Below are 72,089 nucleotides of genomic sequence, written 5' to 3'. Positions count from 1 at the left end.
CCAGCTCAAGAAAAGAAAAGAAAAAAGAAAAGAGTAGTGATGATTAGTCTGGAGGTTAAAAACTATGAACTATACATGACATTTTAACCAGAAAGAATTATATTTAAGTCCACTGAGGTCAGTGGGCTTAGAGGAGTATAACCATGCTTTGGGATTGCATTGATGACCTATAAAAATAATGAGGAGATGGAGTGGCAGTGTGTAGATATGGAAAATCCTTAAATGGTGGTCTACTGTGAAGTTCATTTGGATTTTGAAGAATATATCTGGTCTGTTGGATTCTATCTGACCCGTTATTTGTATTTAATATTGCGGAAGTCCTGGATGTTTTTGTGCATTAAAGTTAGCATTGCAGTTTATTTATTTAGAGTCTTTGTACATTTCTGATCTGAAAGCTTCCTTGAGAAAGCTGACAAAAGTTAAAAGCAACAAGTAAGAAATTAGCAAAGCAATTCAGTATTTAAACCTGATTGCAAATGTTCAGTGATAAAATTCACAGCAATAAAACTATTCCATTGTTTAAAAAATATAATTGATAAATTCATAGGGTGACCAGCCCTGAGGTGGGAAATACCTGGAGATGTTTGGAGTTGAGCCTGAGGAGGGGAGAGTATAATGCCATACAGTCCACCTTCCAAAGCAGCCATTTTCTCCAGGGAAACAGATCTGTGTCATCTGGATATCAGCCATAATCCTGGGAGATTTCCAGCCACTACCTGGAGGTTCATAGATTTATTTATTAATTATTGATTTAATTTATATCCCACCCTCCCCGCCAAAGGCAGGCTCAGGGCGGCTCACAGACCAAGGGTCGACACAAGCACATTAGTGTGACCAATGAAATAAAGAACAATAAAAACATAAGACATAAAAACAATTTTAAAACATTTGCATGTGCTACTATCATGATTTCAGGCAGCGATTAAATTCTGGTGGTTAGCTGTACTCAGAGGTCTCAGGATCACCACATTGTGGTAAGGTAGGCCATTGGTGGTGTTCTTATGGGCCAGTCCCTTTGCTGCAGATATTACCATCCTGTAAATGCCTGGCAGAAGTGTGCTGTTTTGCAGGCCCTATGGAATTTTGAGAGCTCTCACAAGGCCCTAACCTCCTCCGGCAACTCATTCCACCAGCTAGAAGCAGCAACGGATGCTGGGGACTGTCAACAGGTTTTGAGACCTGGACCGAAATGCTTGCTGGGGCATATGCAGGGAAAGGTGGTCCCTAAGGTATGCAGGACCCTGGCCATATAGGGCTTTAAAGGTAATGACTAGCACCTTGAAGCAAATCTGGTACCCTATCGTTAGCCAGTGCGGTGCTTTCAGCACAGGCTGAATGTGTTCCCATAGAGGAACTCCCATTAACAGCCTGGATGCAGTGTTCTGCACTAGCTGAAGTTGCTGGATTTGGAACAAGGGCAGCCCCATGTAGAGAGCATTAAAGTAATCCAATCTCGAGGTGACTATGGCATAGATCACTGTTGCCAAGTTGTCACATTTGAGAAAGGGGACAAACTGCTTCACCATTCGCAGGTGGTAAAAATCTGGTACCCTATTGTTAGCCAGTGCGGTGCTTTCAGCACAGGCTGAATGTGTTCCCATAGAGGAACTCCCATTAACAGCCTGGCTGCAGTGTTCTGCACTAGCTGAAGTTGCTGGATTTGGAACAAGGGCAGCCCCATGTAGAGAGCATTAAAGTAATCCAATCTCGAGGTGACTGTGGCATAGATCACTGTTGCCAAGTTGTCACATTTGAGAAAGGGGACAAACTGCTTCACCATTCGCAGGTGGTAAAAGGCTGACTTAGCAGTGGCAGCTACTTGGGCCTCCATTGTCAAAGAGGGATCCAAGAGCATCCCTAAACTTCTAACCTTGTGCACCAGCGTGAGCTGGGCTCCGTTGAAGATCAGTAAATGGACCTCTGGTCCTGGACAGCGGCGACTCAGGTACAGGACCTCCGTCTTCATCGGATTTAATTTCAGTCTACTCAGCCTGAGCAACCCCGCCACAGCTTGCAATGCTGTGGACAGGTCTTCCAGGGTGGAGCCAGACTGGCCACCCATCAGCAGATAGAGCTGGGTGTCATCCGTATACTGGTGACCACCCAGCCCATACCTCTGGGAAACCTGGGCGAGGGGGCGCATGTAGATGTTGAATAATATCGGAGAGAGAACGGCTCCCTGTGGCACACCACATATAAGTGGGTGTCATTGGAATAGTTCATCTCCTAACACCACCCTCTGTCCCCGACCCTGGAGGAAGGAAGAAAGCCAGTTCAAGGCCAACCCCTGAATCCCAGCGTTGGCGAGGCAACATGTCAGTAGCTGATGTTGACCGTGTCAAATGCCACCAACAGGTCTAACAGCATCAGCATGGCCGAGCCACCTCTGTCCAGGTGTCTCTGGAGGTCATCTGTAAGGGCAACCTGAACCGTCTCCGTCCCGTGACCCGGACGAAAACCGAATTGATGTGGGTTAAGCACGGAAGTGTCATCCAGAAAACTCTGAAGCTGCACTGCTGTTAACAGATAAAGTATAGAGGGTTCTGCCCCTATATAATAAAAGGGGATCTTTATTCAGATACTCTGGGAAGAACACCCCTCAGGGACAAAAACAGACTTCAATTTCTGAAATATATATTGGAAATTTATTTAAATCTTAGTTACTGCAGCATTCTGACAGGAATACATGATTACATGACTACATAGACTCATGGGTGTGTATGGTTACATGACCCATGGTTAAATAGCTTCTCAGTTACATGATTATAACCTTTCCTATGCCCAGGTTCCTTAGCCTATTACATTTAGTAAAAGCAAACCCATTGTAAAGATAGCAAAAAGCATTTCATTCTCCCCGCCCTTATGGCTTCAGGTCTATGCAGAAGTACATGGAGGGGTCTTTCTTCTCAGGAGGCTTCTCTTAAACTCACTGTTAACTAGCTAACTGACTAACCAACTGCGCTCCCCTTGATAAGTCCAATTATTTTCCATAATATCCACCTTTTCCCTTTCTGTCCAATCAAGATTCAGGAAGGCCCCCCCTTCCGTCTATCCAATCAGAATCCAGAAAACACCCCCTTTACTCCTATCCAATCAGAACCCAGAAAGCCAGATTTCTTCTACCCAATCAGACCCCAAAAGCCAGATTCCGTCATCTTTTGGCCAAAAACTCCGTTACATAAGAAAACCACCTGTTATTGCCAAATACTAATTAGCACCAGATAGGCCATTGAACCCTAAAGGGCAAAAATCCCCATCTGGAAACCCAACAGCCTGAGAACCCCCCCATCTGGGGCAAAATTTTCTCATGAAAGCCTGGGAACCTATCTTACCCATTCTAATCAATACCTTAATACATATATATCATAATAAAGCATAATATCATACTGTATCATAATAAAATCGCACGTGTGAGACCAGGAATATTATCCATATGTGAATATATATATATGAAAAAGGGAAAGCTATATGTGTGTGTGCATTCTATATTGCCCTATATGATTTTCTAATCATTAGCCCTTTAGCTTATTGGAGAAATCTAACAAATCCATTTAATAAAATATCTCCTCTCTGTGTCCAGCCTGAATTTTTGACAGGCTTTCCCTCTCCTGGCAATCTCTCTCTCACTCCCTCCTTTCTCCAGTTCACTACAATTATTTATTTATTTATTTAATTAAATTTTATTTATATCCTGCCCTCCCCGCCTAGGCAGGCTCAGGGCGGCTCACAATACAAAGGTTATAACATAAAATTCAATTTAAATATAATAACAATTTACATAATTAAGAAATTAAAACATTAAAAACATTAAAAGCAGTGCATCCGTCGACAATGTGCAATCCAAGCACTTCCTTCAGTTTTTGGTACTTTAGTGGTTTGGTGCCGGTCAGTTATAGGCCAACCGGAAGAGGACTGTCTTACAGGCCCTGCGGAATTGTCTGATATCCCGCAGGGCCCTGACCTTTTCCGGTAACTGGTTCCACCAGCAAGGGGCTGTTATTGAGAAGGCCCTGCCCCTGGTTGACTTCAACTGGGCCTCCTTAGGTCCGGGGATTACGAGCAGATTTTGGGAGCCAGATCGCAGTACTCTCTGGGGAACATATGGGAAGAGACGGTCCCTAAGGTAGGCAGGTCCTAGACCATATAGGGCTTTAAAGGTAATAACCAGCACCTTGTACCGGACTCGGTATATTATCAGCAGCCAGTGCAGTCCCCGAAGGCCCGGCTGAATGTGCTCCCCTCTAGGGAGCCCTAATAGCAGCCGGGCAGCGGCGTTCTGCACTAGCTGCAACTTCCGGGTTCGGCACAGGGGCAGCCCCATGTAGAGGGCATTACAGTAATCCAACCTTGAGGTGACCATTGCATGGATCGCTGTTGCTAGATCGTCCCACTCCAGGAAGGAAGCCAACTGCCTCGCCCGCCTAAGATGAAAGAATGCGGACTTAGCAGTGGCTGCTACCTGAGCCTCCATAGATAAGGCAGGCTCAAGTAGTACCCCCAAGCTCCTGACCCTGTGCACCATTGTCAATGGCACACCATCAAAGGCTGGAAGGGGAATTTCCCCCCCTAGACCACGGCGACCCAAGCAAAGGACCTCTGTCTTCGCTGGATTAAGTTTCAGCCTACTCAGCCTGAGCCATCTAGCCATGGCTTGTAATGCCCGGTTCAGGTTTTCTGGGACACAGTCGGGCCGTCCGTCCATGAGTAGATAGAGCTGGGTGTCATCAGCGTACTGGTGACAACCCAGCCCATGCCTCTGGGCAATCTGGGCAAGGGGGCGCATGTAGATATTAAATAACATTGGGGAGAGAACTGCCCCCTGAGGCACCCCACAATCCAGCGTGCGCCTCTGGGACAGCTCATCCCCAACTGCCACCCTTTGTCCCCAACCATCGAGGAACGAGGAGAGCCATTGTAAGGCCAACCCCCGAATCCCCACGTCGGCAAGACGGCAAGACAGCAGCTGGTGGTTGACCATATCGAACGCCGCTGATAGGTCCAACAACACCAGCACCGCCGAGCCGCCTCGATCCAGATGCCGCTGGAGGTCATCCATCAGAGCGACCAGCACCATCTCCGTCCCATGACCTGGACGTAAACCGGACTGGTGGGAGTCAAGAACGGAAGCATCCTCCAGAAAGCTCTGCAACTGCAATGCCACTGCCCTCTCAATGAGTTTACCCAAGAAGAGTAAATTCGAAACCGGCCGATAGTGTGTCAATTCGGCCGGGTCTAAAGTTGTTTTCTTCAGTAGAGGGCGGACCACAGCCTCTTTCAGAGGTGCTGGAAAATGCCCTTCCATCAGGGATCTATTTATGATATCCCGTACAGGATATCTGAGCTCCCTCTGGCAAGCTTTAATAAGCCAGGAGGGGCAAGGGTCCAGATTGCAAGTTGTAGGGCGAGCAGATGCGAGAATCCTGTCAACTTCCTCCAGACTGAGAGTGCTGAAACCATCCAGGACACACTCTGAAGATAGGCACGGAGCCTCAGGTTCCCATACTGTCTCCAATATGGCGGGAAAGTCGTGGCGGAGCGATGCGACCTTATCTGCAAAAAAGTTTGCAAAAGCCTCACAGCCAATCTCCAATTCTTTAGAATTTGGTCTGCCTTGTGGCAGAGTTGTAAGGGTCCGAATTGTATTGAACAGTTGTGCCGGGCGCAAAGTTGCAGATGGAATCTTAGCCGCAAAGTATGCTTTCTTTGTGGCCTTGACTGCCATCTCATAGGACTTCATCACTTCTCTATGAGATGTTCTAATCGCTTCGTCTCGAGTATGCCGCCATTGCCTCTCTAGCCGTCTGAGTCCACGCTTTAATTGTTGTAACTCCTGGTTATACCAGGGTGCCGGTACAATTGGGATGATTGTTATAGAAACCCCTCTATACCTCTCTATAGGAAATCATGTCAGCCTCCTTATCAATCTCATCTCCCCCTCAACAGGTATAGACAAACGTCCATAATGTTATTCTATAGAATCCAAGCTGCTTGCAACATTCCTTCACACTGGGACACATTGCTCCATATAAGGGCATTGTCAAAATCTTCTGAAACGAGATTAATAGATGTTTCTCTTCCAAATCCTCATTAGGACATGCATTAAAACCACCAAATGTTCTGAGAAGATGTCCTGGGAAAAATGTCCTGGGACCATCGACTTGTTTGCAACATTTTTGTACAATCATGCAGCCACATACTAAGTGATATCAGCTGACTCCCACACACATCCGGCCGCTAATTGGTATCAAATGTATTTTCCCAGATAAGTTCCTCCATCGGGCCCCATATTCTCTTTTACTTAGAGAAATTACATGCCTTCAATAGACAGTCATATAGAATCATCATATATACTATAAATCCAACACTGCCACAGCCCGTTCAATAATCTTGCCTAAGAATGGTAAGTTAGACACCGGCTGGTAATTAGCCAATTCAGCCAGGTCCAGGGATGGCTTTTTAAAAGGGGGCGAACCACTGCCTCTTTTAGAAGGGACCTGTTGACAATTTCCCTTAGGGGAACCCATAGATCCTCTTGGCCAGCTTTTATTAGCCAAGAGGGGCATGGGTAGAGGGCATGGGTTGGGCACACAGTAGAGAGTACTCTGTCAATTTCCTCTAGGCTGAGTGGAGTGAAAGAATCCAAAACTTGACTAGAAGACGTACTTGGGGCCTTGAGTTCATTTACTGTTTCCATGGTGGCAGGGAGGTCACAGTGGAGTGACAGGACTTTATCTATGAAAAAAACTTGCAAATGCCTCACAGCCAGTATCCAGTTGGCATTTGGTATACCCTGTGGTACGATAGTTAAAGACCAAATTGTCCAAAATAACTGTGCTGAGCGTGAGTTCGCAGATGCAATCATCGTCGTAAGATATATTTTCTTGGCGCCCTTGACTGCCACCTCATTGGTTCTCATATACGACCTATAAGCTGTTCTTGTCATTTCATCGCAGGCTTGACGCAACTGCCTCTCTAGCTGTCTGAGCCTCCATTTCATCTGCCATAGCCCTGGCATATACCAGGGTGCCAGCTTTGTACGGGGGCGCAGAGGGCACCTTGGAGCGATTTCATCGATGGCTGTGGCAAGCCTGCTATGCCAGGTCTCCACAAGCTCATCTAGAGCATCGCCAGCGAGGCAAGGATCCTAAAGAGCCATCTGGAACCACGTAGGGTCCATTTGGCTCCATGGGCGGGCTAAAATACACCCACCTCCCAGACAGGGTTGGAGCAGGATATTCAAGCGGGCCTTCAAAGTGTAGTAGTCTGACCACAGCACTGCATTAGCAGTAATACAGTCCACTGTCATTCCTACTGCAAAGATCAAATCCAGAATGTGTCCCGCCTGATGGGTGGGAGTTGTTACATATTTTTTTAATAAACAATTTTTATTAGTAACATATGGTAGCAAAACTATATCTACAACTTATAAAAACTTAAAGAAAAAGAAAAAACTTTCTACCCCATATCTTACTTTTTCCTCCCCCTCCCCCCGTTACTTGACCCCCACCAGTGTTATTTACTTAAAGAAAACAAATATTAAAGGTGCCCTTAACTGTTAAAAAAAACCCCAAAAGTTATATTCTTATTTTTAAAAACGTAATCATTATCAAAGATTGTCCAATGTCCTTTTATTTTCCACTGTTTTTCTATGTATCTTCTGAACTTCTTCCACTCCAACTTAAAGAGTTCGAAATCATAGTCTCTTAATTTTCTTGTTAGTTTGTCCATTTCACTCCATGACATAACTTTTGTAATCCAATCCCATTTCTCTGGTATTTTTTCTTGCTTCCACAGCTGCGCATACAATGTCCTAGCAGCTGAGAGCAGGTACCATATTAAAGTTCTGTCTTCTTTTGGAAAATTTTCCATTTGTAATCCCAGCAGAAAAGTCTCTGCCACTTTATTGAATTCATATCCCAAAATCTTAGAAATCTCTTGCTGAATCATTTGCCAAAACATTATAGCCCTTTCACAAGTCCACCACATATGGTAGAAAGAACCTTCATGCTTTTTACATTTCCAACACCTATCTGGCATCTTGTTGTTCATCTTTGCTAATTTTTTTGTTACATATTGAGAGAGTCCCAGTGCCGCCATGGATGAGACCAGGTCTGATGCCAATGTGGAGGCCACATCATTGGCATGGACATTGAAGTCACCTAGGACCAGAAATCTAGGGTGCTCCAACACCCAGTCTACTATGGTCTCCACAAGGGCCGGCAGGGCATTGGATGGTGCAGAGGGCAGTCGGTACATCAGCTAAATAGCCAAACTCTCTTGTGCCTCAACCATCAGACCGGTACATTCAACACCGGGGATCCTTGGAGCCGGGAGTGCCCGGAAGGAGTAAGCCTCCTGGATGAACATTGCTACTCCCCCCCCCATCCGCTAGTCCATGATTGGTGAAGGAACGAGAGCCCAGGAGGAACTACTTGGGAGAGAGCAACTGTCTCCCTGTCTTGCACCCAGGTCTCAGACACACAAGCCAGGTCTATATTCTGCTCAATAAATCAATACAACCCTAAGGTTATAATGACAAAATAACTAATGTATTGTGACAAATATTAATACAATGAGCAATAAAGAGAAACAGGAAAAGGAAAGGTCCCCTGTGCAAGCACCAGTCATTTCTGACTCTGGGGTGACGTTGCTTTCACAACGTTTTCACGGCAAACTTTTTACGGGGTGGTTTGCCATTGCCTTCCCCAGTCTTTTACACTTCCCCCCCAGGAAGCTGGGTACTCATTTTACCAACCTCAGAAGGATGGAAGGCTGAGTCAACCTTGGGCCGGCTACCTGAATCCAGCTTCCGTCGGAATTGAACTCAGGTCGTGAGCAGAGAGTTCAGACCACAGTACTGCAGTACTACTGTTTTACCACTCTGCTCCACGGGGCTGCAAAGAGAAACAAGTCCCTAATTCTATGTGTCTGTCTCTTATCCTTGAAATGACTCAATGAGGATACTTCTTGATACAAAATGTTCCTTCAGCATATACACAGAGCAAAAACTCCTTGAAATTCCCTGGACAGGTTGTTGACTTTTGTTGCATCTGTTTCAAAGCTTTTGTCAATGAGGGATATTCCATTGTATTTCTAAAATATGAGAAGACAATAGGGCTGCCAAACCCCCGATCCGGGCAGGGGTTCCCCCAACATTGGCGCAATGATGTCACCCGGAAGTGATGTCATCATGCTGCCAATGTCGCGCGGTGACCACTCTAGGTGTTTCTGGGAAAACAATAGGTACCATAGAGTTTCTTCCTCCCAAATGGCTAGAGTGTCTGGGAAATGCCTAGAGTGGCCGTGAGCAACATCGCCGGTGAGATGAAGTCACTTCTGGGTGACATCATTGTGTTGCATGCACGCTCTATGCTGAGGACGTGGCAACGCTGAGGACGTGGCAACTCTAGAAGTCAAACCTCATACCAGCTAATACATAATTTATAACTACCTAATGCAAAATACAAATAGTGCATAACTAACATACTTACACAAATAATCAATATCACAGATTTAAACAAAACTCTTAGGGACCCAAAGTCTCCAAAACAACCTCTCCCTTTCAGCTCATGCTCCAAAATGGCTTAAAGTGGCAACATGCTCTGAGTGAAAATGTATAAGAAACTGTAATTAAAAGCACCTGTATTCCTTATTAAATGAACCCTCTCTAATACACATAGCAAAAAGCCCAAACATTAACATATTTACACAAAACAAAATCCACAGGATTATTCAGACCATGAGGTCATATAGTGTGGAATTTATAGATCCATCCATTAACATTGTTTACAGAAAACGACAAATCCATACAGTTGTTTAAGCCATGGGGTGAGATAGTATTGAGTTTATAAACCCATCTGCATTCTTCATGAAGAAATTTAGTGTGTATATCCTCAGTTGCCCTGCATTTCATTTGATCACAGCAAGGTAAGGCCATTTCCCAGTTTTGCAAAATGGTTCATTATAGCAAACTTTAAATTTCACCCCACAAAATGCCTTTCTGTCATAAATGAATGTTATCTAACTGTTGAATTGGCTTTGAATTAAGTTTTGGGTGCTATCAAAGACTTCTGTTTGGCTTACAAAAAGCCTGTTAATCTTGTATATCAGTGTCTCATCTGTAAAATTTGATTATGCTATACAATTTATCCTTTATTAAAATGTTAATGCCAGGCTTCTCTGATCTCTAGATTTCTATGGTACATCTTGGGGACTGATCCTTATGAATTCTTTATGATTCCTTCAGTAGTACAAAAGCAAAATTAGCATTCAGCAAAGAACTACATAAACGGCTGCCTTTGCAATACACCAGTGTTGATGTTTTCCAATATTAATATTTGTAACTGCTCCATTTAAGAGCACCTCAAACTGCTGAAATTGTTTCTAATTGACATGCACAGTATATTGCATTTCATGCGATAAATAATTGAACAAGTAACAAGAAAAATCATAAGCTGGGGTGCACCGTAAGCTACTTATAGCAGTATCAATTATCAGCTACAATCTGCACACAGCGGTATCAGTTTAAATATGTGAGAATAGCTATTAACTTGTTATTGATTATGTACCATAATTTATTTTCTTTGTTAACATTGAAGAACAATAAATATATTAAATAAAAACTGGAAAAAAATCAATACACACAAGGCAAGAGAATGATCAGGGAACAATGTTTGCCTTGAAATAACAAAGTATGATATTTCGTGAATGCATAAGGCCTTGAAAATGACTGTGGTTTGCCTCTGCATCCATTTAAAGAGGTAAGTTCAACCTTTACCACTTTTCAGAAGTCTAGTTAGGCTGGAATTGTACCCTGGAGGGAGGGAGAGACAGATAGGAGTAGACAGGGGCCTAGTGTCTATAACATTAGAGAGCAGTTATGGAAGAAGTAGCTGTAATATTTCTGGGTCTGCAGATAAAGACTACCAGAGTAAGGAATGGTTTAAAACAGCTTTAATATAAACAAAAACTAAAAACTGGCCTGGTATGGAAGGCTCTAAACCTTGCTCTAGAACAAAACTAATATGATCTTAGGGCTAGTATATCAATTATTGATTCTTTAATAGTATTAAATACAAGTGAATGCCACTAAACTGTACATTCTGTAGTACAGTGGGTTTTAAGCAGACCAGGGTCGTGATCAGATGAGCTGTTTGATCTGATGTTGCTGTTACCTCACGGATTTAAAAAGCACAATCAGACAGCATTGTCTTATCCTGTCCCATAGTTGTTGGGTTCTCCATTGTCACTCCTCTCCGATTGCATGTTTTGGACACTGGAGAAAGTCCAAGGTGTAAGCATGTCAGCAGTTTCACCCTGTATTTCCAGATGTCTGATCTCTCCACTTTGGTTTCAAGCTATATGGGAAGTCTGAACCTTCCCTTCCATTTCACCCCCCCCCCCCTGATACCGTTAACAATGTACACATTATCAGATTTTGCACAAGGATTTTGAATGACCATTTGCACACTTCTTTGCCACAATATTTTGTTGTGATTGGAAGCCCCCAGGTGTATGTGTGTTTAAGAATGACAAATTCAAGATAAATGATCCTTTCTGCTGTTTCTTGGGGTGGGATGGTGCCGGAAATAGTCCCTATTTAGGCTCTCATATTGGCAGCCAGGATTCTGCCCCCAGAACTTGACTCCAAGTCACTTCATAATATTGCTCTGATGAGAAAGCTCTGTGGGGAGAGAAAAAGGGAAAACTTCCATATGAAACAAGTAGGAAAGGAAGTGATTTCTGGCAGAAGAATATAGTTATGCAGGAACCAGTGATCACAGTACTTCTTGGAAGGATTGCGGAGCTGTCAAAAAGGAGTCAGTGCTTTGGCTACATGCTTATATGTATGCATGCAAAATAAATGAAAAAGGATGCTGCCAGCTTGCTCTGTGGTTACTGCACAGCAATAATATCAATATTCAACTATAGGGTGAGCGTGTAGTGAAGTGGTATAAGTGAAGTGGTTTAAGGGTAGATGTTTAGACAAAATTCTCCAGTACCTTGAAGGAGCTTTTACAATGCAGAATTTCTGAGGGTGAATTCAATATTATTTTCTCTAAGCCCTTGATACCATATGATGTATAGACACAGCTTTCACCAGCTAGCCCTTATAATTTATAAAAAGCACATTTTCAGTACCTGATACTTACTTTAGACTGCCTGTGCAGGTATGTCATAAAATTATTTAACTTTAATACCCTAAGCATGCTACTTTGCTTTAAAGATTTACTGCATTTTATAGGGAGTTCTAATCCTTAAAATTTCCTAATTTTCTCGTGAAGGTATTGTGAGGCAAAATTATCTGCCAATAAGCAGAAGTTCTGTTTGCACAATTCAAAGCACAGGTATTGACTGATGAAGCCCCCCAAAGCCTGGAATGGAATACCTGAAGCAGCATTGCCTCCCATACGAAACTTCCAGATAGTTAAGATTCTCAACAGCACCCCATTTTGGGGCTCCCACCTCTTTGGTGAGAGACTTTTCTATAATGACATCTCCTTTGGAAGAACTCCCTCCCTGACTATTTGTCTGGTTGCCACAATGATGGTTTATAGATTCCAAGTGGAGGTAAATTTCTTTTCCTGAGATGGAGTCACTCCATTATTAGCCATGCCATTTGTCCTGTCCTACTTGCCTGGCAAATCAGTCCATTAAACCATATTACTACTATTATTTTACTACTAATCCTGATTAATTATTTGCATCAGAAACTGGTCTTGGTTATCTGCAGGCCTATATTGCTTTTGATTCATTTGTGCAGAAAAAATTGAGACCAGAATAATACATGGTACCTTTTTGTTCTATATTAGAATTAGCTTTTGTTCCACAGAGAGGCTAAAAAAAGATCATTTATACTAATAGCTAAGACAAAAGGCAAAATTGTTAACATCTAATTACTTCTGGGCATGTTTAGACTTCATAATGTTCTTGTTTATAGAGCAAGGTGGTAGGCCGCAATAAACCCATTTGTCACATATCAGCTGTTAAAGATTATTTCCTTAGCCTGGGTATATATGTGTGTGTTGGAGTACAGATGGTGTTCAGCTCTACTCCAATTATGCAGGGTATATATGTGTTATGTGTGGGTGTGGGGTTCTACTTCATTTCACACCTAAGGTCTGAAAAAACGGTAATATGTGAGCCAGGTTCAATCCATCCATTACTTGAGTACCTCTTACTCTGCAGCTTGTCCCAGTTTCCCTTTCCCAGCATTCTTCCAATGGTGCAATTTCATTTTCCACTTTCCTCTCTCAATACTTTATTATAGCTCTTCTGCTCAACTCTTATCAGTGCTTCTTCAGATCCATTTTGTTCCTATCTTTGCCTCCAGCACTGATTTCATGGCTATGCTATGCCATGTTTTCTGCTTCCTGCGCTTATTCACCAACTCTCCTCCTTCTCTTTTTCCACTTTTCATAGTATGAGACTCACTTTTAAAAAAAGCACTAAACTTTAATTTCCTCTTTTAGCAGGTTGTCTTTTGTTTAAAATAAATATGGTTTCTATTTGCTGAGGCTGTTTTCTAATGGATCTGGTCTCTTCTCGTCCCTTCGAGTGTGGCAATGGAGTAAGGGTGATACATAGCATTACAGTCATGAAGCTCTTTTGCATACAGTGAACAATGAACTTCTCTCAAGGATTATTAAGGATGCATAGGACTTCTTTTGAGCAAGAACACACAGGAATTCTGTTTTGGCTGGCTTGGCATCAGGGGTGTGGCCTAATATGGAAATGAGTTCTTGTGGGGCTTTTTGAAACAATGGTGACATCATGGGTGTGGCCTAATATGCAAATGAATTCCCACTGTACTTAAAAAAAAAGCCCTGAGGATGCACAATCCAACAGACTTCCTTGCTCTTTTTGCCTGTATTCAAGAAGCCCACATTCTTCCTGCCAAGTTTTTTTCGGGGGGGGGGGGGAAGTTCAGCAGTTTAATTGACTGTTAGAGAACTAAAATATGCCTTTGTTGTCTTATGCCTTTTTTACTCCTCATATATATACTATTTAGCACTTTTTCAATAGATTTTATTGTTTCCTGATGTGAAAGTATTCTGAAAACAACAGATTATTTAGAGAGCTAAACCCAAGCTGTTTGCAAAGCATTTTCAAACTGTTGAATCCCTTTTGCCTGTAGCTCTTGAAGTAAATCTGTATATATTAGCATAACAAAAGAACAATCAGCCAATAGAGGTCAGGTGAAAAGATACTTACTTTACATGCTCACTGACTGGTCAACAAAATCTAAAGAATGGCTAACGAAGCCAAAATGCCCTTTGTCAAGGGCACCTAAGTAAGCTTGGTAATTATTGAATAGGACTCAAGTAAACCAGTGAGCAAAAACATTGGCTGATCACAATAGCAAACTATTTACAGCACAGATGATCCCAAACTGACTGCAAAATTCTTGCCTTTAAACTCACCATTTCCAAACTTGAAGGAATCCCTGCCTGTAACCTCAAGTGTTTATAATTTCCTAATATATAACCCATCAGTAAACATTGCCCAGTAATCAGCAGAACAAAAGAATATCCAGTTAGAAGAGGTGCATGTTGGGGTGAGGGGCTACTTAATGGCCAGCCCCTGAATAACAGGCATCAATACTGATGTCTGTTTTTTCTGTCAAAGCTCATCTGAATGTTGAACATGTTTGGCAAATATAGTTATATTCTTTAGCTTAAATTACAACTGAAGTTTTACCTTTCCATTTAAAATAGCTTAGCTGAACCATCAGAGTTCAAGATGAACTAGTGTACACACAATTTTCTTTTATGCATCTCTTGCTTTTGGATAAGATGCTTGCTTAGAGGATAATGATGTTTATCTGATGTTCTTAGAACCTGGAGTGTGGATCAGTCTCCTACCAGGATATGGACTAAGCCAATATGACAGAGAGGACTGGGGAAAAAAAATCCTTTTTGCAGTTTGGACATAGGCAGAAAAGAGAGTACAAAGTCTGAATGTGGAGGTTGCTGGAGAACATTGCCAAAGGATTTATTGTGAAGGGATTTCTGTCAGAAGCTGATTGTTTTAATGCTGGAGTTTTGAACTTGGTTGCTTTGGGACTAGTGCTGCCTCTGAGTGCTTGCTCCACATCTGTTGATGGAGAAATTTGGGTTCAATGGAAGAAGTCCAAATAGGTAAAACTATGTGTGGTAGAAGCAAAGTCTTTATTCAGTTGACCATGGCCAAGAAAATTATCTATCCCAAAACTTCCTTCTTAACATACTGTCAAGAATACTACCTTATTTATGGTACACCACAAGTGCACATGAACTGCAGACTAAGAAAACAGGATCTGTGTTCAAGGAAAATTTGCTCTGTGAGACGAAGAATGCAGACTTTTGGAGACTTCAGCTGAAAACACAGGTAGCAATGCTGACTCATCACTGGGTCAAACATTCTCCTCAGTTCTTTAGTTGGCCTTCACAGACATGGCTAGGCTATGGCTCAGTCACATTTCAGCTTTTTCCACGTCACAGTTCAACCTGAGCAATTATTATTATTACTGTGAATTGTCACAGTCAGATATTTAACAGGTAGATGGTGCTCTGCAATTCAAGATCTAGCCATGTTCTTGGGAATTGCAAATGACTCTTTGCAGGATTTTTACTATTCGAAGCATTACTGTCTTCTAGGGTGGCCATAATGTCTGAAGGCCAGCCAGGGACACCTTTGGGAGGGGGAAGGTAGGGGTGCCGTCACTTCCGGCGACGTCACTTCTGGTGATGGCATGCCACCGCCGGAAACAGGAAGTGACGTTACTTCCGGTGATGTCATGCCACCGCCGGAAACAGGAAGTGACATCACTTCCTGTGACATCATTTCCCCCGTGCCACCTGCCGGAAACGGGAAGTGACATCACTTCCTGTGACATCATTTCCCCCGCACCACCTGCCGGAAGCAGGAAGTGACATCACTTCCTGTGACATCATTTCCCCCAAATGGCATCATTTCCCCCAAATGCCACTGCCGGAAACAGGAAGTGACTTCACAGCACTTCCTGTGACGTCCCCAAAAATCCCCCAAATATCACCGCCGGAAACACCAAGATTATTTATAGAGAGGGAAAGGGGGAAATAAAGTTAAATAAAACTCTTTTTTTACTTTTTTCAAAGTGAGAAGACTAGAGAGAACGGGTTCCACGCTGAGAAGCCAGTCAGATTCCACTGAGATTCCAGTGAGACTGTGCTGCATAATGCAGCCTATTTATTTTGTCCTGTTTGCTCTGTTGGCTCTATCTGCGCCACCTTCATCACTTTCGGGGTGTGGATCCCCCAGTGGGGTGGTCTCCCGACTCCCTCCGCCGGCTGTTTCTGATAGCCCTGCACCCCCTCTTTCATTTGATATGTGTCCCGTGCGGGTGCCACCCTCCCGCCGGGAGATGCCGCAAAATGAGCCCCCTTGAGGCTTATGGCAGCAGGGCTCGGGGGAAGCGAGCTAGACTGCTGTTCTTTTGAGGGGTTATAGAGTGTTTCGAGCCCGTCCCTGTGGCATCAGTCCCATCGTTGTGGGACCCAGGGGGCCGGCGCAGCGGCACGCTGAAGCAGCCTGTCACTAATAACACAGGTCGAGATGCAGGACAGGAACCCGGAAGTGACCGGGTTCATAACTGTCATAACTGGCTTTGATTTAGAAGACAGGGAGTTAACTACATGCATGACCGACTGGTTGTCGCATCAAAAGTGTACGACCCGGTTGGAAGCCCCGAACCAGGCGCGCCCGCGAACAAGGAGTCGTCCAAATAATGCATGACCTTGCTGCGGCCCGACCTGTCCCTCACAAGCCACTCTAAAAATGAACTGAAGCGCTCAAAAGCGTCGCAGGACACTGAGCATCCCATTGGCAATGCTCTGTCCAAATAATAATAGCCCTCAAACTGAAAACCTAACAACTCGAAGTTGGCAGGGTGGACCAGCAATAGCCGAAATGCAGACTTGATATCGCATTTTGCCATTTCCGCACCCCGCTCGCAACCCTGTATAACTCTGACCGCCTGGTCGAACGATGTGTAACGAACAGAACAGAGGTGGTCGGGAATGCCATCATACACCGACCCCCCGGAGGGATAAGACAAATGATGGATCAACCTAAATTCCCCCGCGGCCTTTTTAGGAACCACGCCCAACGGGGAGACCTTCAAATTAGGCGCTGGCGGGGCTCTGAAAGGACCAAGGACCCGCCCTTCTGTGCATTCCTTTGCAATTTTGTTCCTTACCACTTGCTACATTCCAACAATGGAACGTAAATTGGAGGCCGGGGAGGGGGCCCGAGGCCCCCCGAATGGGATCCGAAAACCAAATGTAAATCCCTCCAACAGATAAATCCTATCGGTGACCCTAGGATAATTCTCCAGGAACTATTCAAGAACCCTTAGCTGAATGGGGCTGGGACCCTTTGCCCAGAGGTTGTGAACTGCCGCCGCCCCCGGGCGGCTTGGCCCCACCTTTCGGCTTTGCCTTATTGCATGCTGAGAAGGCGTGAGAGCCCCCGCAGAGTGGGCACTCGTGTTTAAATTTACATGCCTTCCTGGAACAGACTTTTTGTGAGGTATACTCCCAGCATAACAGCCAGGGTTGAACCGACTGACCCGCCGTGAAGCGGGCTGCTGGGATACTTGCCTGTCTGTGGACCAAATGCCCACTATCAGCCCTATCACCGAGGTTGGGCTTAGCCGGGGCCATCAGCTCTAACCACAACTGTTGGTTAATTTGGTCCCATGGCAACAAGGGGTTAATGGCTGCCCTCATGCGAAAAGTCTCATCATACTGTAACCAGGATGGCCCCGCGAAATCAGTATAGGCCCGGTATATGATGTCGCAATATTGGAACAAGGGGGCGGCCCTGTTTGGCTGTGCCCTGGCAATAACCCCCGCATAGATGAGAAAACCTGGGAGCCAATTGGCCCAGGTTCTGTCGACCTTCTGACGCCTAAGCTTCTCCTTCTCCTTTTCGTCTAATTCCTCTTTACTCTTCTTTTCAAGCTCTCGGTACAAGAGGCTAAAGACGTCCACGTATTCCCCTCGGAGGATCTTTTCCCTTGTAGCAGGCGTAAGATGATCCCCCAAAGGCATCGCTGGGTCTCCAAACAGGATGGATAGGAAGGGGACGGACCCATATGGGTTGTGCGTATAGCCCCAAGGGTTACACGTCACAGCAGGCCATGCAAATGTGTCCTGCCCCTTCTTGGGGGCCATGAATAACCTAGACCACCCTCCTGGACGCTCCCGAGAATACTATCTCAGAGAGGGGGTGGGGGTGGGGCAGTGTTGTAAACCACCACAACCACTTAGGGGGAGGGTGGGGGGGGACCCAGGTGCTTGCAGGCTACAGGGATGAAGGCCCACCCACCTTGGTGCTCCCTCCTCCAACTCGCAGTCCTAGCCTTCAGCAACCAGCCTCCACTTGCCCCACACCACCCAATTCCGCTGCAAACTGCAGCAAAATTCGCTCAGCCTGGCCCCCTGCGGCCCCGATGAAAGCCAAATGAGGGGGGGGGTGGAACACCTAGCCCCTCTCTCAACCCCCGCAAACCGAGCCGACAGCCGCCCTGGCCTTCAACAGCCAGCCGTCGTAGGAACCGCCCAACCGAACACAGAGAAGCCGACAGCCTCTCCCTCCTTGCGCACCGCCCGAGGAGCCTCCGCCGCAATCACAGCTGCTAGTCAAGCCGCCTCCCGGCCCACGCAGAAGGACGCAGCTCCAGCCGATCGAGCAGCCGATGTGCTGCTGATCCAACCAACGACTCCACGAGATTGTGTGAAGAAGGGTGGGGCTGAGGCTTCTTATAGCCCCAGCCCCAGCCTGCACAAATTCCCCGGATACCCGGGAAGGCAGCCCTTTGATCCTGCCGGGGCTGCAAAAGGCGGCCCCGCGGCGCGCAGCTGCTTTGAGGCACGGCCGGAGCGGGGCCGAATTATCACTGGTCTTCTGAATCTTGGCTTTTATACTATGCATTTCAAGTGCCTGCTCTTGTGCTGCTAGAATGAGACTTTCTGTTTCTTTCTTCAAGTGCCCATTTTGGAGTCACTTCCACGTATTTTCACTATCAACTTTGTTCTCTATATCTTTCAAATATTACTCATGCAAATGCTTTTCCTGCCAGTTTTCAAAGTCAGTTTTGATTTCAATCTTTTTTTAATCTCCTTTGACTTCTGTAACCTTAAATAAATCTACCTTGTATACTTAGTCATTGTTGTTCTTGTTATTGGCATTGTATGCCTCCTCACAAGACAAATGATCCTGCAAGAAACAACCATGGAACTGTCTTTTGCTCAGAGTAGTAAGTTACAGACACAAATTATTATTCTCTCAAAACTTCACCGGTATGAATGTCATATGCAATTTATGAGCTTGTTACAGAAAATACCAGTAGTTCTTTACAGTCTGGGATAGAGAAGGTATATAGTTGGTAACTCTGGACTAGCTCTATCAAGACATGTGGCTGATACTGAAACAGCCCCACAAATGGCAGAATTAATACCTCTTCACCCCTGGAGGTCTTTCCTTCCATAGATGTTGCTTAGACCATTTCCACAGTAGTGAAATTCCCTGCATTAACATTTTTTAAACTACGCATTATGTCAGATTTTCCACAGTAGATTTTTCCTCACCAGGTACAAACCCAATGTTTCCTCCTTCTTACCTCACATTTTCAGAACTCTCTAAAATGGGATTCCAAAAACATGGGTTAAGAAGGAAAAAAATTGCATGTTTGCACCTAGTAAGGAAAAATCTACGGCAGAAACTTTCACATAATGTGCAATTTTAAAAACGTCAACATGGAGAATTTCACTACCATGGGGATGGTCTTAAACTTTCAAGCCTTCCTTTGTAGTCATAAAGTTCATAAACAAATGCTAGAGCCCTCAGAATGATGGATTGTGGACCTAGCACTATGTCTACATCTTGTTGCATATGTGCATAATTAAAGAAATATTCCTATCTACTGGGTGGTGTATTTTTGTTAAACAGGATAAACTCTCTATCCCAGGCACTTTGCAAGTTACATTTTCTTTCTGCATTATCTATGAAATGCATTTTGATTCAAAATGTAATAGCCTCAAGGTGAACATTTATTCTTAGCATGTGATTCTTTTCTCTAATAGGCCATTAATTTCAAAAAGCCCCCAACTATTTGAAAAATTAATTTAACCGTATTAAAATCATGAAGGATATCTTTTTATGACATTCGTATTTTCATTCCGTATTACCTTTTCCAGTGCTATTCAATTAAATTCATGAAACCACAATATGGAAACTTTTTTTTTAACTCTATGGTAGAGATTCAAAAGGTTGGAACTAGTCAACTGTTAGTGGTCAGCACCAGGAATTCAGTATGTCTTTATGTACAGAATGAGACTTGACACAAAGTAGAAAATATTCTCAGTAACCCGTATATAGCAATCTTCCCTGGACTGGTCTTAAATAATGAGTCAAAATCAATAGAACTTGGAACCTTTACAGCTGAGCCCCTCTCCACTGACGTTCAACCAACAACACAAGCAGAAACTTTAAAAAAAAAAAAAAACCCTACCAAGCAAGCTTTGTATTATTATTGAAAACAGTTATTTCAAGTGAAGACAATTGTAATTGTAGACAGACTAGAATAAGGGAAGTCAACAGCTGTAGCTGGATAATAACAAGAAAGCTTTATTTATTTTACAGCAAGGTAAGTCTCTTCAGTGTCTAAGGGCAAAACTCACTCCATAATTACAGTGCAGGCAACTGGTGTCATGCAGAAGAATCTAGTCTCTTCTGTCTATGCATCCCCGAATTTCAGGTGAGGACAACCTTGCTCCAAGCCCTGAGCAGTGATAGAATCAAAGAGTTGGAAGGGACCTCCAAGGTCATGTAGTCTAGCCCCTTACACAATGCAGGAAATTCACAACTACCCCACCCCCAGTGACCTCTGCTCCATGCCCAGAAGATGGCAAAAAAAATCATCACAATGCCTGGCCAAACTGGCCTGGAGAAAATTGCTTCCTGACCCCAAAATGGTGATAGGCATTTCCATGGGCATGTAAGAAAGGGTCATGAGAATGAATCACTGATGCAACCCTTCCTGCCCTCCCTCTCATGAACCTCCTAAGTTCACAGAATCAGCATCGCTGTCAGATAGACTCTGTTTAAAACCTCCAAAGAAGGAGAGTCCACCACCTCCTGAGGAATCCTGTTCCACTGAGGAGCAGCTCCGACGAGCAAAAAATTCTTCCTACTGTTAAAATCTTTTGATTTAATTTAAACCTTCTGGGGCAACAGAAAACAGCTCTGCACCATCCTTTATATGACACCCCTTCAAGTACTTGAAGATGGTTATCATATCACTTCTCAGTCATCTCCTTTCCAGGCTAAACATATCAAGCTCCTTCAGCCTTTCCTCATAGGACTTGGTCTCCAGACCCCTCACCATCTTCGTTGCTCTCCACTGGATAAGTGCCAGATTGTCTATATCCTTCTTAAAACTGAACACAATTACTGTAGGTGAGTCTAACCATAGAGTAAAGCAATACCATCACTTTGTGTGATCTGAATACTATTGTTAATACAACCCAAGTGTCAAGTTGTATACTGCCTAGGCTCCTCCTTGCCAAGCATTTATTCGTGCTCAAAGGAGGTGTGCCATATCCTTTCTTCCTAGCACTGAGAATCAAGGATAATAACACCCCTGAAGGGTTTCTATCCCAGGACATCGGGGCTCCAAAGCAGCTTTGTCTTCTCATCAGGGTCATGGGGGATGACCCATGCTGAATTGGAGGTAAGTCAGAAAGGCAGAAGGGAGTGTGATAGTGCTTAAAATAAATTACCCCCTCCCCTCCTATTGTGTGTCTGCACACCCCAGCACTGCAATGCCCTCCAACTCCCTTCCAGTCCAGTTAGGGCAAATTTCCCCTCCACCAGCACATCCCAGGTCTTCCATCCATCCCTGTTGGGGGGATAGTAGGAGTGGCAGTGTGAACCCAGGGGTATCAATGAAGTCTCAGGGATGTGCATAACTCTAAAATAATTTTAGAAGACTTACCTTCAAGCATCCCTGCAACTAAACAGATTGTAATAATATTTTACACCCCTGTGAGTCTATATCAGATCAGTAATCAGAGAGAACTGCTTACTCTTTGGATTGGACTTCGGTTTGAATGAGCCTGTCTTTGTAGCATCCTCCTCTTTCTGTATGTAAAGTCTGGTGTAATGGTTAAGTGTGCAGACTCTAATCTGGGAGAACCAAGTTTGATTCCCCACTCCTCTACATGCATCTGCTGAACTGCTTTCTCAAGATCAGTTCTTGAAAGAGCTCTCTCAGTCCCACCTATCTCGCAGGGTGTCTGTTTTGGGGAGAGGAAGGGAAAGGAAATTGTAAGCTACTCTGAGACTCCAAGTGTTGGGTCAGCTGTAAATAGTCGGTCCCTTCCCAGCCAGACTGGCAATGGCAGTTAGAGGCTGGGGGCCGCTCTTTTCCCTCCCGGAAGGAGGGAGGCTGGCTTCGGCTTCTCGGCCATCCAGGAGTCTGTGGATGGACGTGGTGTCGGGGCTATAAATCCCCGCCCCCCGCCCGAGTGGCGCAGTTCTTTTGGGCTCTTGGAAGGAGATCCATGTCGCCACGTTCGTCCAGTGGGGCCGAGGCTTGGGAGCGCAAAGCAGCGGGCAGGCGCAGGCGAGCCACCACAGCATAACAGCTGATCGGGGCAGTGTGGAACGGTGAAGAGCGTCTTCAGCGGCCAGGGAGCCCGCACTTGGCTGAGTTCGGCGTGGCTTGGGGTCGCAGTTTGGTTTGTGGGGGGTGGGAAAGAGCCTGAGTGGGGGCGTAGGGCACATGGTGAGGCCGGAGGGCCCCCTGCCTCCCCCTGTTGATTGGGGTACAGGGGTAGTTTCCGGGAGCTGGGTGTCCTTTCCCCCCCAACTTGCTTGTGGTCTTGTGGTGCAGGGGGTGAAGCAGGAGCACTGCTGGACACTGAGGAGCTCTCCGTACCTGAGCTGAGTTTGATCCCGGCGGAGGCTGGATTAGGGAGCAGGCTCTAGGTTTAAAAAAAGGCGCAAGCTTACACACGAGGGGCAGGTTATAGTGGGCCTTACATCGTAGGGTCATGGCAGCCAAGAAGGGTCAGGGCCCTTCTAAAGGGAAACAGCCTGCAAAGAAGCGGGCCTAACAATCCAGTTCCCCGGGTGATGTGGGCGAGGAAGCCCAGCTTCGGCAGGCCATCATTGGCCAGTTGGTTGCTGTGGAGGAACAGAGGGGCGCGGCAGGGGCTTTCACATGGGCCAGGTGCCACAGGGTGTCAGGTCGGTTGTCCAAGCTAACTTTTGAAAAAGAAATTCTGGTTCATCTTTCTGCGTTGCAGGGCAGAGCTGTGGGCACGAACGTGTAGCAAGAACCAGACCAGGAAGAGGACGTTGACACTGGAGATGCAGCTGGTGGGGAGCCCGTGACCCATGGACCAGTGAGGGAAGTAGTGCAGTCAGGCCTGGTCCAATTGGTTGCCAGGTTTCCTTATCTATGCTGGGGTAATAGCTAGGGTACTGTCTTTACGGGCTGCAGCTCTGTTTCAATATTGTGACATAGTGCAACGCGCATATACGGATTTCGCAAGGTTGCAATATGATGAGGCCTTTAGGATGCGGGCTGCGGTTAACCCAGGGCTCCCTTGGGACCAGATTAATCAACAGCTTTGGCTGCAGTTGATGTCCCCGGCAAAGCCCAATTTGTGGGATAGGGCCAACAGTGGGCACCTAGTACATAAGCAACAGAGTAGCGTGGGTGCCCGCAGTGTGGCAGGCCAGTCAGTTCAACCCCAGCTGCTATGCTGGGAATTTACATCTAAGGGCATCTGTTCCAGGAAGGCCTGCAAATTTAAGTATGAGTGCCTGCTATGCGGGGGGTGACACGCCTTCTCAGCCTGCACTAAATCCAAAGCAAGGGCTGGGTCAAGGCGCCCCAGGGGGGGAAGCAACCATCAGCCACCTGGAAAAGGTACCCAGTCCAATATGACTGAAGGTACTTAGGCAGTTGTTGAGCAATTACCCCATACTGGCTGATAGGAGCTATCTAATGGATGGTTTCACCTATGGGTTTAGGATCCCATATCAGGGACCTAGGGTACCTTGTATGACCCCTAACCTTTGTTCGGTAGTGGGGATGGAGCACGTGGTTAGGGCAAAAATAACTAAGGAATATGCAGAGGATAGGGTTCTGGGCCCCTTTGAGGCTCTGCCAGTACCCACTTTACGGGTATCCCCCTTGGAGGTGGTGCCCAAAAAAGTGCCAGGGGAATATCGCCTGATTCATCATTTGTCTTACCCCAGGGGCAGATCAGTGAATGATTCCATTCTGGAAGTTCTCTGGTACACCTCATTTGACCAAGCAGTCAAAGTGGTTCGGGGTTGTGGTGTAGGGGCTGAATTGGCAAAATGCGACATTAAGTCAGTGTTTCACCTCTTGCCCATGCACCCAGAAGATTTCGATCTTCTGGGTTTTGCCTTTGAAGGAAAATATTATATGGACAGGGCTTTACCTATGGGATGCTCAGTGTCCTGTGCCGCTTTTGAGCGGTTTAGTTCCTTTATGGAATGGGCGCTTTGGAACAAGTCTGGGTTGAGTGATACCATTCACTACCTGGATGACTACCTTTTCGTGGGCACTGCCGGATCCGGGCAATGTGCCAAGTTGTTGCAGTCATTTGAGGACCTGGCGCGGGAACTTGGGGTCCCGTTGGCCCATGAAAAGACAGAGGTTCTCAGCTCGGTGATTACTTTTTTAGGCATCGAGCTGGACACCACGCAGCAAGCTTCATGGCTGCCTGCAGATAAGGTAGAAGGCATCAGGGTTCACATAGCTTCTCTTAAGAAGCAGCGTAAGGTGTCGCTATTGGAGCTCCAGCAGTTGGTAGGGCACCTCAACTTTGCGTGCAAAGTTGTGGCTCCTGGGAGGGCCTTTTTGCGACGCCTATGTGATGCCATGGGTCACCTGCAGTTCCCCCACCATAGAGTGCAGATGACTGCAGGTATGCAGAAGGATCTAGAAGTCTGGGAGGATTTTTTGGAATCCTTTAATGGAATTTCCTTTTGGAGGGAGGACTTGAAGTTAGAAGCAGAGCTTCAGATATCTTCGGATGTGGCGGGTGCCACTGGATTCGGGGTATATTTTAGGGGACATTGGTGCGCGGACCAGTGGCCCACAGCGTGGTTGTACAGTGGGTTGTGCCATGATCTCACCTTTTTGGAGTTTTTTTCCCATTGTGGTAGCCTTTGGGGTGAGCAGCTGGCCAACCATACAGTCCATTTCTGGTGTGATAACATGGCTGTGGTACATGTTATCAATTCCTTGTCATCTAAATCACCGGTGGTGATGAACTTGGTGCGGTCATTTACTTTGCGATGCCTCCATTTGAACATTCTGTTTTTGGCTAGGCATGTTCCAGGGGTGTACAATGGGGTGGCGGATGCCCTATCTCGTCAACAGATCGAGCGTTTTCACTAGCTTGCACCGGATGCGGACCTGTGGCCAGCGCGAATGCCACTGGAACTTTGGCGGCTTGGGAGGCGGAAGCAGGTAGGGCAATCTGACTAGCATTGGCACCAAGTACTCGAAAAGCTTATGAGAGGGCGGAGTCACAGTTCCGGGTTTTTAGGAGCACTGTGGGGCTCCCAGACACCTGGCTGGTCCCAGTGGCACACATTATCCAATTTTGCATCCATCAGAAGGACAGAGGGTTAGGCATTAAGTCAATTAGAGGCTAATTGGCTGCACTAGCTTTTGTTAGTAAAGCGCAGGGCCTTTCGGAGGGCACCGGTGATTTTAGAGTCAGGAAGATGTTGGAAGGTTGGACGAGAGAACGGGGCCCAAGGGGGGGATGCCTGTCAGCCCATATCCCCCTCAGTTCTGGTCTTCATAGGGTCTGGCCTGAGGTATGCTCATCTTCTTTTGAGGCTGCTCTTTTTCACACGGCCTCTTTGGTTGCCTTTTTCGGTGCACTTCGGATCAGTGAGTTGGTTGTGCAGTCGAAAACGGACAATTCTGACCTGGCGTTGCGAGCCAGTGATGTTAAATTTGTGGGAGGACAGGTTAGGCTGACTGTACGGAGGTCAAAAACTGACCAGTAGCAGAGGGGCTCTGCTATTACGATAGGGCAATGTGCAGTGGCGGAGTTGTGCCCAGTCAAGGCCTTGGAGCAGTATATACTACTCAGGGGTGAGGGTGATGGCCCTTTGTTTCGTCATAGTGAGCCCCCCCTTACAAAATATCAATTTTGGGCAGTGACGGGTAAGGCACTGGCAGCGCTGGGATTAGGGGGTGTGAAATTCGGAACACATTCATTCCGAATTGGGGCGGCATCTACGGCTGCGGCAATTGGTTACAACCCCCTGCCATACAGCGAATGGGCCGGTGGCGGTCAGCTGCCTACAGATCATACATTTGCCCGTTGGTCTTTTAGTGAGTGCGTGGGGGGCACGTGCACAGTGGGTGGCCCACAGGCATTCAATTTTTTGGTTTTGACTGTTTTTCTGTTTTTTCAGATGCTGGGGCTTGTAGAGTGAGGTGGTGAATTCTCATCTGCGTGCACAGCATGGTGTTCTGGGCGGCCCACCAGGCCAAGAGATCACCAGTGGGCACTCAGCTGAGTCTCAGCGAGTGGGCGATGGTGGAGTGGCTGTATTGCCGTGGCCTGCACTGGCCGGGAATCATGCCACTGTTGTTCCGTGGGAGGAGTGGGCCTCCTCCGCACATCCTGGTCATCCATCTGGGGGGTAATGACCTGGGTTTTATGAAGGGGAAGGCCATTTCTTTGCAGGTGCAGGAGGATCTGCAGGCCATTAATCAGAGATGGCCAGGAGTTCTTTTGGTTTGGTTGGCAATTTTGCCACGCAGGGTCTAGCGGTCTGCCCTGCATCCTGGGGGGATAGAGCGGGCCAGACGTAAGGTCAACCGGGCCTTGCAAAAGGCCATGGAAGGGGGTTTGGGCATATTTCTTCCCCATTTGACCATACGGGTCGAGAATGCTGACTTGTATAGGTCGGATGGGGTTCATTTATCTGAACTGGGCAACTGTACCTTTTTGAACGAACTAAGGCAGGGGTTGCGGTCGGCTCTGGGCCGTCCAGTGGGTGCTAATGCCTAAGCAGAGGCTTGGCATTGGTGGTGGCAGGATGAGGTATTGGCTACAGTCTTTTCAGGGGAGCACCTATGGCTCTGCACCAATGGGTGCAGGTGGTCTATATGAACGGTAGATGGGCTTTACGGCTCAATGCTGGGAGTGCAGATCACGACAAAGCCTCGCCGGGGCGGATCTTTCCTGAGTGATGGATGCTGGCCGTGGTGGAGGTGGTGTTTGGGCCTGGCCGCTCAGCACCAGTCAGATGATATTGGACTCGTGCTGGGGGCAGGGTGGCTCGTCCTTCTAGGACAAGGTGGGGTCCTGTCTTTTGACCCCAGGGCTTGTCCTGTTAGGCCTATGCCTCTTGCCATTCTAGTTCATTCAAGTTATGTTTCAATAAAGCGGCCCGGTTTTTATCCAACACACTGTGTCAGCCTCTTCATTCCAACTGGAGGGGGGGGGAAGTTGGCCCCTTTCCAGCCAGACTGGCAATGCCGGTTAGAGGCTGGGGGCCACTCTTTGACCCTCCTGGAAGGAGGGAGGCTGGCTTCAGCTTCCCGGCCATCCGGGAGTCTGTGGATGGGCGTGGTGTCGGGGCTATAAAGCCACGGCTCCCACCCAAATGGCGCAGTTCTTTCGGGCTTTCGGCCCACCCACCCGCCCTATGCAGTACAGGTTTTTACCGGTTGCCTTATTAGGGGCCAGGTAGGAATTTTTTCATTTTCACAGAATTGGCTTATGTGAATTTGTTTTTTACCTACCTTGTACTGCTTGATACTGTAGGGAGTTTGGGGATAAGTTTGGGAGATTTGGTCGCTTGGCAGGATGAGGTATTGGCTACAGCTTTTCAGGGGAGCACCTATGGCTCTGCACAAGTGGGTGCAGGTGGTCTGTATGAATGGTAGATGGGCTTTATGGCTCAATGCTGGGAGTGCAGATCATGACAAAGCCTCACCGGGGCGGATCTTTCCAGAGGGAATGATGCTGGCCTAGGTGGAGGTGGTGTTTGGGCCTGGCCACTCAGCACCAGTCAGATGATATTGGACTTGTGCTGAGTGCAGGGTGGCTCGCCCTTCTAGCACAAGGCGGGGTTTTGTGTTTTGACCCCAGGGCTTGTCCTGTTAGGTCTATACCTCTTGCCATTCTAGTTTGTTCAAGTTATGTTTCAATAAAGCGGCCCAGTTTTTATCCAACACACTGTGCCAGCCTCTTCATTCCGACTGGGGGGGCAAACAATCTCCTCCTCCTGATGGATGAAATGAGCTCTGACTCACGAAAGCTTAAACTGGAATACATTTTTTTAGTATTTAAGATGCTACCGGACTCCTGTTTTACTCTTGTGCTATAGACCAGGGGTGGACAACGGTAGTTCTCCAGATGTTTTTTGCCTACAACTACCATCAGCCCCAGCCATTGGCCATGCTGGCTGGGGCTGATGGAAGTTGTGGACAAAAAACATCTGGAGAGCTACCGTTGGCCACCCCTGCTATAGACTAACATAGCTACCTATCTGCATATCAGAATGTCCACCTTCTTCTCTTAAATTATTTTGTAGTTACAGACAATGGAGATACCATTGGAAACCTGGGAGGAAGGGGAAAGTACTAGCTGATTGCGTTCAGATGTCACAAATAAAAAACCCCCACTTGTGATAGCATGGATCTGACTAATGTGCTCCCCACCCCCTATTCCCTCATCTTCTTGTGCAGAGTTCAGCTGTGATCTACCTGGTTCAGAGACCTGGAATTAAATTTGAATTGCTGAGATGTCTGAATGTAGGCACCTGGACACACTGTAGTTTGTTAACCAACCTGCAGGGTGTATCGAGAGCTGAGACAGGCTCTTTTGCTGCATTCACTGTATACAGCAAATCTTATCCATTTAGCTTTTTTGTTTGTTCCTTCAAATTTTTGACAATACTTTTGGTTCTCAGAGGGGAGTTGCTGCTGGGCTCACAATGGAGTAAAGCAGGGAAGTGGGCATGATTTACATCCTCTTGTACATGTGCTACTAAAAAGCTTCTCCCTGCAGGAAGGCGGGAAGGCAGGAAGGCAGGAAAACATTCACTCACATACTAATTCATGCTTGGTGTGGGCATGATTAGACATTATAGCATCCTCAGGTCTGACCCATGGACTCTATCTCTACTTTACAGCTGGATTCAAACATTTAAAAATGTTGTGAGGGGTCTGATCCTGATTGAGTCTATAGTGAGACTGGACCAGATAGTCTTGTTTTCTCTCTATGCCTTTATAAGTGGGAAAACAGTTGAAGAGGCACGGGATGGATGGATAACTAGAAGCCCAGAGTGGGACAACTGGAGTTTCACAATAAAGAAGGGTGTGCATCAAGAAGCAAAATATGTTCAGATCACTGGGAAAACTTAGTGACCTGAAGCGGATTAATATTTTCTCCTAACCAATCTTTCATAAATTTCTAAAATGTTGTCATTTAGTGTATTTTGTGTTATAGAGAAGGGCTTTGAGCAGCACATGTTGGTCTTGCATTAGCTAGATAAGTGCACAATCTTTATTTTTTATGGTTTGCCCTGGGTAAGTTTTGTCTGTAGTATTTTTCCCAGTCCAGAAAGATATGCCATCCTTTTTCTTACAGGCTTGACATCTTGGCTGCTGAATTTGTCTTGCTTCTCTTTGAGAGATGGAAATTAATAAGACACTTCTTTCCTAATTGCACAATCAAAATAAATTATGGTCACAAATTGCAAGGCATGGAAAATTGTGCGTGTATTTTGGGTGCCTAGATAATGTCCAAGGGTAAATTGTTTTCATATAAATTGCATACTTAATTAATTGCTTTTAAAATGCCTGTATATTTCTTTGTGCAAATACATCCATGCCTATTTTAAAAAGGAAACCAGTGACAAATTAAATTGCCTATCCACATATTAAAACATTGCCCTAGGTGTATCCTGACTGTGCTCAGTCATCAGCTCTTTACGCAGCCACGACAATAAATCTGGATGAGATCCTTAAGTTCTGAATTGCTACTGGGTATCCAATTGAACAGATTTTATTTTCTCCTAAATTACTGGCATGCTAGGTCATGTCGTCTGGTTAATTTGAACATAATATATTATGTCTGAGCTAGATGTATTTGGTTCTCCTGAAGAAAATGAGCACCTTTCACTTCTTCAAATAAATGGCTGCTCATACAGAAACTAAACTCTTGCAGGGATTTTACATGTAATCTGAATAAATAATGGTAGATCACATTGTGAATTTTGGATCAGAGTTTAGGAGACCCAGGTTTTAATCACCCCTCTGAAGTGGAAGCTCATTCAGTAAGTTTGGGCCAGCCACTCTCTCAGCCTAACTTCACAGAGTTGTAAGGATAAAACAGAGGAGAGGAGAACAATGTTGTAAACCATTTTGGATCTGCCATGTGGAGGAAAGCAAGGTATAAATATCTATTTTTAAAATAAATATATAAATATCTGCAGCAGGTCTTCCATGTAACAAATATCTGCAACAAAATCAGCCCATTGCATTTGCCTCAGCAGCTAGGATACAAGTCTGGTCTCCCTGCTGGCTCCAGTATTGTCTGCACCCCTGCAGCTTCTGTCTGGCTGAAGACCACAGTTGTGCTCTCCTTCTCTGCTTCAGCTGACCTCCTGCTCCTCCAGCTGCCAGCTTTTAACTCCTCTGGCTGGTCAACTGGTTCTTGCTTTTCTGGTATTGGTGGTGTGTCACCTCTGGCCCAGCTGTGCTGAGGGAGGTGCTCAACTGCCACTCATGGGTCATGGAGCTGGCTTGCCAACCACAATGGCATTTTTAAAAAAGTAACTCCAACAGTGGTTTGGCATTACAAAGCAATTTTAAGCAGGTCTAATGGGCTGCTTTTTACCTGGTGAAGTTGTGTACTTCTATGCCATAAAAAGCCTCAGCAGCCCATTCCCATATGTTAAACAGACAGGACATTTTTCTCCAGACTTGTTGGCAACCTTACATCCAAGCCAGAAATGTAAATCCTCTTCGGATTGATTTGGAGGGAAACTGCAGACGATATGGTTTCAGTTCAGATGTAATATACCATCAAAGAATCCACAGTCATATAAAGCTAAACCATACAAAATAAGCAACTGTGTGGCACTAAAGCAAAAATATTTATCTACAGTGTGTCTATATGATTATTACAATGATTTCCACAACAGAGAACAGTATCAGGAAATAATATATAATACAGAGAGTACTGATCCTATAACAATGTCCATAGGGCTACGTACAATATTTCCATAGCTTTCTTAAATAAACACACCAGCTATTGAATTGTCGACTTCTGCTTTGGACTGGTGCTTCCTACCATTAATTATGTCCCTCTCTCTCTCGGCTTGACTTTGCAAACGAAGATTTAAGAAAGGTGCAGTAGTCCACGTCTGCTGCAGGCTCTCTGGTGGCTGACAAGACCAATGCGGGACAGGCAGGTCCGGCCACAGTGGCTGCAGGGAAAAGTCTGATTTGGGGTTGGTGCTGTAGCAGTACGATTCTTCCTCAATCTCCTTTTGTCCTCAAGACCAGCTATGAATGCGTTCTCAAAGGAAGAGAGAGCCTGGTGGATGGTGTGCCTCCATGCTTTGCGATCTGAGGCTAGGTCAGACCACTAGTGATGGTTAATGCAACAGGTACCAAGGGATTTCTTCAAGGAGTCCTTGTACCTCTTCTTTGGTGCCCCTCTATTTCGATGGCCAGTGGAAAGTTCATCATACAGGGCAATCTTGGGAAGGCGGTGGTTTTCCATCCTGGAGATATTAATTATGTATTACATAGTTATTTGTCCTGGGTCTGAAGAAGATTCAAAACATTGTACTGATCTGGTTAGTGGTGTCATGTGATTTTGGAGAGACTACTCAACAGTGTATGATCCTCTTGGAAATTATTTATATAAGAGGGGTATGGAAATATTGCATGTTTAGCCCTATGGACACTGTTATACAGGGATCGCTTTGTAGAAAAATAGGTGGTGGAGCTCATTCAGGGATTGTTATACAGCTGCACCTACTATTCAATGGACAAGGTGGGGAGGAGGAGGGGGAATCCTCAGAAAGGTTTAGGAGCTGTGCTCCTGTGAGCTTCTGCTGAATCTGAGACCTGCTGTTATAGGATTAGTACTCTCTGGGTGCGTTCAGACATACCATGAGTGGTGACACAGCTCAGTCTCAATGATGAATTAAATATGTTCGCCCAGACATCTACATCTGGCAATCGAGCATTATCCAGGGTCATCCCGGCTTGCCCAGTATCAATGCCGCGTTAATTTGATAGTGCAGAAAGTTCGGCCCTTTTTTACAGAAACGGCATACATTTGGGTTTTTCCTGTTTGGGCAGCTCATATGCAATACTGCCCCTTGGAATGTTTAGCACCTGCCATTCACCCCTCCCACATTTTTTTTTAAGAAGGCCCAGCAGACATGTGCATGGCCAGATCATCTGGGAATCTGAGGTGATGCTTCTGCTTCTCCGATGAACTCAGGATTGGGGAGGGGGACATTATCCCACTATTCAGAACAGGAAAAAAAATCTTTTTTTCAATGTGGAGGATTTCCAAATATCATTGTCACTGCCAATTTCCAGGAAAATAGTCCCCGGCAGTCCCCTGGTTTGATTCGGCAGCATTAATTCTGGAAACTTCCCCCCCTTCCCCCCGCCTCTAAAGCAATGTTTGATTTCCCACCTCCAAACAGTTGGGCGCATGTTCAATGGACCACCCCCCCTCCCAGGAATCACCATCTGATCACGCATGCGCCAAGTAAAGAGCATGATAGTATTGGATGTCTGATGGCTCAACAACAGGATGAGTCGCATTCTTGGATGCTCATCTGATCGGCCCTGCTTTGAATCAATATTCAGCAGTTCAAATTTGAGCGCTACACATCTGCTTTTAATGTAACATGTGACCGCATGTGACCGCACCCCAGGAGAGAAAAAAGGAACTTGGAGCAGGAGTACAAAGCAAGAGTTCAAGTTGCACCTTTAAGACCAACAAAGTTTTATTCAGAATGTAAGTTTCTAGAGCACGAAAACTTACATACTGAATAAAACTTGGTTGGTCTTAAAGGTGCAACTTGACTCTTGCTTTGTTCTACTGCTTCAGACCAACACGGCTGTCCACCTAGATCTATACAAAAGGGTGCAGGAGTGTAAGAGAGCTCATTCCTGCAACCTTAAACTATAGCTTTATATGTGATCCTACCAATGGTCTATTTCAGATTTTTCTTTTTGAATCATAATTGAAATAAATATGGTACAAATCCTTACAAAATGGTGGACTTACCCCCCCCCCCAAAAAAAATAAAATAAATGGAGTCTGATAAGACTAGAGGTGCCATAATTTATTGTCTGATCTTAGCAATATTGCCAATTAGTTTTATCGTAATTGGTTTTACATATATGTTTATGGACCTTTTATCTCCGTGTTCGTATCTTACCCTACTACATTTTCGCCTATCTGTATATTTGAATGATGAGGTGCAAAGGAGGACAAGGGCCCTTTGTGATAGATATTGAGAAATAGGATTTTTGTCTAAACCCTGTGTAAAATCTTCTTTGGCCAACATTCCATCTTCTATCAAGCTGCTACAGGTGCAGGAGCTCAGTCTTGCTTTGCTTCTGGTTCTGGCTCCTTTTTTTTTAAAGGAACAGCAGCAGGGCCAGGAAAAAGTTGGTCACTCTAACGTTAAGGCTTGCTGCTGCTGTAAAAAAAGAGTTCTCTTTCATGCTGCCTTTTGCAGACAGATCAAGTAACATCCACATTTAGACCCAGCTGCCATTCACTCAGTGGAGTTAGGCAGTTACTTCCAGGTCTTCCTAGACCTCGCTGGTTTATTAAAATGAATGTACAAGAAAGTGCTCCCCCCACCCCAAATCCTTCATAACAATGGAGGGCTTCTTTCCAAGGAAATAACAGCTCTTCTGTACCTTAGAGCAGTGCATTTTGAAATATTCAGCTTCATTCATTCATTTTAAATGAGGTTTGTTGTTTTCTTTTTCTGTAGTTCTTTAAAATATTTATTCCTTGTGCTAATTGTGTGTGATGGGGATGTGTGTATATGTGTGTGTGTCCCAGTCAGTTTAAAGATGCAGGAAGCCGCCCATTTTCTGTGAAAGAGCAGAAGTGGCTTCTGCAGCTAGCCATACTCCCTATCAGCATCACTGGCCTCTGCAGCTGTTGATCAGAGAACAGCTGTTCTCCTCCTGCTCTGCTGCTGTTTTGCACCTCTAGACTGGCTGATAGTTAAGTTGGTCAATAAGCCCCTAGGAAGCAAGCCCCTTTCTTCTCAGTACCATAGCAGAAAGTGATCAGCAATTTGCTCATTTGGGGCCAGGGACTTTCAAGGACATTGAAACTTGAGAGGTCCCTCATGAAAGTATGCAGAGTATGTTGAGGTCAGGAATGTAACTGAGTTTTCTGTGCACACAAATGGGTTATGATTGCCAGTTATGGGATGGAAAATTCCTGGAGAACCTGGGCTGGCCCTAGACTGCCTGGCACCCTAGGCAAGGCTAACTTCTGGCACCCCCTCCCCTGCACTGATAACATCACCAAGTCACATGGGGGCACCCAATTCTGCACCCCAGAAGGCCGGCGTCCTAGGCAATTGCTTAGTTTGTCAAGTGGCAGGGGCAGCCCTATGGAGAAATGCCTGTAGAGTGTGGGAAGGGGAGGGATTGGGGAAGGGAGGCACCTCAGTAGGGTATCATGACATAGAGTCCACCTTTCAAAGCTGCTGTATTCTCCAGGGGAGTTGTTCTCTCTAGTCTGGAGATCAATTGCAATTCTTGGAGAGCTGGATGCAATTCTAATATAGATTTGAGTTTGATCCAAAACTTGGGATTGGCTACAGCAGGGGTGTGTGGCCTAATATGCAAAAGAGCTCCTGCTAGAATTCCACCTCTGGCTATTAATACAGGTTAATTAAAAAACACACAACTATCTCTGCATTAAGTCATGGATAGTTAACTTTTGTACAATGAACTTTCACAATAAGTCTAAAAACCTGGTGGCAGGCCTTAGATTCAGTGGGAGCTCATAGGAGCTCAGCTCCTGAAGCTTTCTGAATTGTTATAGATAGCTTAACCCTCTATCACATGGAAAATGAGTAAAACCAGTGTCATTAGGAAGTGGGAAGATGCAAAAACCAGCTTTTCCACATCTGTACAGCAACCAAACTAACTTAATGTATAGTCTTTAAGGTAAAGTCTACCAAAGCAGGCTTTTGTAAATAATGAAGTGAAACTGGGGGAAACCCAGAAGACGGATGTATATACAGTGATGTTATATGGATTCAAAAAAGAAAAACACTGCAGTTGGGTGGGTGGGTGTGAAAAAATGTAAGCAACGCTTCCTTGTGAAAGCTACCCAAGCAGCTATTTTTCAAAATAAGGAACAGGTAAGCACAAGGACTTTTCTCAAACTAACTTATAGAATTCACTGCTGGAAGATGTCTTGATTACTCCTGGTTGAAATAGCTTTAGAGGAGGATTGGTTTGCCAACACCTATTAACCCTACTATCTATATGGAAACCCCCTCTTCAGAGACAGAATACCTCTGAATTTTATTGAGATGGGCAAACAACCAGGAAAACTTGTTTCTCTCTTGCCCTACTTTGGGTTTCCCAGGAGTTACCACTGGAAATAGGCCACTATAGTCAATATACCCTTCAAGTAGATGGATCTATCAGGCCTCTTTGAATAGATGGATCTCTTAGGCTTCAGTTTACACAGCTCAGCAGGAGTATCAAAATATGTCAACAAGATATAAGAAAATAAATCCCACTAGGAAATCCCATTAGCTGAACTATATTGACCTGTAAGGTATTTTCAGCTTCAGTCCCAGTGGGCTTTACAGAACAAGTTGTAAGGCAGAATAGGCAAGGCAGTGCAGAATATTCTTTATGTTGGATACAGTGATACTGTGTGGTTGTCACTTGCTCTGGATATGTGCCTCTCTCACTATTGCCCCATCTGTTAAAGGGTAAACTGATTTTAATAAGCTGATTTTATTTCTTCTTTTGCTAGAAAATATGATTTATCTCAAATTTAGCTAATGTATTCCCACTAGGTCTCAACAAAAGAGGAAAGCCTGTGTACAGGATTACCACTTCAGATTTTGGGTTGGGGCTGATGAGACTGACTACATCTCCATGGTAAAATAAAATAAAATCAATCCAACTAAGGAAAGAATTTGCTGTTTGGTCACTAGTTTATCCCTGTTGTTTTAATATTCTGTATTTTCTGTGGAGATGCACTGTCAAGTTAGCCCCAGCTACAATGTGATGTGGTACATCCCAGACTCTAGTTCACCATTTCAATCAGAATGCAGCCATAATGATTAGACTGTTCTGCAATATTAGGTCTCTGCCTTGCAAGACCCTCTGAAGCCCTATGGCATTGTAGATGGGAAAATATCTTGTAATAAATTTACAGGAACAATTTAATGCCAGCTTGCTATAACTAGGTCAGCATGTACTTCCATTTGCTGCCAGCCTCAAGTACACAACAGGCTGGCAAACACAATTGAAATACCAGGTTAAATTGACATGCACCTATTACTATAAAATTTACATTACCGTGGCCAAATTTTGATCTAGGTTTTAATTGGCAGCCTGACAGATGTCACTCCACACTGTCAGCTGGATTGCTTAAAAGGAAATTATGGAGACTGTAAAAGCAATGGAGTGATGTAGTACTTTCATGTGGGAAAGTTGAGCAAAAGAAATCAATCTATGTGAGGGGTTGCTGTAGGACTAGTTTTGTAGTATGTAAACTCATTGCATAATAACATGGTAGTGAAGAGCTGTTTGCTCCTGAAATACCTGTTCTGACTGCAGCCAACTGACTGCCATCTTGTTGAATGCTGGATTCAGTGCTCCATTGACATCCATAATCACCCATGATCTTTTTACAAATAAACACTGGTGAAGACAGTGAGATATGCCTTGATTGCACTCACACTATCATCTGCAGTCATTGGCAGCCTGTACTCACAAATGACTTTCCCAACACTGGAAAAAAGCTGACCTTTAGAAGTGGAACTGGTCTCCCCATGCAATTCCTGATGTTTGAACTTTCTCTTGCAAAATCAAGCCATTTGGGAAGCTAAAGAGCACACCTGGATCAGCATCATTTTAAAAATTCTTTTAGCAGTGTGCACTCAAGCAGATCTTTCACCAATGTGTTTCTCTTTTTAAAAACTATTTAAAACCTTCCAAAGAAAGATGCCTATGTGTTTCAGCTGTTTTCTGCCCACAGCTTTGCAGCAAGGGGTTAATTTGAAAGATGAGGTTTTGCAGAGATGGGGAGGGAGGCAGTCTGAGAATAATGCCATGACCCCAAGCTTTTAAACTAAAATGTAAGCACACAGGATGAAGCGTCTCTATTCTCCCTCCCTCCAGTTTTGAAACTTTTGAAACATTTAATTTTTAAAAAGCACAGTTTAAAAAGTACTTCCCTCACAGACACATTACAAATCCCAGCAGCCTCCTCCTACTATCCCATTGGCCACCAGCTGTTAGGAGTTTGAAGTGATATTTCCCATAAGCAGTTATGTGCATGCTCAAAGGACAAATAATAAAGGAAAGCTCTCACTCCACAGTTGCTATCTGATTGGTCCTTCATGGGGTGAAGTGGATGTCTGACCAAATTTCTCCACTACAAAAATAATGGAAAAATTAGAGATGATGCCAGATAGTCCTAACCCTGCTGTGTAACCACAGCCAGAGATTCAAATTTCATTTTGAGTTTTAGCTGTGGGAAATATAAATGTTTTCTTTTTTTAAAAAAAGCAATGCTAGCAAAACCTTGTCCTTAGTAAGATTTTTTTGTGAAATCAAATATATGATACTGATATGATCAGGGCTGGTGTCAGCAGTTTCTGGATCCCAGAGATTCTGGCAAGACACACTGCTGCTGGCTCCCCACCCATGCATCTCCCCTACCCACCTGTCTGTGGGCCCTCCCCTGCTCATTTGTTTGCAAGGATTCTACCACCCATGTTCCTAGATCCCAGCAGGGCTTTTTTGGTAGAAAAAGCCCAGCAGGAACTCATTTGCATATTAGGCCACACCACCTGACACCACCATTGTTTCACACAGGGTTTTTCTGTAGAAAAGTCCAGCAGGAACTCATTTACATACTAGGCCACAACCCCTTGATACCAAGCCAGCCAGAACTGCATTCCTGTGCATTCCTGCTCAAAAAAAGCCGTGGTTCTCAGTATTGATGGAGAAGTGCATGCAGGTGGCAGGCAGAGTAGCAGCTCAGCTAGTTGCATGTGCCAACTAGTGCTGTCATGGAAAGGGCACAAATGTGGTGCCAGCAGTGTGAGGGCTTGTGAGTAGTGGAAGGGTACCTAGGTGTGGGGGGACACAGAGGTGGGTGGGAGGCATGAGGGGAACCTGATGGTAAGCAGAGGGGGATCCTGGGTACTGTCAGTTCAGCCCCCCCCCCCCAAATCTGGTTATGATATATTAGTATGCCAATTTGCTGCAACTTTAGCAGGGCAAAAATAGCCGGTTAAAAACAATACCGACATGACAGATGGATTTTGGGCAGCAGAACTCTGAACTGAAGTAGTTGCTGAGCATGTTGCTAATTTGCACATCACTAACTGCTTTGGTCTTTTTCAGCTAACATACATTGTAAACAATGCTGAAGTTGAAGTTCTGGGCACAGACCAACACAGCTGGGATTCTGGAGTACAGACGGTTATGGTTTCCTTTTCTCTAGAGCACTTTGCATAGCAGGGTGGCAGAGAGCTTGCTCTGCCATTAAACTCCTCATTTTTCTGGAGTGAACGTGGAACTCGCGCCTTTTCAAGTAGAATGAATGCACATTGAGGAAACAAATCCTGGATGTTTTATAGTCAAGTGATAAACGGGAATGCTGTTTCTATGCTATGCAGCCATGAATATTGTATCACATTAGCCCCAAACTGTTTTACTCTTCTATTCCCACAACGCTGCTACAGATAGAGCACAATAGAAAGTCGTAACTGGTGATGGATGACTGGCATGCAACCAGCCACTATAGAAAGAAGCTACTGTGTCCACTGAATAGTCTCATTAAGGAATAGCAGCATGTCCCTCCCATTGAACAAGAACAATAGCAAGTACAGAAATTAGGTTGATTTTGTAGGGAATAGAATCATTTAGGGGAAAGAATTTGCTGTTTGGTCACTATGTTGTAGAATTAGCGAGAGGAATTATTTGGAGGGTAGCAGGAGAGAAATGGAAACAACTGGCAGGGTTCATTTGTAATGTGTTAGGATCCGGGGTGCTACAAACTTTAAAAATAACTGGCAGTCTTGCTGCTTTAAAAGGCCAAGATAGATGAGAGAGTTGAAGGATTTTAAAAGCATGTCTATTACTAATTTAGTTTCTAGCATGTTGTCTTGGCATCCTCCCCATCTTTGTAGCTTATTCTAAAACTGTGGCTATACTAGTATGCAATTAATCAGGTTATCCTAAAATGCTCAGCTAGGAGAAGAGGATAAATCCACCATAAACACTATACAATATTACATGCCCCTAGTCTCTGCATGCTACATGCTCATAGCTGTTTACTCACAGGAATTTACATCAAAGGAAATGAGAAGAAATTATTGAAATATATGTATGGAAATGAATAGTAAGTTTATTTATGAACATAAGGGTATGGATTTACAGTACATAATACTAAAATTCTTTTTTCTTTTTACAACAGTCTGTGCTGCTTGTTGGTGTAGCCTCCTTGAACTGAAGTGAAATTCTAGTTTGGGATCATTAATTATTGTTTTGTGCTTTACCAGCCAGTTTGGTGTAGTGGTTAAGTGTGTGGACTCTTATCTGGGAGAACTGGGTTTGATTCCTCGCTCCTCCACTTGCACCTGCTGGAATGGCCTTGGGTCAGCCATAACTCTGGCAGAAGTTGTCCTTGAAAGGGCAGCTTCTGAGAGAACCTCTCAGCCCCACCCATCTCATAGGGTGTTTGTTGTGGGGGAGGAAGATAAAGGAGATTGTGAGCCACTCTGAGTGGAGGGCGGAATATAAATCCAATGTCGTCTCCTTCTTCTTCCTCTTCTACCATATTGTTGTAACCCACCTGAGCCTTGTGATGCAGGGGAGAGTGGGCTAGAAATCAAAATAAACAAACATATAGAAATATTCAAAAATACTTTATTTCTAGATGTCACAGCAGAATCTCTTCTTTTTCTTTCTGACTAGATTTTGAATCTAGTATGTTCATAAAAAGCATTCTTCTTTGTAGAGTTCTACTTTGTTAAAAAGCAAGCAAGGATGTATGCTCTAGAGAGCCAATATGGTGTGGTGGTTAGAGTGTCAGACTAGTATCTTGGGAGACCCAGGTTCAACTCTGTACACTGCCATGGAAGCTTGCTGGTAACTTGGGGCCAGTCGTACTCTCTCTGCCTATCCACACTCACAGGCTGTTGTGAAGATTAAATGAATGACAGGATGAACAATGTATGCCACTTTAAATATCTGTTTGTGAGAAAGGCTGAGCATAACCGAAGTAAATAAATAAACACCTACAAACAAACTCTTTGGCTAAGGAGAAGAAAAAGAATGTTACGGTGATTAACATGTGGAATTCACTGCCACAGGAGGTGGTGGCAGCCACAAGCATAGCCACCTTCAAGGGGGGTTTAGATAAAAATATGGAGCAGAGGTCCATCTGCGGCTATTAGCCACTCTGTGTGTGTGTGTGTGTGTGTGTGTGTGTGTGTGTATATATATATATATATATGTAAATTTTTTTGCCACTGTGTGACACAGAGTGTTGGACTGGATGGGCCATTGGCCTCATCTAACATGGCTTCTCTTATGTTCTCATGTTCTTACCTTAGTAGATACAGAGTGTAAACTTGCCACGTTGGCGGTCTTATTAATCTTTTGTAATCAAATCACAACCACCCACAGTCTCAATCCAGCCTTATATCATTCTAGCAGAATGAGCCATTGGTTCTGCCACTGGAAGTTCTGTCAGTCAGTTATGTACAGAAGTCAGTAACAGAGGAAAGGTTCTATGGCAGGGACATGGAGGAATCAAGTTGCATTTAAAAAGTGGAGAATTTTTGAGCTGTCAGTTGCTTTGAACTTTCAGCATGTTCCTCTCCTCTCCTCTCTTTTGATCAAATATATACACACCCCTTTGAGCTTTTATCCTCAAACAACATTTTTAAAGCAACAGTGAAGGTAATATTAGGAGATCAGCATGTTCCATAATATTTAAATTGCAGTCATGTTTAACCTGTGAAGTATGTGTTGAGTACAACATTCATATGAGGATTTTTTAAAAAACAGGGTATGTGCTAAAGAATAACATTGGATGTCTATTATTTTCATATTACAAACTTACACACAAACATGTATTGTAGAACAAGCTTCAGTGAAATTAAATTGTTGCCCTTTCTGGCTGTATATATATGTCCTCTCAGGGGAAAAAAGTACGTTCCTTTTTAGCCCTGTTTGCACAGACTTGACTATCGTGCAGTCACTCAGGTATATTGGATTTGGACCTAAATGTGTTGAGGTTGTAAAAGTAACAATCATATAAATTATTCAAGCAGCCCCTTGATTCAACTTGAGTTTTGCTGGCAGTTGGCTTGTTGAGGTTAGTTGTCAAGGCAAACAATTGAAGGCACTCATTTACTGAACATCAGGGATACCACGGTGGGTGAAAGAGAAGCTAACAAGGTTGGGCAGATATTTAGAACATTGAATCAGTGGCTGGAAATGCACCAGTGTGTATGTGCAGCAAATGTCACTGAACTCATTCAAGTGCACTCTGGCTTTTCCCCTTTCCCAGTAACAAGACTTTGAGCATCAAACCATAGAAGGCTGCCTAAAATGCACTGTTACTATCAGAAAGGAGTTTCCGTGTGCTTTGAGCACTCTTTCACTTGCTAGAGCATTGGCATGAAGGTTTGGTCCAGGCTCTTTTAAAGCATGTTAACTTGAATCTATCTATCAGCAGGTTTACAGAATTTAGTTCCAAACATTCTGTCACACTTCAGCATGACCAAGTTCCAGAACCAAGGTGAAACCATATAGATAAAGAGGCAAGGCTATGTGACTGGGAAAAAGCTTGATTCTCAGTGGCAAGTTCACCAGCGGTAGGCTGAAGATTTATTTATTTAAAAATGTGTATCTTGCTCTCCAGTCATACACTCAAGGCCATGTGTAATATGAAATTTAAAAATATCTATTTACAACAAAAACTGTTTAAAAAACCAGAATACAATATCATGCCAAATGTCAAAAACAAATAAAACAACCAGAAAATAAAATCAAAATCAAAGTAGAAGCCATAATGAACCAAACCTCAGCAGGCAACAGAGCCAAAACCAGCATAACATTAAACCACCATCTCCAATAATCCAGTCCATGTATATGTCAAAAGAAAATGGTCTTCACGCATTCTAAAAGTTGGAAAAGAGAAGGCTAAATGTGTGTTCTGGGGAAAGGAGTTCTAAAGTCTAGGCAGTGCCATTGAGAAGTATCACCTGTGCCACATGTGTCTATCTGCTGAACCTCTGATGGGGCACAAACCAAGGACTCTTCCGATGGCCTGAGCGCATGGCTAGATCATATGGGAGAAGGTAGTCCTTGATAACCTAGTTTCAGATTGTTTGTTTACACTTTTAAAAGACAAAAATAACACTTTAAACTGAGTCCTGAAATACATTGGGAGCCAGGTAAGATAATATTCCACTTGAGGAGTGTGTGGCTACTTTAGGAGTGTGTGGCCTAACATGCAAAGGAGTTCCTGCTACACAAAAAGCCCTGTGATATGGATTCCTGGCCACAGCCACTATTTGACCATGCAGGAAAAAAGGCCTGACACAAAGAATAGCGAACTGTGAACTTGGGCCTTCAGGCAGAATACAGTGGCCCTAGGCAAAATACAAACTCATCCAGAAAAACTGAATCCTACCTCTCACTTTTGCTGAACCTCAGCCAATATATATCCTTTACACTGTGTCACTTGACTGAAATATATGTAATCCTCATCAATACTCCCTCTAAGCTATGGAGTCTTGTGAGCAAAAATTCTACTTTGTGCGTTACTGGCATTAAAGTTGTGAGCTACTGAATAAATTAGTTTGCTCTGGGTCCATCCTTCCTGGGCTAAGAAAAAAAATGTGTGAGCCAGATGCTAAAAAACTGTGAGGTAGCTCACACTAACTCAGCTTAGAGGGAACACTGCTCCTCACCACAGGGTGATTTCAAAACACATAGTACAGGGAAAGATTATGTAAATTAGTCACAAGAAACCTATAAAGTGTCTGTGTGGACATCACTGAGAAGAACATTCAGAAAATCCATACTAGCAAACAGCTAAAGCTGTAGGTCTATGGTAACTCCTCACTCAGCCAACTCCTGTAGGTCTATGGAACTCCTCACTCAGCCACCTTCTTCCCTTTGCTATGTAATTGGGACTGAACACACACAGCTGTTTGCATCACATCTATTGTGGCCCTTATTGCTTTAGTGTTCAAAATTGAGGGCTCCCCAAAAGCTATTATTACGAAGAAATGTTCTGCTGTGAGCTTTAGTTTTTAACATAAACGGGTGTCATTTGTAAGTACAAATGTCTCTGCTAAAGGCATAAGCATGTAAGATGAAATAAGGAAGGATTTGTGAGACTAAAGGACTGCTGACTTTCGGTCACAAAACAAGGAATTCTTCCAGCGACATATAGTATTTGTTACTTTATAAAGGCTTAATGTGAAGCAGCCTGAGGTCTGTTTGAACATATGCTACAGATTTGGGAACATTTGCTTATTTATTGGAAATGAACTATGTGTTGAAAGCCAGATGCTCAGCTGTAGGGGACATTTTGAGGAGCATCTGCCTGGCCTCTATCACCTCCAGCAAGGCCAAGGCCCCAAGTGTTCTTTTCCTTAACCTCTCTTTGGTTTCACATCAAGTGTTTATTCATGCATGGAACTCTGCAGTCGTCTCTTCAGGACTGGAGCAAGCATTATTCTATTTATGCTGTGAAATAAAATATGTAAAATACTTGTATCACCCTTGTTGTGACATTCAAAGCAGCTTACAATTTAAACTTTAAAACACAATCAGAAAATACATTAAAATTGACTATTAAATACTTCAAAATAGCACTAATTAAAATATAGCAGTAAATAGATCTGCCAGCTAGAAGATAATTATTGAAAAATTGTGAAAACTGAAACAACCTTTGTGGGGAGGGGGGAGACATATGCAGGAATTGCGTGACAAACCTCAAGGGACCAAGTATTCCAGAATGTTGTACCCTTGGAATCATAGAGTTGGAAGGGACCTCCAGGGTCATCTAGTCCAACACCCTGCATAATGCAGGAAACTCACAAGTACCTCCCCCTAAATTCACAGGATCTTCATTGTTGTCAGATAGCCATCTAGTCTCTGCTTAAACACCTCTAAGGAAGGAGAGCCCACCACCCACTGAGGAAGCCTGTTCCACTGAGGAACCACTTTAATGGTCAGGAAGTTCTTCCTAATGTTGAGCTGGAAACTCTTTTGATTTAATTTCAATGCTTTGGTTCTGGTCCTACCTTATGGGGCCACAGAAAACAATTCCACACCATCCTAGATGACAGCCCTTCAAATAATTGGCCCCTCCTAGCCAAGCTGGCATTGCCAGTGATAGGCTGGGGGCTGTCAATTGCCGGCCAGAAAGGAGGGAAGGCTTACCTCTTGTCCCGGGCATCTGGGAGCTTGCTCTGGGATTGGTGTTGGGGCTATAAAAGCCCCGGCCCTGCCCAGAAGCACGCAGTTGCTTCTCGGCTCTCTGGAAGGAGAGCCGCATCGGAGGAGTCTTCAGGCTGTCAGAGAGGCGCGGTGGGCAGCGCTGGCAAGGGGCATTCCCTGACAGTGACAAGGCTGTGTAGGGTGTTTGGTGGCACAGCGGCCCCGTGGCACGCGAGTGGCGGCGATTTCAAGGGGCTTGTGGAGCCCAGCGGTGCGAGGCTCAGTATCTCGGTGATGGGGCGTTGAGCTGGGCCCTTGGCTCTGAACGGGGATGTTTGCTGGGGTGCTTGGATGGGCATTCCTAGACCCCCCCCCCATTTTAATCTTGCGGTGCTTGGGAGTGGTGGGGTTAGGAGTGGGTCCTTTCCCCTCTCCACCCCCACCACCATTTTGAGAGTGCGCAGGGTTTTTTTCCCAGCTGGGAGAGTGCTTGACCTCCCCCCCACCCCCCGGTCTTCGGCCTACCCTCAGCACGGCACAGTAGTAGGGTTAGAAAGGGTGGGTGGCAGGTCCCATAACCCCAGGGGTCTAAAGGGTGGGCCACCTTATTAGTGAGCCTGGGCCATTTGGGTCTGTGTGGGGTTCTGGGTCTGCCAATATGGCTCCCAAGAAGGGCCAGGGCACCTTTAAGGGTAAGCAACCCGCCAGGCCTGCTAGGAGGCGGGGCCAGCAACCTGGCCCTGCTGAGGATGCGGGTCAAGAGGCACAGGTAAGGCAAGTTATTATGGGCCAGTTAGAGGCTTTAGAGCAGCTGAGAGGTGCTGCAGAAGCTCCCATATGGCAAGGGTGCCGTAGAGCAACGGGGCGTTCGTCACGATTGACTTTTGAGAAGGATATGCTGGCCCATCTTTCTGCATTACAGAGTGGAGCTCCAGGGGTTGACATGAGACATGAACCGGACTAGGAGGACGGCACTGACTCAGGAGAGCAGCCAGTCGAGGAGCCCTTGGTTATTGGGGCATTGGGAGATGTCGGGCAGCAGGCTCCAGTGGTGGCAGTGGCGGTTAACCCCTCGGGTGATGTCGGTAAGCTCTCTTTACAACAGCAGCCCCAGACGTGGCCTTGGGGCCCATCACAATTATTGCCCCCCCAGCCACAGCGGGGGGAGCAGCGGTAATGCCAGGGCAGAGTGGACCTTCAGTCCCCCAGTGTGTTGCTGGGCCGTCATGGGCTTGGGGTATCCCTTTGTTATTACCACAAGGCTAAAGTGGTGCAGGTTCTGGTTCACAGGCCTCCTTGCAGGTAGCTGCTCCGGCTGCGTCGCAGAGTGCCCCAGTGCAACAGGCTTTGCCAGGGGTGCTGCCTTGGGGTGGGCAACAGCAGTTGCCGATGCACGGTGGGTGGCCAGGTTATCAGTGTGGTATGTGGAGTTACCCCCCGGATCCTTATGGGTCCATACCTTTTCATGTGCTTCTGTATGGCGACACAGCATTGCTATTGGGGGACCATCTGTCGGTGGCTACACATGACAAAATTTTGAGGGGCAAATATGTGGATGTTTTCAGCCTCCTCTTTAGGGAATTAGAAAAGAAGGATAAGGAAGAGCTGGATGATAAGGAAAAGTAAAAGTTAAAGCATAGAAAAGTGGATAGGACTTGGGCCAATTGGCTGCCCGGCTTCCTTATCTATGCCGGTGTCATAGCAAGGGCGGCATTTTGTGCGGCGGCACTTTTCCAGTATTGCGACATAGTGTACCGTGCATACACTAATTTCGTCGGTGCAGCTTGGTTGTAATATGATGAGGCCTTTCGGATGAGGGCCGCAGTCAACCCAGGGCTGCCTTGGGACCATATTAATCAGCAGCTTTGGCTGCTATCCCCGGCAAAGCCTAATTTAGGTGATAGGGCAGATAGTGGACACTTGGTGCATAAGCAATAGCTCGCTGCAGGGGCCCGCAGTATTGCAGTTCAACCCCGGCTGTTATGTTGGGAATTCACATCCAAGGATGTGTGTTTCAGGAAGCCCTGTAAATTTAAGCACGCCTGCTGTGTGGTGGGTCACATGCCTTTTCAGCCTGCAGCCAGTCAAAACCCAAGGCAGGTGCTAAACGCCACGGTGTGTGTGTGTGTGGGGGGGGGTAACCAGCAGCCACCTGGTAAAGGGGCCCAGCCCCATCTGACTGAAGGTACTCAGTAGATTGCTTGGCAAATATCCCCTGGTGGCAGATAGGGAGTATTTATTGGAGGGTTTTTCCGGATTCCGTACCTGAGACCTAGGGTACCTTGCTTGGCTCCTAATCTCCGTTCGGTGGTAGGTATGGAGCATGTAGTTAGGGCAAAAATAGCCAAGGAGTGTTCAGAAGGGAGGGTCCTAGGACCCTTTGAGGCTCCGCCAGTGCCCACTTTATGGGTATCCCCCTTAGGGGTGGTGCCTAAGAAAGTGCCAGGGGAATACCGTTTGATACACCATTTGTCCTACCCGAAGGGCGCATCAGTGAACGATTCCATTCCTGACATTCTCTGTTCGGCTAGGTACACTTCATTTGACCAAGCGATCAAAGTAGTGCGGGGGTGTGGTGTTGGGGCTGAAATGGCGAAATGCGACATTAAGTCAGCATTTCGCCTTTTGCCAGTTCATCCAGATGACTTTGACCTCCTGGGCTTGTTTTTAAGGAAAGTTTTACATGGACAGGGCCTTACCCATGGGTTGTCCTGTGCCGCTTTTGAGCGTTTCAGTTCCTTTATGGAATGGGCACTGCGGGACAGATCGGGGCTAGGTGATACTGTTCATTACCTGGATGACTACCTTTTTGTGGGCCCGGTGGGGTTGGGGCAATGTGCCAGGTTATTACGGTCATTTCAGGAGCTGGAGCGGGAGCTGGGTGTGCCATTGGCACACAAAAAGACCGAAGGGCCTAGCTCGGTGCTTATGTTTTTAGGTATTGAGCTAGACACCACTTAGCAAGCTTCATGGCTGCCTGAGAATAAAGTGGCTGGTCTTAGTGCCGTTAGCCTCATTCAAGAAGCAGCATAAAGTGTCGCTGCTCGAGCTCCAGCAGGTGCAAAGTTGTGGTCCCAGGCAGGGCCTTTTTGAGGCGACTATGTGACACCATGGGGCACTTGCGGCTTCCTCACCATAGGGTTCGAGTGACCGCAGGCATGCGGAGGGATCTTGAGGTTTGGGAGGAATTTCTTGAATCTTTTAATGGTATTTCATTTTAGCGGGAGGACTTAAAGATTGAAGCTGACCTCCAGATATCTTTGGATGCAGCGGGCACCGCCGGATTCGGGGTATACTTCCGGGGCCACTGGTGTGCGGAGCAATGGCCCGCAGGGTGGTTGGCCAGTGGGCTCTGCAGGGACCTCACCTCTTTGGAATTTTTTCCCATTTTAGTAGCCGTTTGGCTTTGGGGGGAGCAGCTGGCCAACCATACTGTCCATTTCTGGTGTGATAACATGGCTGTAGTACATGTCATCAACTCCCTGTCCTCCAAATCAGCACTGGTAATGAATCTGGTATGGGCATTCACATTGCGATGCTTTCAGTTGAACATTTTATTCCTTGCAAGGCATGTTCCAGGAGTGTGCAATGGGGTGGCGGACGCTCTATCTCGCCAACAGATCGAGCGTTTTCGCCAACTTGCTCCAGAAGCAGACCCGTGGCCAGCGCGAATGCCCCAGGAACTTTGACAGCTTGGGAGGCTGAAGCCGGTAGCGCAATTCAATTAGCATTGGCACTGAGCACTAGGGGTGTGCATTCGGTTCAGCCGAACTGAATCAACCGCTGAATCACCCCTGATTTGGCTGTATATGGAATCGGGGGGGGGGGGGGGAGAGGAGCCCCAGCAGCCATTCCAAAGCATGCATTTGCAAAATGCATTGCAAATGCATGCTTTGCAGGGCTGTTGTGTAGCTGATCCCCCAGCCATCAGCAACATAGTTGTTCTTTTGATCTTTTGCTTACTTGGGTATCCAAGTAAGCACTGTTGTCTGGCCAATCACTGAGCAGTGCTATTTTTTGAAACTGCTCTCTGTAGGGCCAGAGAACCTTTTTAAGGAGTCTGCCTGGCTGGTCTCCTCCATTGCTGCTATGTTGGTGTGTGTTGGTGTGTGAGAGAGATTGTACTGTGCTGGCCTTGGCCTCAGCTGCTGCTGCTCTCTCTCAGCCTTACCAGACTTGCCTGGAGTAGAGAAGACATTTAAGGTAAGACAGTCTTGGGGTTCTTGTTTTTATTTTAGTTGGTAAAAGGACTTTTAAAGACTCAGAGTCCCTTTACTTATCCAGATTTGGGTAGTGTGTACTAGCTTATTTGGGGTTAGGGTTAGGGGGTTCTGCTGGGGGAGGGGGCCTGTGGTGGGGTTTTTTTTGCCAATTTGCCCATATCTAACTTTAGTGAGAGGACTTTTAAAAGTGCAGTGTCCTTTTACTTTTCCTGATTTGGGTGGCTTGGATTTCTTGGGGTTAAGGTGAAAGGGTTTTTTTTTTGGGGGGGGAGGGGTTGGGAAAGTTCCTGTATCGTTAAAAGTTAAGCTTTTTACTGTTTTAAAAGGATTCTGTGTTTGATTTGTTGCTGCTGTGTTGTGTTGCTGTTGTTCCTTTTCTCTTTTGGTTCTGGTTCTTGGGGGGGGGGGTGCTGTTTGGCCTAATTTTCATTGTTTAAAAGGCCACTTTTTAACAGTTGAGTTTGTGTTAGCCTTCTGTTTGGATCTATTCTCTATTGCTGCAGGTTTTGCATCCTCCTGTCCTATTGTCCCCCTTTCCTGGGGGGGGGGGTGTTGTTGACTGATTTGGCCTGAGGTTTCTTATTGGTGAAAATGCCACTTTTTAAGAGTTGAGTTGCATGGCCTTTTCTGATTGTGCTGGTTTTTTGGGGTGGGTGGGGTGGGTTAAAAGTTAAGTTTCTTTCTGCCACGTTTTGGTTTTTTTAAATTACCTCTGGTTGGTGTGGGGGTTGGTGAGGGTGTGTGTGGGCTGGGTCACTTTCATGTTTTTATAGAGTAATTTTTGGAGTCTGAGTGTGCTTTTGGTTTGGCTAGGGCCACTAAATAGGTTGCCCCACTAATAAGGATGTTTTTAGGGATTGTGTTTTTTGAAATAAAAAAAAATAATCCAGTGTAGGGCTTTATCTCCTTTCAAAATTCAAGTAGGCCAGATAGGGGTGATTTAAAAAGATTTTAGGTTTCTCATAAAAGGCAGCGTGACTACTAGGCCACATCAGGCTCCCTTTTAAAGAGACTAGGGTTGCAGTGTGTCTTGCTTTCAGCCACTGAAAGGTGGTGCATCCTTAGATTTCCATAGGGTAAACCACAGCTTCTCTCAAGTTATAGGGGACACCTGAATTCTAGTTTGCAAGGAAATCAGGTTTGTCCCAGGATCTAGTTAAGAGAAGTTTAACTAGGAGGCTATAACAAGGATTGCCTTCATCTCAAGGTAGCCTTTTAAAAACTGTAGCCAGGTAGAGGCAGGATCACCTAGTCTCCTAAACTTTACCAGACTGCTACTACCCCAACCCAAGGAGGGACAGGTTAGGGACCAAAAAAACAAACAGACAAGTTTTGGTGGGAGAGTTCTTGAAAAGAAGTCAGAGCACCTGTTGGTTCAGGGTACAGTGTAGTGAGTTAGGTTTGTAAAAAACCCCACTCTCAGTTCAGGTTGTGTGAGACTGGCCAAGGGTGACATGAGTGACAGGCAGCAGAAGAGGGGCCCTGGGGGCAAGGCCAAGGAGAAGACTAGAGGGGTGGAGGGGTGGGGGAGGACCCAGGTCTCCCTCCCACCTATGCGTGGGGCCACTCCACAGCCGCTTTCCAGCACTCTGACCTCTGGCCAGAGTGTGATGATGAAGAAGGCCCACCTTGGGCCCTTCATCGAGGCTGCTGCTGGGGCGCCCTTGGCAGAGGTGCCAGTAGGTGCTGGCACTGAGCAGGGGTCTGCTGCTCGGGCAGTCTCTCCTCCAGCTGATGTTGCTTGACCTCAGCAGCCAGAGGAGGGGCAGCAAGAGCAGCCTTCCTTGGAGATGAGCTTTGGGGACAGTTTTCTGTCCAAAACGATCACCCCAAGGAAAGTGCAGAGTGTCGTGCAGGAGCTGGAGGAGAAGCTGGTTGAGGAGGACCATCCCCTTTCTTTGGTTTCTTCAGGCACCAGCAGTCCTTCAGGGGATGACCAGGAGTCGAGGCCGCATGGGGTGGAGGGGGAAGAGATGGAGACACACGAGATGCCTCCATCTCCGCCCACTTCCCCCCGGTGGCCAGCCCCTCCTGCCACCCCAAGACACGATGTGTCTGCCCCGAGAACCTCAAAGGAGGTGGCTCCGGACACCCAAGCTGCCAGTCAGTTTGGGCATCCATTCACCTCTGAAGTCTGGAAACATTTCCAACTTATGGAGGATCCACGCTATGCACAGTGCCAGCTGTGCAGGGCCCGGATCAGTCATGGGCAGCACCCTGCCCACCTGACTCCGGGGGGGGGGGGATGTGAAATCACCTGCGGAAGCACCACCTGGGGGTTCTTCTTAAGCAGACTGGTGCTGTGGTGCCCAAGGGGCCAACACCACCCAGCCAGGAGGTCTGTCCCATCGTGACTACCTCCGCTATCCAGAAGCGTTCCGTGGGAGTACAGGGATGCCAGGCATCTCTGCCTGAGATGTTTGGTAGGGGTGGCACCTGTGTGCCAAGAGGGGGAATCAGATATGGCAGGAGGGTGATCGCCTGGAACCTTGCCAGGTCGATCGCCCATGGGCTTCCATTTTCAGTGATCGAGAATCCTGGGGTGCTAGGGTTGTTCGAGTACCTGGCGCCCTGGTACAAAGTTCCTGCGAGAACCACCATTAGCAGGACCATTGTGCCAGCTGTTTTCAGGGTGACCAGATCTGTTGTGAAGGAGCATTTGTCCCATGCTGCCGGGGGGACTGTTCATTTCACCTCAGATATCTGGAGCTCCCAACATCCGTTCGAGGGGTATCTCTCCCTGTCTGCGCATTGGTGGCAACCCAGAGAGCTGCACATGGTGGACACTCTAAAAGCCATCCTCTCACGGCAGTTAGAGGGCTGGGTAGGCAGTGGGGACGTCGCCATGGGCTTCGTGGTGACTGATGGTGGCTCCAACATCAAGGCGGCAGTCCAGCGTCAGGGCCTAAAACACCTTCCTTGCGTGGCCCACCTTCTCCACCTCGTGGTTAAGGACGCATTGGGCCAGATGAAAAGCCAGGATCGTCGGTATCTAGCTGTGACCCATAAGTACTGACTTCTGCTCCAGAAGTGTCGGCACATCACGGGTCACTTCTCATGCAGCAATACGGACTCATATCGGCTGTGTGAGAAACAGTCACTGACAGGCATGCCAGGGCACAGCCTGATCGGTAACGTCAGCACACGCTGGAACTCCACCTGTGGCATGCTGGAGCGCATGGTGGAGCAGAGAGCAGCCCTGGATGCCTTTGTCTCTGAGACGAGGGTCTTTTGGGATGAGAACCATCTCACCCAAGAGGATTGGGTGGTCATTTCTCAGACTGTGGAGGTTTTTGGGCCCTTCAAGACCCACACAGAAATGCTCTCGTCTGACACAGCGAGCATCACACTGGTCGTCCCCATGGTCCAGATGGCCCGTGAGGACCTGGCCTCGTTTCTAGTGCCAACTCAAGGCCGTGCAGATGTTCTGCCAGCGGTGCGCACCCTGGTTGCTAGGCTGCGGGAAGTGCTTGAGGCCCGCTTTCAAACTTTCACCCAGGATAAGGTCTACATGATGGCGACCATGTTAGACCCACGCCTTAAGGGCACAGTCGCCGAGCAGACCAATGAGCTTGATCGCTGGCGAGATGAACTCTCCCAGAAGGTTGAGAGTTCCAGAGTCAGGGCGGACCCAGTGCTGGTAGTTGAGGAGGAGGGGGGTGGAAGCAGCTCATCTGTCACTTCCACTGGTATTGTTCATCCCCAACCTCCCCAGCTAGGCAGTGTTTCCCACCAGAAGAATCCTGAGGTGACACTCATCGGGTGGGTCGTTGGCCCCTCTAGGAGCGGTAGGGCACTGAGAGCGAAGAAGGGTGCTGCGATGGTGAGGGGCTATCTTTTGGAGCCCTTCGAGCCGCAGGAAGTGTCTCCTTTGGACTACTAGGTCATGAAGGAGGAGGTCTGGCCGGCCCTCTCCTCCGTGGCCAAGGCGTTCCTCTCATGCCCACCAACAAGCGTGCAGAGTGAGCGCGTCTTTTCGCATATGGGCGACATTGTCTGCCCACATTGCAATCGCCTGCAACATTGCAATCAACTGGAAAGTTGAGCAGTTGGTCTTCCTGAAGGTCAACTTGCCTCTGTTCAGCTCCCCGAACGTAGAGTTTGAGAGTGAATGAAGTGAGCACCTACTTGTGCCTAAATCCTCTCTTGGCCCGCGCTTGGAAGGTGGTTGTAAAACGCTCCTCCACTAAATATAGAGTCCAAAGACAGCTCAAAAACTCACTCACAAATTGATTGGCAGTGCATCCCCCCCCCACCTCTCATCCCTCCCCAAACCAAAAGTGAATGCTGGTTTAAAAACTGCAAAGCGATCCAAATTTCCCCAGTCCCACATCCACACATGCCTAATAATACTGAAAGGGCCATTGCAGCCCCCAACTGTAACCGACAGCACCCACAGGCCCAGCCCGGATAACCCAGGTTTTTTTTTTCAGGGGAAGGAGGAAGAAAGAGGGAGGTGCCAGTGATGATGACAGGCAGCCAGCAGCTGAGGTCCCTCTAATGGGACAGTGATGCTGGTGTGTTGATGAGCTGAGAGAGAAGGAATGGTTGCTTTCCTCTCACACAATCTGAGGCCCTCCCAGTGATCTTCCTCATTTGGGGTGCAATTCTGGCTCGCCTCCTCGTGGTGCACCCTGGGTAATGCAAAAGAGCCTGGACCAGCCAACCATCCATCACTCAAGGTAAGTCAAAATGCTTCTTGCTTTGTGTCAGATACAGAATGATGTGGAGCTAGGTGTGTTGGTCTACCACTTCTCTTGTTTGAGAGTTGTGTTGTTTGGGGCAGGGCTGGAGAGCTGGCATCTGTAGATTGTGTGTTCTGTGGCAGGGAAGCTGTCACCTGGGTGAGAGACCCAGAGCCAGCATGCTTGTTGTGCTTGGTCAGCTCTCCCCGTGTTGTTTGGGGCAGGGCTGGAGAACTGGCATCTGTAGATTGTGTGTTCTGTGGCAGGGAAGCTGGCACCTGGGTGAGAGACCCAGAGCCAGCATGCTTGTTGTGTTTGGCCAGCTCTCCTCGTGTTGTTTGGGGCAGGGCTGGAGAGCTGGCATCTGGGTTTGCTGCAGCCAGGTCTGCAGAGCAGACCTTGAGCAGATTGTGTTTTGTGTGGCAGTGACACTGGCAACTGGGTTTATATTGTTTCCAGGCCTGCAGGGTTCATAGAGTAGATAGACGGATGTAGTGCATTTGGGTCCTATAGAGATTCTCTGGTGTGAAGTTAGGTTTGGCTTTGGGTGCCCCAGGAATTGGACCCCCTGGTCCAATTTTTTTTTTTGGCCTTGTGGGTTTTGTGTGGGACAGTGCCATGAAGCTGCACGGCAGTTTGGGGGGTTCTCCTCAAAACCTCCTGCTCCCCAGAGCCACTTTTCCCACGACAATTACAGTGAGGAAGTAGCTCTAATTGGTTTTTTCTCACCATTGGGAGCAGTGTTCCTTTTGGGGTGCCCACAGATGGATGCAGTCTTTTTGGGCCAGTGGGGTTTCATACTGGGGAGTCCCCTGAAGCTGCCCTGCAGTTTTGTGGCATCTCCCTCAAACTTCCCTCTGGCCAGAGCCACTTTCCCCGCAGCAATTATAGTGGAAGAAGTGGCTAATTGGGCTTTCCCCATCATTGTTGGCAATGGGCCTTTTGGGGAGCCCAAAGACAGGGACCCCCTGGCCCAATCTTTTTGGGACTTGGGGGTTTTGTAGGGGAGAGTCCCCTGCGGGTTCTCTGCAGTTTTTGGGGCTTTCCCTCAAACCCCCTGCCCCCCAGTAGCCTCTAATTATGCCCTATGTTGCCATTGATTTCAATGGCCCATAGGGTATAATGGTGGGATATGGGACCCCCTGGCCCAATCTTTTTAGGACTTCGGGGGTTTGTAGGGGAGAGTCCCCTGCAGGTCCCCTGCAAATTTGGGGGCTTTCCCTCAAACCCCCTCCCCTCCAGGCAGCTTCAAATATACCCTATTTGCCATTGATTTCAATGGCCCATGGGGTATAATGGGGCCGTATATTCGGAAATAGCCGCGCATCTACCATATATGCGGCTATTCCGACTACGGAATTCAGAAATATATGGGATTCCGTATTTTTTTCTCCTGTATACTTCCAAATCCATGTACTTCTGAATTTTTTTTTTTTGCGCATCCCTACCAAGCACCCAAAAAGCTTATGAGAGGGCAGGATTACAGTTTTGGGCTTTTAGGAGCGCTGCTGGGCTGCTGGATAGCTGGCTGGTTCCTGCGGTGCACATCATGCAATTTTGCATATATCAGAAGGATAGAGGGTTAGGGCTTAAGTCAATTAGGGGTCAATTGGCAGCACTTTCCTTCATGAGTAAAGTGCAGGGGCTCCCTGAGAGCACAGGCGATTTTAGAGTCAGGAAGATGCTGGAGGGTTGGGCAAGGGAGCGTGGGCCACGGGCTGATTCCCGGCAACTCATATCCCCTTTGGTGCTGAAGGGGCTGTATAGGGTCTGGCCGGGGATATATTCATCTTCGTTTGAGGCCGCACTGTTTCATGCGGCCTCTTTGGTTGCCTTTTTTTGGGGCACTGCGGATTAGCGAGTTGGTTGTCCAGTCCCAGACTAACAATTCTGACCTTGCGCTGCGTGCCAGTGATGTCAAAATTGTACAGGGGCAAATTCTTTTGATGGTTAGGTGGTCCAAAATGGACCAGCATCAGAGGGCACGATTATTACAATTGGCCAGTGTGTATTACCAGATTTGTGCCCGGTCAAGGCCCTGGAGCAGTATGTACAGCTCAGGGGGGAGGGCGATGGCCCTCTGTTTTGCCATAGTGAGCCCCCCCTTACAAAATATCAATTTTGGGCTGTGACAGGCAAGGCATTGACTGAGTTGGGGTTGGGGGGTGTCAAGTTTGGAACACATTCGTTCTGGATTGGTGCTGCTTCCACGGCAGCAGTGATGGGCTACACCCCCTCCACCATACAGCGTATTGGCCGGTGGCGGTCAGCAGCCTTTAAATCCTATGTGCACCCATTGGTCACTTAGGATGGTGCAAAAGCAGTTTGGTTGTTTTGTTGTCCATTGGCATATTTCCAGGTGGTGACATTTTTCTGTTTTCCAGGTGCTGTGGCTCTAGGGAGAGGCGTCGGATTCTCATCTGTGGGCACAGTATGGTGTTCTGGGCGGCCCACCAAGCCAGGAGGTCGCCAGTGGGCACCCAGCTGGGTCTCAGCAAGTGGGCAATGGTGGAGTGGCTGGGTCGCCGTGGCCTGAGTTGGCCAGGGATCATGCCACTGTTGTTCCGGGGGAGGGTAGCACCTCCTCCTCATATCCTAGTCATCCACCTGGGTGGTAATGACCTGGGATTTATGAAAGGGAAAGCCCTTTCTTTGCAGGCACAGACAGATCTTTGGGCAATTAAGTAAAGATGGCTGGGTGTTATTTTTGTATGGTCTGCAATTCTGCCATGCAGGATTTGGCGGTCCGCCCTTTCTCCCAGGGGGATAGAACGGACCAGACATAAGGCCAACTGGGCCTTGCAGAAGGCCATGGAAAGGGGCCTAGGGATATTCCTTCCCCCTCCGGCCATACGAGTCGAGAATGCTGACTTGTATAGGTCAGATGGGGTTCACCCGTCTGAGTTGGGCAACCGGGCCTTTTTGGAAGGGCTTCGGCAGGGGTTGCGGTCGGCTCTGGGCCGTCCGGTGGGCGCTAATGCCTAAGCAGAGGCTTGGCATTGGCGGTGGCAGGATGAGGTATTGGCCGCAGTGCTTTCAGGGGAGCACCTATGGCTCAGCACCAGTTGGTGCGGGTGGTCGGTATGAACTGCAGATGGGCTGTATGACTCAATGCGGGGAGTGCAGATCACAGCAAAGCCTCACCAGGGCGAATCTTTCCAGAGGGATTGATGCTAGCCCAGGTGGAGGCAGGCTTTGGGCCTGGCTGCTCAGCACCAGCCAGAATACTGGGCTTGTGCTGGGGGCAGGGTGGCTCGACCTCCCAGGACAAGGTGGGGTCATGGGGCTGACCCCAGGGCTTGTCCTGTTAGGCCATATCCCTTGTCATTCTAGTTTGCTCAAGTTTGTTTCCAATAAAGTGGTCTGGTTTATCCAACACACTGTGTCAGCCTCTTCATTCTGACTGGGGGGGGGGTGCAAATCGGCCCGTCCTAGCCAAGCTGGCATCGCCAGCGATAGGCTGGGGGCTGTCAGTTGCGGCTCGGAAGGAGGAAAGGCTTACCTCTCGTCCCGGGCATCCAGGAACTTGCTCTGGGCATGGCGTCAGGGCTATAAAAGCCCTGGACTTGCCCAGAAGCACGCAGTTGCTTCTCGGCTCTCAGCCTTTGGCAGTACAAGTTGATTACTGGTCGCCTTATTAGGGGCCAGGTAGGAATTTTTTCATCTTCACAATATTGTCCTATGTGGAGTTGTTTTTTGCCTACCTTGTACTGCTTTGTAGTGTTAGGAAGCTTGGAAGGAGTTTTGTTAGTTTGGTCGCTAGGCAGGATGAGGTATTGGCCACAGTGTTTTCGGGGGAGCACCTATGGCTCAGCACCAGTTGGTGCAGGTGGCCTGTATGAACTGCAGATGGGCTGTACAGCTCAATGCGAGGAGTGCAGATCATGGCAAAGCCTCACCAGGGTGGATCTTTCCAGAGGGATTGATGCTAGCCCAGGTGGAGGCAGGCTTTGGGCCTGGCTGCTCAGCACCAGCCAGAATACTGGGCTTGTGCTGGGGACAGGGTGGCTCGCCCTCCCCGGACAAGGCAGGGTCATGGGGCTGACCCCAGAGCTTGTCCTGTTAGGCCATACCCCTTGTCGTTCTAGTTTGCTCAAGTTTGTTTCCAATAAAGCAGCCCGGTTTATCCAGTACACCGTGTCAGCCTCTTCATTCCGACTGCGGGGGCAACTTGAAGATGGTGATCTCCTTGTTGAGGAGACTCTAGCCAGGATGGCTTATTTCATTTCTGAAGATGGGGTACTCAGAGAGAGGCCTCTCCAGAAGACCTCACTGGGTGGACAAATTCAAATGGGGTATCTACATAGTGAATGCAAGCAGTTTTATCTGTGAAGAGGCTAGCAAACACATTGCAGTGGTCTGTTGAGGATTCAGTAGAATCGTCAGCTTCACTTGGCTGAAGCAGGATTTTTTTTATCAACTTAATCAATTCCACCACTACTGCAGAGTAGGTAGTGTTTGGCCATGTTTGTCCTAAGATAGGTAACAATTTAACTCTAGCATATACCTACTGAAAAAGCCAAACAGGATTCTAAACTGGTGGCCCACCATATCCTATGCCCAAGGGCTTCCTGGAAATTATGAGTCACCTAATTATAGAAACTTACTGACTATCCTATCACCTATAGAGAATGGTGTTCCCACTAGTGTTAACCTTGTTTGTGATTTGTCCATGACAATGGAACTGTAGCTGTCTTAATACTCCAGATCATTACCTCCTCCTCAGAATTCCAGGTTAAGCATCTGTGGGACTGTCTCATACTTGCCAGGGTGGACATGAAGTACTGAGCTGTTCCAGACAAGGAAGCCTGATCATGTGCTGAAGTCCTTAAGCAAATCTAAATATCATAGCTGACACTATGTATTGTAGGGAGATAGTTGGCATTGGAGCAGTTGGTACATCAGCAGGGTCTCTATTCTGTCACCAGCACCTAAATATACAAAGCTCTTGGAGGATTGCCAGCATCAGGGGTGTGTGGCCAATATGCAAATGAGCTCCTGCTAGAATTCTACTCCTGCTCATATGTTCCTCAAAATTCTAGAACTGCCGATGGACTCAACAATCTTAGGGGCTTTGATATGATAGCCTATACCCTGGTGTGCTGATTGGCTGTCAATACTGTCAGTAGCTGTAAAACCTTAAGCCTGGGCATTTAGAAGTTACATTGCATCATCTAATATTTTCAGCAGGTATCTTTTTGTTGTGAAGACAACCAGGGGTACCCCATATATTTTTAGGAACAAGGCATGTTGTGGGAGACAAGCCACTCCTGGGAAGGGCGGGATATAAATCCCGAATAAATAAATAAATAAATAAAATACAACAAGCTCCAGAAACAGGCTCTGGGTGAGTGCTCCCCCACCCTTGTTGTCTTCCCGCCCACCCAAGTGAAGGCATTCAGTTCCCCCACCTTTAATGTCTTCCCACTCCCAAATTCCCACCCCACCCTGCAACTACCACCCATCCCCAAAACACCTCTTCCTCTCAACTACCCCCACAACCATGGCATTCTCCTACTCCCTCTGCCCATGACATTCACTCACCCCACCTCTTGATGTCTTTCTACTCACCCACCAGCCCTTGGTCTTCACTCATTCCCTCCCTTGCTGTCTTCCCACCCCCAAACCTTTAGCATTCACTCACTCCACCCTTGCAGTTTCCCCACCCATCCCTCAGCTGAAACAGATGCTGGCTCCCCCCCCCCCCCACATGTGTGTGTGTGTCCCCATGTCTGTGGTGGCTCAAAGTCCTGAAAGAGGCCCAGAATGGAGATAAGGAAGAATAATTATGAGGAGTGCAAGGGGAGCATGACAATGGTCACACAGACATTGAAGGCTCAGCATTCCTTTTGTTTGTAGTGCATTGTTGCTGCCTTTTCCTGTCATATTCAGCCTTGGGGCATTTTGCATCAGTGTGAGCTTGTGGTGTGATCTGATTTTTTGGCTTGGCCTGGTTGTGTTATGATAATCCATAGAGTATGTACCTCAAAGCAGCTGTTTTCTGTAGGGGAATTGATCTGACTTCAACTTTCCATCTCCTTTCTCTCCCTGTAGCCTCTACCTAGGAAAAGAACAGTTTTTTCCACAGTGGGAACCAAAGCAGGAGAGAAGTGACCTCAGCAGGGTACAATGACATAGAGTCCACCCTGCAAAGCAGCCATTTTCTCCAGGGGACCTGATCTCTGGGACAGCAGTTGTAATTATGTGTGATCTCCAGCCCTTATCTGGAGGTTGGCAGTAGTAGTTCCCTAGGAGGAAATGGTTGGTTTGGAGGGTGGAGTCATGGCATTGTACCTGTCTGAGTTCCCACCCTTCCTCAAACCCTACCCTCTCTAGGCTCTACCCCATAAATCTCCAGGAATTTCTGAACCTAGAATTGGCAACCCTACCTTCTTCTTAGCCAACCATTACCCTACCTTTATCTGCCCCTCTGACTTCAGCTTTCCATCTCCTCCCCACCACCCTGCAGCCTCTACCTAGGAAAAGCAGTCTTTCTCCACGGGGGGTGGGAAGCAAAGCAGATTACATCATTCTCCTCTCCCCCTCTTTGATCTACTCAGCAACCCTGTGAGGTATGTTAGGCTGAGAGTCTGTGACTGGTCCAAAATCATCCAGTCAGCTTCCACAGCAAGAATCTGGGTCTGGCAGACCATGCTCTGAAGCCCAAACTCCTATGCTACACTGGCAGTCATGGGGAGCTGCTGCTGAACAGTAGTAAGCAACCAGGAATAGGGTAGCCAACCTCCAGGTGGAATCTGAAGATATCCTGGTATCACAACTGAACTCCATACAACAGATCTCTCTCTTCCCTAAAGAAAATGACTGCTTTGAAGAGTGAACTCTATGGCATTATATTCAGCTGAGGCCTCTCCCTTTACTCACAGAAGCAAGCTAGGTTGCCTAGCAACAGCCACTTCCTAATAGCTTCCCCAGTGGCCCTGTCCTGGGACAAGGCTGAGGGGAGAATGGAGGGAGGGAGTGACATGGCTTCTGAGGAAATGCTCCCGGCAGGGACAGGCCTTGGTGCCTAGTTGCATTATTACCTTTGTTGCCTGTCTCTTTGCTGTCTCCTCACCACCGCTGTCTATCTTCCGAATGCCACAAAGAGTAAGTGACAGCAGCCAGGAAAGAGGAGTGGAATACAATGGAACGAGTGGCAGTTCATGTGCCAATGGCTGATGAAGTGCACAGCACAGTGAATGAGAGAGCTGGAATGTGCCAATATGCTTGGGATTTTATGTATATAGGATACACTACAAAACTTTTGTTATAGCTATACACAAATGACAAGCAACTGAAACTTTAAGATTAGTTTTTGTGGTAGCAAAAATTAGAAAGTATGATAATTAAAACAGAACCATGAAGTCTGGAAAACAAGTCTGGATCTTACATTTTTTGGGTGGCTCATAAGGCCAAATAAAATTAGTTGAGGCTTGCCTTAAGCATGTGTTTTCCTACTCTTTGCCCCTGTAATCAGGAGCTGAATCCTGATTACAGGATTCCAATCAGGACTTGGAATCCTGTAGGGAGTAAATTCTTCTTTGATCAATGCAAGGGTGGAAAATGGGAGGGAAGTTGCCTCTATGTTTCTTTATATGTTTCTCAAGACTAGACAGGGACCAGGAGGCCAGGAAGGTGAGCCATACTATAGATTCTTAATTATAAATTTTACTATTACTACTGTTGCTGCTGCTACTACTACTACTACGACAACCACTAAGGTTATGACTACCCAATTTAATTGTCATCGGTGTAGTAAGCACCATACCAAACTAAAAAAATAAACTTGTCATTGCTTAACTGGCTCACAATTTGAACAGGCACACACATTGTAGATGTGGGTGAAGAAAAGTCAGTGTCATTCCATTTCACCATCTTCCTCTCCATTTACAGTGAATTTCGCTGTGAATGGAAAAAGTTCAGCCCTGCCTTTGGAATGAGAACAGGGCTATAGAAACACATTGGGCTAAAGAGAATACTTTACGAATGCCTGCAGTCTGCACCAAGTACTAATTTTACTCTGTAAAGAAGCAGCAATAAATGTCCTATAAAAAGGGCCATTGTGAGCTTCACTCCTCTCTGTCTCTTCAAATATTATTTTCCAGGGAACTGGGAGAATCAATTTCATCTTTGAATGGAACTAATGATATGGATGCTGTGCCAATCCCTCTAAATCTGCAATAGGGCTATTAATGATTGTGGAAATTGATACTGACAAAGGAAGCCAGAGCTAGCATTTGTAACATGACAAGAGTGGTGTTGCCTATCAGGGATCTTGCTAACTACAACCAAAACAATAACATTAAAACACATTTTAAAAATTCTTTATGTTATCGTTAACAGCCCTGTTAAGTCATATTGACAATTAAAAAATACCTGCTTACATAACATGTTTATCTTAATATAGTTTTTAATGTGCCCTTTTGACTTTACTTTGACTCTTCTGAGGCAGAAGAAGAAGAGTTGGATTTCAATCTGAGTCTCAGAGCGGCTTACAATTGCCTTCCTTTCCTCTCCCCACAACAGACACCCTGTGAGTGAAAGAATTGTGACTGACTCAAGGTCACCCAGCTGGCTGCATGTGGAGGAGTGGGGAATCAAACTTGGTTCTTCAGATTAGAGTCCACCACTCTGTTCAAATCACAGTTTGGTAACAAATTCTGAGCAAAACCCTCAGAAAACTGGTTCACTTTTCATGAATGCTCAAAATTGTATACAAATGTCCATTTCCCCCCCACTGACAGCCAGTGTTGTATAGAGGTTAGAGAGTTGGACTAGGATCTGGCAGATCCAGGGTAAGATGCCCCCCTCTGCCATAGAATCTTGCTGAGTGGCCCTGTACCAAGTGCACACTCTCAACCTAAACTACCTTACAGAGTTGTTGCGAGAATAAAATGGAGGTGAGAAGAATGTTGTAAGCCACTTTGAGTTCCCATTTGGGAGAAAGGCAGAGTTAGGGATGGGTACGAACCAGCTCCTGAGCCAAAATTCAGGCCAAACTTGGGCTGGTTGGGGGTCCAGGAATTGATGTTCAGGGAAGATGGGCTTCCTAAACATTTTTTGAATGCTGGCCTGTTTGGTTTGTCCCTTGGGGGCTCTTCAGTCTCTCTTTTGCAAGCTCTGCTGTCTTGGCTCCCTTGCACTGCACCTTTAAATGGGCGGCAGAAGGAAATCCAAGACAGCGAGGCCAGCAGAAAGAGGGGGTGGGCCAGTAGAAAAGAGGGAGGCACTTCACCCCTATATTTAATCCTCTGGGTTTGCTCCCCCCATTCTGTTGCATCTTGGACTTGCAAATTTGGTTCCAGGCATGTGAGGTTAGTTTGGTTTGGTTCAGAGATCAGCATATGGGTCGCCATAGACCCTAAACCAAACAAAACCACCTTTTTTTTTGGTCCATGCCCATCACTAGGCAGAGTACCAATGAAGAAAATAAAAAAAAAATAAAGATCAGTCATCCACTCAACACATCTAACAACAACAACAACAACAAACCCCACTTGGAAACCAGGTACTTTTCATGCTTTTCTTGGGCTTGCTGGTGTTTGGAGGGTGAAGCCACATGGCTTGTCTCTCTAGTTGTTTCCAGCCTTACCCAAGTTGTCTAACTCCCAAAGCCGAGAGAGCATGTATTAACATTATGTTATAAACAACATCAAAATACTTTGCACATTCCCAACTGCCACCTGGGAACTATTAGTTTGCCCGAATAGGTTCTGAACATTTGCCAGTACAATGAATACTACCAGCTGAAGAATGCTGCCGGCATTGTAGACCCCAAAGAGCATTTTGCATGTCCTCATACTGCCACCTGGAAGCTGTAGTTTGATCCAGGGATTTCTGAACACATACCAATATGATGAATTCAGTCTACTAGTGAATGCTGCTTTGGCGCTCAGGCCCCCAAAGTAGCACATACATTTTAAAACCTGGCTCATTTTCAATGATACAGGACCTGCCCGCAAAAGCCTGGAGCATACATAATCCAGGCAAACTGGCAGATTGGGAGTGAGTGCCAACTTCCTCCCACCCCTGCTAGCCACCACGCTGAATGCCACTGTAGCAGAGATGCAGAATTACTTGTAATGTAGCTCATTTTGAATTGTGATCACAAAAAATGCTTTATCTGAGAGGAAATTTATTTTCTAAATGACTTACTTGCAAAAATGGTATGATCCCAGCTATGATCTCTTTAAGACTTGCTCAACCTGTGACCCACTAAGCTGAATCCACCAATCTCATAGCCCACCAGGGTCTTGATAAACCTCTTGATTTTTCTGCTTTCTGGATGATGATTGGACACCTGAGAGGCCAGAATCCATGGTTTATGAATTATTTTTCCTTAGTGATTTTTCCACCTATTTTCTTTCTTATCTGTTTGCCTGACAGCAAAATGAGACAGAAAAGAATTCTCTTTTATTTTTGGGGAATTTGGTGTTTATATCTTAAGTTCCAAAATGGATGTTCCTAAATGGTGGATGAGGTCCTGCTGATGGTACTAGCTGCATAGCAGACCTGTTGCCAGGCTATTGAAGCTGAAAGATGAGATCATAATGGTTCAAGGGGTCTGAGAGTATGTATTGTCTTCAAGGATGGGGCTTTAGGCAGATGATGGTAGATATATAGGAAGCTCCAGTTAAATGTAAAGGGCATTGTGCTGCAGTGCAGGCACAGATGAGGCCAATTGAGTGTAGGAGAGAGGGCTCCTCTCCCATGAGACCAGCTACATCAGAGCATTTATGTGTGGATTGTGCCTGCAGTGTGAAAAGTGACATTAAGCCTAGAGAAAAGCAGGAAGTCCATCTGTGCTGTGGAATAAAGGCAGTTTGGGGGCAATAGCATGCTGGAGAAACTGTCATCAAGGAAGCAAAAACACTGCTTGGAAACAATAGTGATTTGTTCCCCTTGATCCTCAGAAATAGAGTCTGACACAAAAACTGGAGCTTCCCACTTGCTGCTGATTGTGTGGAAAACTGGGGGAGGAAGAGGTGGGTGGAATTTGGTTCTCTAAGTGCTGCCACACCTCCCATGACAAGTATCCTCTTGGTGAGTCCAGCTTTTATAGTCTGGTAATCCTTTTTTATAGTCATATGTGTGTTAATAACTAAAACCCTTATAATAGTATTTCTCTCTCTCTCTCTCTCTCTCTCTCTCTCTCTCTCTCTCTCACACACACACACACACACACACACACACACAGGTGGAGCTTATTTATATTTTTGGTTCAAAATATTCTGGTCTGTGATTTCGATTGCCAAAGCACTCCTAAGACATTTAAATTGGGGGGGGGGGGGAGGAGTATTCAAACAAAAAATGTATCCCTTCTTTCAGATGCTGAAACTGTGCTTCTCTGTTGTGATATGTCAAGCTTAGAATTACATGACAGCCATTATATTTTGCTTGCTTACTGCAGAGCAATCAAATCAACACTGCAGTCATTTGGGTGCAGTAATTAGATGTACAGCTATCCCAGCCTCTTCCTTCTCCCTTGAAAGCTTTTCTCTCCAATATATGTTTATTATGTAGTTACCACAGTGCTTCCTAGCTTTTGTGTTTATTTCTGAGACATAAAGACTATTAAACACCCATAAGCACAGAGCGAGAGAGCAACATCCTGAAAAGTGGATTTCAGAATTTGTTGACACAGGCATATGCAGCTGCTTTTAAAGTGCTCTCCTTGATTTCAGTTTGCTTCTCTGGTACTGCATACCTCCCTGGTATGCCTGCTTTACTCTCCTTGGTTTGTACATATTGAGATAGCAGAGTCCAGCTCTAGATGGGGCAGCTGTAAATAATAGTGGACTGTGGCTCAGAACAGAGAAAAAACAAGAGTGCAATGCTGACAGAGATAAAATGGGATATGCGCACATTCATTCCCTAGTTATGTGCAGTGGGATGGATTTTTTTTGGATAATTCTCTTTCCTAATTATTCTTCTGCACATTTCAGGAAATGACTGTTTGTGTAGCAAATGCTTGTTGTTGATTTGAAGATTCCAAGTAGGACTTTGGTTTATTAAAACTGTTGTGTGCTGCAGGTCAACAATAATATTTCTTAAATAAAAATGTTCCTGTTTCTAATAGGCTGTCGTTGCTGTGCTTTTGATGACAGGAAAAAATGTGCCTCTTACTCAAGTGTAATAAAATGGAGGGGGGGAAGCATCATTATTTTTATATCAACTCCTTTTGTTTTTCTTTCGAGAGATTCCAGTGTTTCATAAAAAATATGCACTGTCTTTGCAATTTCTCTGCCAATAATTGAAAAGCTTAGTTCACTCAGTAATACGACCCCATAATGTGGCCAATTCATATTTTGCTTTCATATTCCTTAGTGCTGTCTGAAGTGATTCCAAGGTGACATCTAAGACACCCTGGCACAGCACACTATTTAATTAGTCTAATGGGCGGCCAAGATGATGGGTGGGGGGAAAACTCATGGTGGGTCAGGTCAGGAAAGAAAACATTCCCTGAACTCTACTTGAACTGCTTTTACATTTTTTGTTTTAAGCAAATGCAGCTTGGATTGCAATTCTGGTTCTTCATAGGGGTTTGACCTTTTTGTTGTTAACACACACACACACACACACACTGTTTATTGCCAAGTCAGTCCATTTTGGATTTCTGTTTAACAGTATTTGCTTAGCTCTTTTAGGTTTGCTTGAAATGTTGCTCTTTCATACTGAAACTTTTCCTCTGTCCCTGGTTTTGCTACAGAAAGATTAATGGTGCAGGGGACACAGTAGGTGGCAGTCTTTGCTCTAAGCAGGGCTTCAAGTGATGAGAAACTCCCCGAATGTTGTAGTTCAGGCTGGAGATGGAGAGCACAATACATTCTATTATGATAAAAACAAGAATGATTGTTGTAGAACAATCCTGATCAGATTCTTGAATTAGTTACTGTTATCTTCTATTCTTCCAAATTTTATTGCCTTGCAATGGATTTTGAAGGGACAAGCATGCATAAGAAAAAAATGTGTGTATGTGTGAGTGTGAGCTTCAGCGTTTGAAAGCAGGAATTAAAATCTGCTTATTGTGGTCTGATGATGAACTTCGAATGTATATATCTGACTGCCTGTATCCTGTCTTTAGAACAATATGCCCATTGTATGCTTCCAACAGTATTCAGGTTGCTAGGGCTTGGGGCATATGATACTCAAAACTGAGTATAACTCGTATATTCAGCAAGATGCACAAGACATGGAACTTGTAGTTGCTGCTCCCAAAGAGTGGATCTGGCACTTCACAGGTTCCTCAAAAAGACAGCATGATAGCTTGTTCATGCTTGCATGTTCAGTGTGTGAATTACATCTTTTACATTTTTATCCTGCCCTCCTATGATCACTGGTTCCCACTTAATCTATGTTTTTTGTTGTTGCTCAATTGCACAGTCGAGTCTGAATCTTTGCGACCCCATGGACAAAGTCATGCCAGGCCCTCCTGCCTTCTACCATCCTCCAAAGTCTGCTCAAATTCCTTTTTGGTACATCAGTAACGCTGTCCTGCCATCTCATCTTTTGCCATCCCCTTCTTCTTTTGCCTTCTGTCTTTCTCAGCATCAGGCTCTTCTCCAGTGAGTGCTCCCTTCTCATTTGGTGGCCAAAGTATTTGAGTTTCAGCTTCAGGATCTGACTTTCCAGGGAACAGTCAGGGTTGATTTCCTTTAGGACTGACTGATTTGATCTTCTTGCAATCCAAGGGATGCTGAAGAGTCTTCTCCAGCACCACATCTCAAAAGCATCTATTCTTCTGCGCTCTGCCTTCCTTATGGTCCAGCTCTCACAGCCATATATTACTACAGGGAATATCATTGCTTTGACTATACGGACTTTTGCTGGCAGGGTGATGTCTCTACTTTTTATTATACTGCCCAGGTTCACCATAGCTGTCCTCCCAGGGAGAAAACGTCTTTTAATTTCATGGCTACAGTCGCCATCTGCAGTGATCTTGGATCCCAGAAATGTGAAGTCTGTCACTGCTTCCATGTCTTCCCCTCCTATTTGCCAAGGTGTGATGGGGCCAGATGCCATGATCTTAGTTTTTTTGATGTTGAGTTTCAAGCCTACTTTTGTGCTCTTCTCTGTCACTCTCAACAAGATGTTCTTTAGGTTTTCCTCACTTTCTGCCATTAGAATGGTGTCATCTGCATATCTCAGGTTGTTGATGTTTTTCCCAGCAATCTTAATTCTGGCTTGTGCTTCATCCAGGCCAGCATTCTGCATGATGTACTCTGCATATAAATTATATAAGTAGGGTGACAATATACAGGTTTCTTAGGAGATATGTGAGGTGGTCTGGTACTCCCATTTCTTTAAGAACTTGCCACAGTTGGTTGTGATCCACACAATCAAAGGCTTTAGCGTAGTCATCTATGTTAGTCTCACAATAACCCCGTGAAACAGATCAGGTTGAGAGAGAGCATGCGTTGTGGCTAAGAGACAATTTGAACATGGATCTTTGTGGTCTAATTCTTTCAACACACGGGTTCTCACCATATATGATTTGTGTATATCAATGGGCTGTTGGAGATCTAACACCACATATCAAATTTTTGTAGCTCTTCACATCACCAGGGGTGGTCTTAGCCAATTGCCTAGAATGATAGAGGTGGAAAAGTGTCATCAAATCAGTCCCTAGGGTCATTACCGACCTTAATGGGTGGGTGGCTGGCAGGGAACTTGCTCCCTCCTTGTGTTGGGGGATGGGGCAGGGGAGGGCTTATACCAGGGCCCATCCTGGTCCTCTTCCTCTTTCACCCTACATGCCTTGCCTTAGCAGGGTGTGTGTGTGTGTGAAGAGGCAGGCAGCAACATCCTGCTAGGCCGAATGAGGAAGACATGCACCCCCACATCCAGTGGTGGGATTCAGCCGGTTCGCGCCGGTTCTGTCGAACCGTTACCTAAGGTCTTATTGGTTCGGCAGAGCCGGTTGTTGGCCGGCGCCTGGTGTTAATTTTTATCTAGAGCGTGCAGCTTGCAGCAGTAGCTGCTAGGCTGCTTTCACTCCGTTTGCCTCCCTGGGAGGAGGAGGTGGAGTTTGTCGGTTTGGGCGCGCAAGCTTGGGGGCGGAGCAGAAAGCGCAGAAGCGCCGCTTGGCCCAGCCGGTCCCGCAGCTCCAGCTGCAGTCGGTCGTCCCACGAAGGGTCAGTTTTCAAGCCCAGAGCGGGAGACGCGGCCTCTTCTCCTCCTCGGTTTCGCCTTCCCTCTCCAGCAGCCACGGCCCCTGCTGAGTTCCAGCGCAGGCGACGATGCCGGTGAGTCCCGCTGTCCCTGAAGGAAAGGCTAGCTGACTGTTTGCCCAAGTAAACCCGCTCAGAATCCAGCGAGATTTGCGCCCCCCGCCTCCCGCTTTCAGCGCTTTGATCCAAGCCAGGGCTGAGTTTCCACCGGACCGGCCAGGGTTTGACGGCTTTATGCCACTTCCATTGTGGGGTGGGGTCGGGGGGTGAACAGTGCCGGGTCCATCCAGGACCTTCTACGCTGCCAACACAAAAAGGCCGTCGACGTCATTCGCCTCCTCCAGCAGCCCGATCTGCTTCCCCGGCGGGCAGGGCATCTGAAGGGTCGCCTCGTCTCTATTGCCGCCAGAGAAAGGGAACAAGCAGCTTGCTTCCCGCTTCCTTCTCGCCTCCTCCGCCAGACGGAAAGGGACAGATCTTGCCCCCCGGGGCAGCGAAGGATGCTTGGAGAGCCTCCCCACATCGTGCCAGGCCTTGCTGCTGCAGCAGCGGAAGCGAAGGCTCTGCTTGAGGGAAGACCGCCTTGGGAGGACCGGGGCGGGGGGGGATTGCTCCCTTAGGAGGCACAGCCTGCAGGCGCCGCCAGCCCAGGGCCCATGAGAAGGGCTTGATTTCTTTTCAAATTAGAGGAGGGGGGGTGAACTTTCAGGGCCGAAGAGAATGCTTTTATCTCACATCACAAAAGAAAGCAATTTTAGAGTCCGCGAAAATCTGTTAAATGTTTCCTTTTAAAGGAAAAAAATGTTAAAGCGTTTGAATTTTAATTTAATTTTAAGCATATGTTTATATTATGATTATTAATATCGGTATTATTGTGGCAGGAGGGGCCCACGGCAGTCCTAAGGCGACCTTTCTCAGAGCCGCTTTCGTCTCCGCCGGGCAGAGGGAATTCACACGTGCCCCCTTCACACGCTCCTCTGATCCTCCCACAGGTTGTTCGTGCGGCCAAACGGCAGCCTCAGGCACCTGTGCGTGCGGTGCAAAACAGAAGAGGCTGCTGCTGTCCGAAGAGAAGGCGACTGGTTGCGGGATCGGTGGGTGGGATGGATGGAGACAGGGGTCATCCCACGTGGGCCTCTCCCGCTCCTTTCTTCGTGCCTGCCCGGCGGTGGGGGTGTGACTTGGTGGCTCTCTCGCCGTCCTGCCCCGCCCTCGCTCCCCCGGGAGGAATCGGCCGCAGAGCGCGGGGGAGGCACAGCCAGCTTTGCAAGGACTTGGCGACGACTGCCCTCCGTGGCTCAAAATGAGAATGTAATTTGCTTTCAAATCTCCCAGAAGAGATCAGAATCCAAGAAGCAGACTGTCTGGCACCCTAGGTATGAAGGAGGGGAAAATAAACTGGGGACACTCAGTACCAGCTTCTTATCACTGAAGTATGTGTGTGTGTGTCGGTGTGTGTTTGGTATAGTGGTTAAGTGAGCTGGTTTGGTGTAGTGAGAGAGCTGGTTTGGTGTAGTGGTTAAGTGTGCGGACTCTTATCTGGGAGAACCGGGTTTGATTCCCCACTCCTTCACTTGCACCTGCTGGAATGGCCTTGGGTCAGCCATAGCTCTGGCAGAGGTTGTCCTTGAAAGGGCAGCTGCTGTGAGAGCCCTCTCCAGCCCCACCCACCTCACGGGGTGTCTGTTGTGGGGGAGGAAGGGAAAGGAGATTGTGAGCTGCTCTGAGACTCTGTCCTTGAAAGGGCAGCTGCTGTGAGAGCCCTCTCCAGCCCCACCCACCTCACAGGGTGTCTGTTGTGGGGGAGGAGGGTAAAGGAGATTGTGAGCCACTCTGTGACTCTGAGTAGTGTAGAGCCAGTTTGGTGTAGTGGTTAAGTGTGCGGATTCTGATCTGGGAGAACCGGGTTTGATTCCCCACTCCTCCACTTGCACCTGCTAGCATGGCCTTGGGTCAGCTATAGCTCTGGCAGAGGTTGTCCTTGAAAGGGCAGCTGCTGTGAGAGCCCTCTCCAGCCCCACCCACCTCACAGGGTGTCTGTTGTGGGGGGGAGGAAGGTAAAGGAGATTGTGAGCCACTCTGAGACTCTTCGGAGTGGAGGGCGGGATTTAAATCCAATATCATCATCTTCTTCTTCTTCTAACACACACACATACACACATGCATAATTTTTTAATTTGGAAATTGAAGAGTTTGCCAGGTAGCTTTCCAGTTACCTGGAAAGACTATGAATGAGAACCCATAAACCAGTGTGTACCATATAAGGCCCCCACACTAAGCCCACTTCCATCGGAAGTGGCTGTTCCCCGCTGTGCTTAAGACCCTCTTTACTGTCTCTAATTGGCTATTTTCCCTTCTGCTCAGTCCCCTCCCTTCAAGTGTTGGTTGTTTCTGGCTTTCCATCCAAGTTGACAGGGTACAAAGAGAATTGGCAGGTTCAGGAAAAGGGGACTGTAACATTTTTCTCTTCTCTGTGTGACCCCTTTATGACTGATACCTCACTAGCAATTGCTCTGCCCCTGGCTACTGCTTTCCCCAACATTAAGGGAGCTTGGATTCTTAAAAGCTTATATCTTAAAAACCTTGTTGGTTTCTAAGGTGCTGCTGGATTCAAATGACTTTTGATAGACAGGGATAAGGAAGGGCATAGCAGTAAATTATGTATTGGGGGATGAGTGTGGGAAGTTCACTAAACAGACAAGCTAGATGCAATGAAGATCTAGGTGGACTTCAGAAAATGGGGCCAACCATTTTCCAAAGGCCATTAACCATAATAGCACCTTGGTGTTCAGAAGAGGAACCACTCTGATAACCTACTCCTACAGTGCAAAGATGGTTAAGGGTAAATCACACAGCTGATGATGCTCGGATAAAAGCAAAGAAAATTGCAGGTGAGAATGCCAATCAAACAGCAATATGGAAATATCTTCAATAACTGTCAGGTATTTAATATTACAAATCTTTCTTTAAACATAATCTAGTTGTCTTTACCTCTTTTACTGTTCTTATTGCAGTATTTAATGCGTGAATTATTAAACTACCTTTTGGTATAGTTAAAATGGTCATTAGGACATAGAACCTGTTGTTAATTTATTTGAATCCCACCACTGCCCGCATCCAAACATCACCCCACCACCAGAGAACAAGGATGGTGGGCACTGCTGTGCCCTGCCCCCAGACATTTCATGGCTGCCAAGGGATCAGGAGGATGGATGCC

This window comes from Heteronotia binoei, chromosome 4 (assembly GCF_032191835.1).
Source record: "Heteronotia binoei isolate CCM8104 ecotype False Entrance Well chromosome 4, APGP_CSIRO_Hbin_v1, whole genome shotgun sequence".
NCBI classification, from domain to species: Eukaryota; Metazoa; Chordata; class Lepidosauria; order Squamata; family Gekkonidae; genus Heteronotia; species Heteronotia binoei.
The sequence above is the reverse complement of the archived record's forward strand: the minus strand, read 5'-3'. Positions refer to the sequence as shown.